The sequence below is a fragment of the Choristoneura fumiferana genome, chromosome 16, assembly GCF_025370935.1.
Source record: "Choristoneura fumiferana chromosome 16, NRCan_CFum_1, whole genome shotgun sequence".
Lineage (NCBI taxonomy): Eukaryota > Metazoa > Arthropoda > Insecta > Lepidoptera > Tortricidae > Choristoneura > Choristoneura fumiferana.
The window spans coordinates 13,468,506-13,540,594 of NC_133487.1; the positions used below are offsets into that span (position 1 = coordinate 13,468,506).

Genomic DNA, 72,089 nt, shown 5'->3' on the forward strand with positions numbered 1-72,089 from the left:
AATACTCAGACAGAATGTATTTTACTACCTGCATTGAAATTTCCTTTTTCGAATACAATACCTTACATGTTTCCTGTATAAGTGAAATAAATTGTACAGATTTTATAAATTAAACGATGTCGTTTATTTACAGTACCTACTTTGGGTGACACTCTTTCCTAGTCTGGATAATACCGACCCTGTTTTTCGTGTACACACCCATAGAGCTCATGTCAGTTTCTATGGGCGTGTGTGTACTAAACAAATTAAAACCGGCCAAGAGCGTGTCGGACACGCCCAAAATAGGGTTCCGTAACCATTGCGAAAAAATTAAGTAATATTTTTCTAAGGGTTTCGTATTTTATACGGAATCTTCCAAGTTTAGGTATATTTTATACCTTAGGCTGCTATTTACTCATAAACTAAGTACTAATAATTCTCAAGCAAACTTAGCCGTTATAGTTTGATATACTGTCTACCATCCTGAATTTTTTCAAATTTTTCCACCCACCGGTTTAGATTTTAGAGGGGGAGGGGGGGGGACGCTAAATTTTAATGAAAATTTTCACTTTAAAATTGAATATTTAAAAAAAAAAAACTGAATCGAAAAAATGTCTTAGCAAACCCCTAATGGTTTTAAAAGACCTATCCAACGATACCCCACACTATGGGGTTGGATGAGAAAAAAAAATCACCCCCGCTTTACGTCTGTGGGTGGTACCCTAAAAAAAATTGTTTTTGAATTTTTAATTGTACTATTTTGTCGGCATAGTTTACGTATATATCCGTGCAAAATTAAAGCTTTCTAGCATTGATAGTCCCTGAGCAAAGCCGCGGACGGACAGACAGACAGACATGGCGAAACTATAAGGGTTCCGTTTTTGCCATTTTGGCTCCGGAACCCTAAAAACAGGGTCGGTATTATCTGGCCCGGGAAAGTGTCATCCCGTACCTTGGCTCGGAGTTCTTTTTTTTCGCTAAATCGTACTCTGAAAGATACATAACAAAATATTTATATTTATTCCTCTTAATGGCGGCCATAAGGCTTGGGCCAATGTCAGTTAAATTAAAGATAAATATTTATAGGTAGTCATTCACGATGACGCGTGCCGTGGTTCTTGTCACAATGTCATTTAATGTCTGATTTTGACAAAATCACGCGTCTTCGTGGATGGTTTCAGTATAAAATATGTATAAAGTACTCTGTGGTGGATGGCACTATATAAATATAACATATAACTGAACTCGAAAAGTAAAATATAAGTAAACTAAATAAATAAATCTCTTCTGTCTGCGGGATTCGGTCCTATCCCAAGACAACGATTTGCCCGCCCGCCAAAAATTCAAAAACTTTAAGTATTGCCAGCTTCAAAAATACATGTCAAATAAAATAAAACAAAACTAAAAATATTCAAAGCATCGTTTTTACCCGCGACTCAAATAGCGGCTTGTATTTACTTTTGCTGAAACGTCAAGACTGCCTCATGTCAATGTCACACGGCGTACGTCATACGTCATTCATTGACTTGAAATTTGTTATTTGTTGCAATCGGATTTCCAGAAACGAGAGGTCATAAACTTATCTAAATTCTTTGTTTTGTTTCGTATCTGCAGAAGATGAGTGCCATAAGAAGAAGCTCGCAGTTTGATTCTACAGCATCATCACTCGATGTCCACGATGACGGGAATATATCAAAAATTAAGAACCACACAAAAGAATTGTTGAAGTCTCGAATATTCTTGGGTCGCTACATTGAGAGAAGACTAATTAACGAGCGGATTGGGTACCGAGATATTATCCTAATTAGTCCAGCTGAAGTCGAATTGAAAAAGGATTTATTCGAAGCACAGCATAAACTGCGTGCAATTTTTCCTAACACACATTGGATAGGTATAACAGATACGGAAGCTATAGGACATAGTCCGTCTGGAGTTTGCCTGTGGTCTGAAATTGACAATCAGCCATTCGGACCATTTTGGTTTCAAGTGAGAAGTCTAAAATTCAGAGATGATGAGGTACTTGTTGCAGTCAAGTGCCTGCGGCACATATCAGATGCCTTTTTGGAGATAGAACCCATGTTAACTGGAAGAATTAATAAAACCAAAGAAAATATTGAAGCAAAGATTGAGCATCCTGTAGAAACACTAAATGAGACAGTGCAAGAGATAAAAGCGAGTTTAAAAACAGCTTTATCTATTTCAAATGTAAAAGAATTTTTCACATTTATATTTGCTTTTGTTATCGCCATTTTCACTGGAAGTACTGCATTTGTTAATTTTCTTGGTAACTTTATACTTGCCTTAGTTAGAGAGACATCTTTCCTGATTAAAAACTCAACCCCAATGTTTCTGGGTTTCTTAGATTTTTTGAGCAAAATTGTGGGAGGTTTTTATATTTTATTGGCAATGTTCTTCAGGCCTAGCAATCCACCACCACAGAACAAGAGAACTGTTGCATACTATGACTCTAGACAACCACAACATAGTAATCAATTTGACAGCAGGTATATTGATTAACTGTATTCTCACTATATATTGAGACATTAACATATTCACTGTCCATTATCTCATTTAATGTGCTTGTACATGTATGTATAGTCTCAACTCAACTGTATATGTACTGGTAGCAAGAAGCTAAGATAAAGCTAGGAAATTTTTGATTTTGGGCCCCTTGTTTAGCAGCCAGGCAGTTTGTAATAAATAAGGCTAGGTATTTACAATATGAAACTTGGTGCCAGGTACAGTCGCTTTCAGTGATTTCGGAGCGGCCAAGTTGGTCAAAGATATCTATACATGAACTCTAATACCTTAATAACAGAGTGCATGTGCTGATATTTTTGACCACCTTGGCTGCTCCGAAATATCTGATGGCGACTGTACATGTGCCCTATTTGCGTTTCCCTCGATACTCGAGTATTTAGATTATAGCCAGGGGAATCTAGATTCTTGGCTGCTGAATCCCAGGCCTTCAGACCAATAAGTGGCCTCCAAGCAAATTTTAAATGGCCAAGTTAACAATTTGATTGAACAAGAAAACAGGGATTTCGCCCATCAGAAGGTTGTGTGTCTTCCTTTTGGCATGACAAATTGATTGGGGCAGTCTTGCTCTATATTATTTAAATGAGATACAGTGAGTATTTTAACATATCAAAAATCAATACCAGAAACAAATTATCAGCTATGTTATTAGATCTCAATTAATACAGACCAAAGTCTGCAAATTGTACTTTATTGACAAGTGGTTTGTACAAAATTAAACTCTGTTTATGATTAGTGACTTGTAGTGATATTTTTGTATATTTTGTTTTTTATTCCATTCTATCTTTTCCCTCTTTCCATGCTGGAAATATCTGGTGCATTTTAAGCATTGAATGAACAGTGCTGCATTTATTTTGTGCTATTTATTATAGCTTTTGTGTATAGATTTTAATTTTAGATTTATTTATTTAAACTGATCATTATTAGATGGTACAAGTACATGTACATCACTTGTAAATTAAATATTCTAATGTTTATGACTACATTTGGTTGTGGGAGGAAAATGGAGATTGTTAAATTGTGTAATTTATTAAATTATCCTTTACATGCTTTTACATCAGTTGTATTTTCTTTTTGGTCAATGGGTACTACTATGACGGAGGAACGATGATCTGAAAAGTTTATAATCATTAGTATCACATTATTATTACAGAAAACATGTGAAACGGTAATTATAAAAAAAAATTACCTTTGGTAAATTTTTTCGATCTATTCAATAAATTGCTGGTGGCTGCAGGTTTTACTTGTAAAGCATGTTCCAACTGCTTGTGAACTGTAAAGCATCCAAGTTTAATGAGTATACAGGTAAACCAAAAACAATATAAAGACCTCGAGGTTCATAAATATTCATAGGTACTAAACATTATTTAAAACTAATGTAAGTACTTAAATAAATTGAAAATTAAGAAAACTAGGTTTGGTGAAAGAAATAAGTTTAAGTTTTGATTGTAATTATTCTTATTCCGTTCCGGCCGTAATTAGACTTAGAAAATATTGGACATCGCGAACCGGAAGACGAAGCGTTGGCAGGCCTCCCATTAGGTGAACTACCGACATCGTGAGAATTGCGGGCAACCGGTGGATGCAAGTGGCGAGTTGTCGTTAATTGTGGCGTTGTAAGGGGGAGGAGTTTGTTCAGCAGTGGACGTCGTCCGGCTGATGATGATTGGACACATATTTTTTTGTCAATCAGACAAAAATGAAGCGCATCAAAAATCGCGAGTGACGTCACGCCGAGCTAAAGTGTCGCACGGCGTTACGTCACACGGAACTTTAATTAGCTTATCTCCATCATTTTTTGTTTAATTGAATAAGAAAAAAACGTGTCTTTATTTTGTGATAATCTAACTGACAGACTAATTCATTGACATCTATGTACGGTCAAGGGCTTTAATTCATGAGCCACCATGGAACCTTTTCAAAGGAAAAGTCATTACGATTTTCCTTGTTAATTATGCGATGTCACTATGACGTTTATTGTGAAATGGTTCCATGGTGGCTCATATGAATTAAAGTCCTTGACTGTACCTTACGGCATTAGACTAGCTGTTTGGAACAAAACGCGCGGCGCATTAATCATCAATATTACTTCGACACAACCCCTATCACGGACGTCAACAAACTATAGTGATACGTTCATCAAACCGCGCTGTGAACTTATTTTGTGAGCCGTTTTGAGCGTTTATACCCACTTGCTGAGCTGGCAACGTTGCATTTTTGCTAGGTTTTCTCGATTAGTCCATAAAAAAATTATGAATATTAAAAATGTGGTCTGTTTGAACTGTTCTTAATTATATAAGTTAATGTGTCTACTGAAATAATTGTTCGTGATAGATTTTTATGTTCTTTAAAAACCATTAATAAACAATTTGTTCGTTTTTAAAGAATATAAAAGTCGATCACGAATAGGTAATTATTGCAATAGCCACATTAACTTATTTAATTTACCTTAATTTTTTATGGAATAATAGAGAAAAACTATTAAAAAAACCAACGTTGCCAGCTCAGCAGATATAAACGCTTAATGTAAGAAAGTGCAGTCTATACGCAGATGTCGATGAATTAATTCGATTTTTTAGAAAATCTAGTACAACCTGCAAAGTTCCTGCAGGATGCATACAATGTTACGGGCAACAGTTGGTATTATCACAGAATAAGTAATAGTAGTATTATTATAATTATTTTACGCAAGTAAAGTAAAGTTACCTTGACGTTTTGATGGCTGTCGAGCTTTATTAGGTGCTGATGCTAAATTCAATTTGACTGTATTCTTCTTTGGGTTCTTTTTTATAGGGATTTGATTTACAGCATTTTTCATTTTTATGGGCTAAAACACAATAATTTATTGTATCACGCGTTACTTTCAGGAGGTCCATATCAATGAACTATGAACAATTACTTTGCTCACCCGTGATCATCTAACATCCGGTAACATGGTGAATGGTTGTGTTACTCTGAGGACGCACACTGGTTGCAAAGTAATTATTTATAGTTCACTAAAATGTAATTTTAGAAAAACACAAATTGTATTCATATTGTAGAAGGTATCTGAAGTTTGAAATGACTGTACCCTGTTTAACCCGACCGACTAATCTATTACCTGGTGAGTTTGTTACGTTGCTGAGTCGGGGTCGAGCTGTTTATTTAACTGATCTATATTTAACCACGGCACATAGGTCAGTTATATTTTACACTAGAGTTTACCCGCGGCTTCGCACGCGTAAACCATTCGATCTGATAATTACAATTGAAATACCTACTGGGATTTTACAAAATTCCCCTGGGAATCCCAAAATTTATATGAACAATGTGGTCTTCATTGAGTTTGTGTTAAGAACAACTGTCCACAATTTCATGACTCCAAACCCAGCGGTTGAAATTTCAAGATTTTGTCCCTATCCCGTGGGAATATCGGGATGAAAAGTAGCCTATGTGTTATTCCAGATGTCCAGCTACCTACATACCAAATTTCATCCAAATCCGTCCAGCCGTTAGCGTGAAGGAGTAAAACACACACACAAACTTTCGCATTTATAATGTAAGTAGGAAAGTAGGATTAAAAAAGCAAAATGTGTTGTAAAGCTGCATTTTGGGTACGTTATTTGGATTCCTTAGGAGAGTGTACAACACGCTTAGCGTTTTTAGTTTTTTTTTTAAGATTGGACTGGTTGGTCTAACCTAACAGTATTGCAACTCGTACAATAATTATGTGCAATGTAAGTAGGGTTGCCCACTTTTTTTACAAGAAATAAAGTATATTTACGTCTGAGAAGGGTAATAAACAGTATTTTAGAAAAATGAACAGTATTTTCTTCTTTTCATGTTTTAAAGACAAATTTTTGGGTGCTTCTCATACAACTTATCAATTTAGTTTCATTTTTAAAAGCCTCATATCATAGACCTCATAATTAAGGAAGCAAAATGTTTATTAAATTTACATTGGCAAATTCGTTCGGAACCACCACTATTGTGACTATGCCTTACTGACTTAGCGTATATGCTTAGTGATAGGCAATTTTGATGCTGAACACAGTAGGTATTTGACATACTTTATTTTAGTTCAACAGTAAAAAGTATAATGTAGTGAAAAACAGTATAATACTGGTTTTAACAGTATAGTTGGCAACCCTAAATGTAAGTAAAATAAGATATATCGTCACTACTTTGAAAAAATCTCGTATCTAAAATCAATATGTCAACAAAATTGAACCTTGATGTAATGTCTATAAAGTTCACTCAGAAATAATATATATTTTGAGCTACGAGTTTTTTTTAAAGTAGTGACGATATTTAATTTAAGTAAGGCTTTTAAGAAAATGGTAAGTACCTCTGTAGCAGTATTAGCTGCAACGACGGGGTTTTCATCAAGTAAAGGCTGCGCCACAATATTGTTCAAAATATTGGTTACTAAAATATTCAGAGCACTGTCGTCATATTCAATAAGCATATTCCTGAACAAAATCAGCATACTTGGTAAATGCGAGGTCAGTTCAAATTTTCCTTTACTGGTAATGCTCATATTTTGAAGCACATCCATATATTTGAATAATTCGTCAGGCGACATAAATTGGCGATACGTCGATAACGAATTCAACGTTTTTCTCCCGAGTTCTAGAACAAGACATTCTTGTAGCACCCTAATCCACAAGTAAATGTTATAAGGGAAGACTATGAAAAATAATACCTACGTAAAGGGAATTCACATAGGCGTCTGGAAGTATTTATTCAGTGAAAGTTGGTATGATTTTTTCTCTTCTACGGGGAGATAAGCTTTGATCGCGATACTCTATTTGTGGTTTGAGGTCGTTAGATGTTTGTGAACTTTGGGAGCTGTTGGGTCGTTTACCTTCTTCCACTGGACTGCAAGAGTAGGTCAGGTTCAGCTGAGGTTGTTGGGGCTGGCACAAGCACAATTCCAACACCATGTTCAGGCATTCCAGTGTATCAAAGTCTATCCTTGAAGCTTTTTTCTTTATGACCTTTTTTATGTCACATATTATTTTGGAATTAAAATTCAAATATCGTCTCCCTTCTTCTAATTGAGATATCTTATAAAGTAATGTAGCTGCCAGTTCCTGAATAGAATACAAAACATTTGTTTAGCACTCGGTAAAAAAAATTGCCTATATAATATAAATATTTTGAAGTTTAGTAACAATTTATGTTGTTTATAATTCCCTCCCACTACGTCCGTTAAAACTTATTGTAACAATCGTTAATAAAATAAACACATTTACGTACTTACTATATACGTGAATAAAAAACAAAAATGGGTTCTGCATAACAATCACTCTTGCCGGCCATGAAATGCATACGTTGAACACATGCAAAAGCGATAGCCTGAAATCTTTTTCAGCATTATTGAAGAAATTCAATAAGTGCAAACATTGCAGAATCGGGGCAGCCCCAACAGCATCCTGAAGCCATTATTATACTGAACGCGCAGGGTACTTGCGTGTAACTGGTCCAAACAGCACGTTTGACAAAAAGCTTTAAATAGTGATACACTTGCTCACTACAGCGTGCAAACCTTCGGACCAGCATGTTGCATCGGACCGCCATCGCCCTACGCTCCCGCTCAATATCCTTTTGATCCTTACGTCGGCGTGTCCGATATTTAAAATAAATATGAAGTTTAGTAACAATTTAAATGTTTGGTGTTCAAACCCGTTTTGTTCAAAACATTCCCTCCCACTATAAAATTTTGTTACGTCCGTCATAAAAAATTGCATCTCATAATTACTGTAACAATCGCGGTAATAAAATAAACGGATCATTTACGTACTTACTATATACAGTGAATATTTTAAAAACAATAAAAAAACACCTTTGTCATGGGTTCTGCATAACAATCACTCTTGCACGGCCATGAAATGCATACGTTGACAATAGTGTGCGTGTCAAACACGTTGCACACATCCGCAAAAGCGATAGCCTGAACTATCTCAACCTTTTCAGTGCAAGTAGCTTGATTTAATCCCTGAAATTATCAATAAAGCTAGCTAAGGTTTCGTGTTTTTTTACGTATTAATTATTTAGTTATTTATTGTTACATTAAAATTGATTCCATTTTGTGTAAATTTAAATGTCCACACTGTTCTTTTCAGCAATAGTGACAGCCAATTTGAGGTACACGTGAACTGATTTCATTTGCAAAACCGTCCATACCATTTTGTGTTTTATTTATTTAGTGATAAGGTCTAATGATGGACTAAACATAGTAAGAGACGTTTCACTCGCCGCATCTTGTGGGGTACAAAATCAACGAATTATGTTTATGGTAGGTAAAACCAACACCTACCACAACCACGAAAGAGATGGCGATTGTGATCACGGGTACTTAGCAAGTTTTTAGTTCATGGTCAGATTCGTCTATTTTCGTAACTGGGTTATTATTCTAGCGTTTCAACCGCCTCACTTTCGTGGTCACATTTTTAGGGTTCCATAGTCAACTAGGAACTCTTATAGTTTCGCCATGTCTGTCCGTCTTTCTTTCCGCGCCTAAGCTCAGAGACCGTTATAGTACTAAAAAGCTGTAATTTGGCATGAATATACATATATCAGTCAAGCCGACAGTGGTAAAGTAAAAAATAAAAAAAACTTTAGGGTACCTCCCATAGACGTAAAGTGGGGTTTTTTTTTCTCGACTAACCCTATAGTGTGGGGTGAGGTATCGTTAGATAGATTTTTTAAAACCATTGGGGGGTCTCTAAGGCTCTCTCTCCCCTCTAAATCTAAACAGCACTCAACAACAGCAGCCTAAGGTAAAAAATTATACCTAAACTTGGAAGATTCCGCACACAACACGAAATCCTTAGAAAAATATTACATACTTTATTTTTTCGTAATTGCTACAGAACCCTATCTTGGGCGTGTCCGACACGCTCTTGGCCGGTTTGGTTTTTTATTAATCGGTTGCAAAAGATAATGTATTTTTTAGACGTCCTGTACTTCTACTAGATAATCCAGGAATATAAAAAAAAACCTCGAATAATACCCAACACATATGCGGCGTTCGAAAGGCTTAAGGCCCAGCTACAACTAACTACTAAGCGCGCGACCGACGGCGCGGGTCTTTACCTCATTGAGAAACATGAGAGCGTTCTTCGTATATTTACCACCCATGTACAAAAACCTCTTTACTATGCGCATGTTTTTGATGATCTCTCCAATGGTATTGGTACAAAATTTTGTGTCTTCATTGAAATGTATTACAAAGTCATTGTACTCTGTTTGGTTTAAGCAATGGCACTTTCTTGTCAGTCTCTTGTAAACCGAACAGTCATAGTCCTCGCTCTGGAATATTGAGACACAGTACAGTCGAAAAAACAGAAGTGTGTAGGTACCACTGTGGAACCTTTTTCTCTGCAAATGTCATATTGACATACCATACATCTCCAAAGGTTACACAGACGTACTCGATTCAGTATCTTCGACTGTAAATAAGGAAAACATAGTGTAGAGTTAAAAAGGTTGGACATTTTAACACAGGCACCGTGCGAGTATATAAAAATAGATTGTTTTTTTCCGTTGTGCAACACAACCATAGAATTGTACGGTTACATATTTGAATATCGAAACTTAAAATACTTACGGTTAAAATGTCAATGTTCAAGATATCGAAAATGAAAATATCGATTGTATCACAATATCGGAAGTTGTTATACCTATGGTCAAAATGTCTAAGATTGAAATGTCGATTGATTAAAATACCGAATGAGTAAAAATATCGATAGCCAATATATAGTTTGTAAATGTCAACATATTTGAATGTCGAAAATAAAAATATCGTACATACAAATTTGCTTTATTTATTGCTCCTTTCTCTTAATAGTATTTATTTACTTATGTAGACTAGATTATTCTAGTCATTTTTAGCGTGTCACAAATTAATGTTTATGACCGGTTTTTAAAGAAAATAAAAGTCTATAACGTATAATTATTAGTAGACACATATTTATAACTAACTAACTAACTTATATATTAAGAAGTGTTCTATCAGACAATATTATAAATTTTCATTCAATTTTTATGGAATAATCGAGAAAAACTAACAAAAATGCAACGTTACCAGCTCAGCAGGTATAAACGCTCTTAACCATAGGTATAACAATTTTCGATATTGTGTGTGATACAATCGATATTTTGATTTTCGATATTTTGAACATCGACATTTTAACCGTAAGAATTTTAATTTTCGATATTCAAATATGTAACCGATAGAACCATTGATTTAGGGTGTTTTTGAGATAATGTTTATCCGTTTTTCAATGACATCTAGAGCATAGGTAAAAGTAGGTACCTAAATATACCTACAAATGAAATGCTAACTAGGGAATAGCTAGAGTAATTGTCCGATATGAAGTATGTATAGTAGTAGTAGTAGTCTAGTTTTTGGTACTTTGTAACTTGCGGCTGTGGTTTGTTATTTAACTTCTCACCTCAATTACGATGGCGTCCAGTTCTTTCGTCTGATGTTCTAATTTTTTTATTGCTCTAGCGCCTATGACGTCAGTGACTGTCTGCAAATGAAACGTTATATGTAATGCTTATCTAAGTATATAAATAAAAATTAATCGCTGAAATGTATGTTCTGCATATATAACTTTTAAACGACGGCACCTACCAAATTGGATACTTATTTTGTGTTAGTTATTGTCAGGACACGTTTGTGTTAAATATAAAAATAAAAAACTGGAACGGGGGCAAAGCTGCGGGCAACAGCTAAGTACTTTTAAACTAAATATTATGGACCTACGCTAGTTGACGCGGTTTGGCGATTTGCACGGAGCAACAATAGGCTCAATAAAATTGTTATGAGTTATGAGCAGCGCTAACTGCATGCGCACGCGTCGCGTCGCGTGCGACGGATTTTACCTGTAGGTAAGGTACCCGCACCCGCGGCAGCTAGCGTACTATAGGCCCTCAAAGGTGTTACACCGGTGAATAAACTATTCCGACTTGGCGATAGAAGTTAATCAGGTAAGTTAATAGAAAATGGTTACATACTTTATTAGCATGATCTTGTGGTCTAACTATATTTTCTAGAATCGGAGGTTCATCCGTAACTGCTTCTTTTGAATGTGTTTTTGACTGCAGCTCTTCCAGTAGACTCAAAAGCTTTTTGGTACTTTCCTTCAGTTGAATCACAGTGTCCTGTTTGAGTAAACATTTTTAATTTAAGTTATCTAATTCAATATTATACCTAGTTACGAGTATGTAACTTTTGGAGATTAAGGGGCTGTTTCACCATCTATTGATTAGTGTTAACTGACGGTTAGCCGTCTCTTATTCGAACAATCGGCATCACATTTAACAGTCAGTTAAGACTAATCAATGGGTGGTGAAACAGCCCCTGAAGATTTATGTTCATCAAGTTCTGACTTCAGTTAGTTCAAATAAAAATTTACATGATTATTTAACTAGGCATTCATCGCACTTTTTAATGAACACGTATTATACAATACAAGTAAATTATGGAGTATGCATAAAATGCACACAATAACAACAGATTGTGAGTATGTACGAGCGAGATATTGCAGGTGGATCTGACGCAATCCTCAAAATCCTATGTTTATTGGTACAGGTACCTAAATGGATACGGGCTATAAACAAAGGTTTGTTTACCGTTTTCACGTGGTAAAATTCTGCAGCAGAAGTTTTACACATCGCACAATTTTCTTCTGCATTTAACATTTTAATTTGGGCCTGATAAGCGTCTAGATTGATTTGAGGAATAGGGTTAGCTGAACTTGGGGCTGGTGTTCGGCAGCCGAGGGTCACATCATCTCCTTCATCTGAGTAGTCATCAGATCTTTCGACTATGGTATCAATACCTCTATCAAAAAGCTGAGCATAAATCGTATTATTATTTCACCATTACGATTATCATTTTTACACGTTGAAATAAATTGCGGAACATTTGATAGCAAATTGAACTAAAAAACTTTACAGCTATGTAATTGCACCATGATATATTATTATTACATTGATACATTATTTATAGTTTTATATGTACAAAAAGTAAACTTTTGCTTCCCCATTTTTAAATTCCTGGCGTGTGTATTCAAACTATGTTGTCAAGATGCCAGCACTGCTAACCGAGGGGCGTTTTTCATTCCTTTTTATGGTGTGTACGTATGAGTATGAATTACCTTAACCTCAGCATTTCTACCAGTGCCTTGAACAGCGTGGAAGTGCTAACCACCTATTTATAAAGTGACACATAACAATATCAAGCACTGCTGTCAATCAATGTGTATGTGTCAATGTCAAAGAGTATTAGTACCAAAATATAAAAAGACCGTACAACGGCAAAACCTACTAGACACTGGCAAAATTGTCCTCCAATGGACAGAGCCATATTTTTATAAAAAACCAATATAGAAAAAGAGTGGCAACTCTATTGTCAAATTTGCATGTATGGTAACAAGCGCTATCTGGTAGCTAGCTGAAGAACTAAATCTGACATAACACACGCATGTACATGCACGAACACAACAAGCTTAACGTCTATAAAGCCCAGTTTAGACCTGTAAGAAAATTGCGCAAGTTGCATTACATCGCGAGGCCGGAAAGCAAACGAGTTTATGGTGGTCACTTCACTTGGTCACCCAAGCGGAGCAGTATAATACAACTTTAAGAAAACAGCAAAAAATCAGATAAACTTAAAAATCATCCGCGAAAGCCAGACGATGGCGGACAGACTGAATTTTTCAAGTCCACGTTTGACACATTTGTCAATTTAGTGCTATTATTTTGTCGCCAGAGGCGCTGGCGTGTACGTGAAAAGGTGACGTTTAAGTGTGCCCCCACTGGTCAATGTCGGACGGAACTTCACTTGGAGCAAACGTATAACAAACTTTTGCTTTATGATTATTAATGAAATCGGCTAAATAAGCTTTTTCTATAAGGCATAAGAAAAGATTCACACGCACACACTATTACCAAATAAAATATGAATGATTTTTTTAAATATCGTCTAATTGAATCGAAATGTGTGTTTTATTTTAATTTTTGTTAAGAATAACTATAAGTAAGTGAATAATATGAATAACTTTAAGTCTAAACTAAATTACGACAGTCCGTGCGATTCTGACAATGACTGGACCAATTCTTCAGAGGACTCAAAGTATTCTGATTCCGACAGGTAATTTAAAAGACCAAATAAATTTAACTAGCTGCAATGAAACACAAAATTCTGTAATAATACTTTCTTTTACTTTAGTTCTGTACCGGATTGGGATTCAGACGTTGGTGAAGATGGAGAGCTTGTTTACATAAAAGTTAACACATCAAACAACAAAGTTGATGATTCCAAAGCTCCGCTTCTAGAAAATTGTGAATCATTTAAGCGACGAAATAATTTTAAAAGAACATCTACTAGACGATCAACTAGAGGTAAGTTCTTTTTTATTGCATTGAGAGAGTAACATTTTGTTTTAAAAATAAAATATATGTGCAAATTTATTTGATTGCATTATTTTGTTTTGGTTATTTCACAGGAAGAATATTTAAAGTATTAAAAAATCGAAAATCTAAGAATTTAGAAGTTTTTGGTAAAAGGCAACATGATGAAAATGATACACCAACACTGTCTGGCATTCTCAAAAAGACTTCATTAGAAGATAACAAAAAAACTGTTGTTGTACAGGTATTATTTTTTCTTATGGTCAGTTAATAAATTAGTAATTGCTGTTTGATAGTTTTTCACATAGACTGACTTATTTTTATTTTTCCAGGTCAACAAAAACCTAATGTTTAATAGTGAGAAAAATTGTCAGATAGAAAAAATGTTTGGCATTAGCCTTGAAACTAATTCAGATGGAAAAAATTTAGTAGTTTCTGACTTTCTGCCTGAAGCGAGACCCATTTACACATCAAAAGTGAAAAAAGGTTATTACCTACAAAAAATCAATGGCATTGATGTGAACCCTTATAACATCAATAATATTCTTCAAGTTGTTGCTGATGACTATGACAATCCTAAATTACAGTTCCAAGTGGTTACCGAAGGCGTCAACTTTGATTTAGACAAGTTGCTTACAGCAAAAGGAGCTCCAGATCCTACCTTAACACAGATACTAAAAGACTCCAACTGTTCAGTCTTATACATATGCTGTAATGATATAGAATATCACAGCAATGATGACAAGGGAGTTTTGTACTGCTACCCTAGACCCTTCAATCAGAATTTCCTTTATAACACTAGAGGGGCTTATGTGACGTTAAATCATTTAGCTCCGAAATCATTAGGTACAAGTCAGCCTATCACCTCTACAGTTTTACATAATAACTGTCTTATAAACGTAACATATATTTCAAATTATAGTGACTTATTGCTGATTGCATTTCCCAACAAAATAGTTGATCTGTTTGCAGCTAAGAGAGTGATAAAACAAATGGCTTTAATGTTGGAATTTTTATATGGATCTTTGAAAACATGCTTTACAAAACCTAACAATGTTGATAAGTTGGATAATTTGTTTTGTCGTGTATTTAATACTTTGTTGTTTAGTAATTGGAATAAAGATACTGATAGCAGGAAAGGATTTTACTTTGAAGATATTTTGGCTGCTCATGCTATAATGCTGCCTTTGGAAGTCAGAATTCAAGTTGATGATGCTATGACAGAGTTACAAGCTGCAGATTACAGAGAATGGGTTGGTACAAATAAATCTATAACTAACCATATCATTTTTAACACAAGCTTTTATGCTGTCATCCAAACTGCATTTCTGTAGCAAATTTCAAGTGGATGCCAATAACCGTTAGGAGTTCCATCCTACAGAGACGGTCCTGGCCAGACTACCAGGATGTGACTACCAGATTATTGTACTGTCACCAGATTTACATAAGTATGCCAAATTTCAAGCAAATGCAACCACTGGAAGTGGGTCAAATTCAACTTGCAAGATTTGACCCACACATATGTAGGTACATACATAAATACATTGCAAGTTAAATAAAAGCTTGTAAAATATCCCTAGGCACTTGATGAGTATATTAACAAAAACTAATTAGTTATTGAATCAGGGGTTACTTTGCAGAGGTCCATATCAATTAACTAAAAGAATTTCTTTGCTCACCCGCAACCTTATGATAGTGTCTATCTGGTAGCATGGTGTATGTTTGTGTTGCTCTGAAGATGAGCTCTGGTTGAGTTCGAAACGCGCCAGTGTAGTGTGGTGGTGGTGATAGATGGGTTTGTGTGATTTGTGTGTGTTCTTACAGTGTGGAGGTGGAGGAACTGCATGAACACGCATATTTTGCATAAACTTAACTATCATAATAAGGGGGCGGGTGAGCAAAGAAATTCTTTCAGTTCATTAACTAGTAAATATTTCTCTTCATTTCATTTAATTAATTTCAAATAATTCATATGTTTTAACATTACAGACTGATGATGTTGAAAACTTTCAAAGACTGTATACAGTTATAGGAACATGCTTATACTACTCTGGACATTTACTTAGTTCACATCTGCAAGACGAAGATTTGATTGAAATAAACTCTTATTTAAAACTGAATGGTATACTGCAGCTCAGTGCGGATAAAGAATTAGAGAAACTTGTGATCTGGAAGGAGGTTTTTATAAATGAACACAGGAAGCAGAATAAAAATCATGGGAATGCAAATGATTACAGGTAAATTAAAAGATGTTATATTTTTCATGAAACAAAAAACATAGTATTTTTCCTTATAATCTTTTTTTTTTTTTTAACAAACTGAAAAAAAATATGACTGTTTTTTTGCATTATTTGATTTTTTATAGAATTCCCGAAGGACGTTGGTTTTTACTAGTTGCAGGCAGAGGTCATTTTATCTTGGCCACTTTAATGGAAGCTGGAGGGTGTACTGAAGATGCAAGTATTCTAAACAATACCTAAATTGAGTTAATAAACTATTAATTCACTGTGAAACCTTTTCACGACTTTTTTTATCATTTCGACTATAATTTTCAAGTTGCAGTACATACTAGTTGGTCTGTTTAATAGTTAGCATGATCTGCCAAAAAAAAGGCCCTGATATGGCCTCTCAAGCAGTAGGATCGTTTGTGGTTCGAACCCAGGCTTGCACCAATATATATGTGAAATTACATTTGATATTTACCATGAGCTTTGCGATGAATTAAATCATCGCGAGGAAAGTTGCACATACCTGCAAATAAATTCAATGGTTTGTGTGAAGTTCCCAATCTGCACTGGGCCCGTGTGGGAACTACGGCCCAAGCCCTCTCACCCTGAGTGATGTGCCCAGCTGTGGACTGCAACCTGGTACACAAGCTTTTTTTTATACACCACTTATTTAATTGATTGCAGGCAGTAGGCGTTACTCCACCATCTCCGTTTTATGTGGAAGAGTGTGAAAGTTGTATAGAACTGCTCTACGACGTCGGGTTGGACAAGTATCTGACGTCATGGCTTTTATCCAATACACAACCTCAAGTCGAAATTTTACCAGAGTACCTCACAAAGCATGGCAGGAAAATGAGAGAAATTAATTGTAAGTTTATTTTAGTTTTTACGGTTTCGTAGCTCCTCTAAAAGCTAAGCTGTTAGTTTGAAATAAAAACAAGTGATATTAGTAAATATATCAAATTAAGAAGAAAAACTTAAGGCTAAATATGCTTAAGATTTATAAGTAGTTTAAGAGTAGGTAGAGCTTGTTAGATATAGCTCCCCGTTAGACTCAGGCGGTTTATTGTAAGATTTGCTGTCTAAATAGTCATAATGAACTGATTTAGTTGAGTGAGGGACGCGTATTTTAAATTAGACAAGCTCTAAATAGCAGCCTAACTTATAAAATATACCTACTCGGAAAATTCCATACAAAATACAAATTCCTTAGAAAAGTATTAGTTGATTTTTTTTTCGTAACGGCTACAGAACCCTATCATGGGCGTGCTCGACACGTACTTGGTCGGTTTTAATAAATAATGTTGATACATTTTAAAAGATACCAATTAATGGGTCACTCTTTCATTCACACCACCGATACTTGTAAAAATTCTTTATAAATAATGGTGTTGTGTGGGACTAAGCGATGCGCAAGGCGGGTACACGTGGCAAGCGTAAATACTGTTTGGCGCGCGACTGTCACATGCACAGATATTAACGATCAGGGCTTCACTCACGTGCCGCGGTCAATATTTGATTTGTGTCACTAGGGAGCAAAATGGTGTATTTACGGCGAGGGCGGTAGGTGCATTGAATCCAGAATGTAACGAAGGATTCTACAATAGAATCCTGAGCGTAATGAGGGATTCAAGTGTTAACGCCCAAGATGAAAATAATTTTGCTCCTGAATGGGTCATACAACTTTTCACACCAAGCATTAAGAAACTTACAAAAAAATAAAACAATTCTAAATATAACTAATAATAATATAATATATTCTCTATGTAAACTTGTTTTCTCTGTACTGTTTACTGTATTGGTGTGCAATAAAGAGTTATTGTATTGTATTGTATTGTATAATTAAAGAGTAACCAGCATAGAAAATGGCGTGGTTTTACAATTACGAATACGTATATCAACTTAAAAAAATTGCATTTGCAATAAAAGACTTAGAAAAGCCTTGAACAGAAAAGTTGCACTTTGCTTCCTCTCGTCAGGGAGGAAAAGTTACTTTTCTGAATGAGAGGTGTGAAAAATAATTTACTAAAATAAACTTATCTATATCTTATCCCGACCAAGCTAAGTTTTCCACCTCGCCGGCATGCGACGTCCCGCCCGCTTCCCCGCTCACCTTTCCGCGATCGTCCTCTCGCGTCAGTGGGCTTTTCGTGTGTGGTCTGGTCACATTCCACTAAACAGTTTTTTAAATTTGATGAGAGTTGTGTGGTGACCTTTGTGTATAGGTTGTAATAAGACTGAAGACCTAATTCACTTTCTTTTGAATGTGATCAGAATAAGGACATCAGAGACAGGTATTTCGATGGTATGGGCTTGTTCAATGGAGGTGTAAATGTAATTCTGAGTCGACCGCTTTCAGAGGAAGCGATGCTGATTTACAGGTTCATTAGACAGGCCTTTGCATGCAGAGACGTGGCTTCAGTGCAACGGAGAGCGTAAAATTTGTAGTGTGGTGTATATAACTGAGGCTCCCCATGAGGCTGACATAGTCACATTTGGTGTACTAAAGCCTCGTTAAAATACTAGATTAAAAAAAAAAATGTAGGTACGGTTAGCATTTTTGTCTCCAATACGTGACTTACGAATTTTCGTCTCCTATTTATTGAATTTTAAATTTTTGAACTTGTTAAGAGGTGCAAACGTATTCATATTTTAATTCTAATTTCCAGCACAAAAATCAGACGGCACCTTGAAGCCGTCTACTCTAAAGCTCGCAAAGTCCCAAGTCGACAAGAAGCGTCATAATTCAACGGAGCAGATAAATGCGGGCTCGAGCGACAATTCTGTGAACTATGGCAGCCATCACAGCCTTTACTCGCAATGGTACAGTGGCCCAAAGCACAGACATGCGAGCAACTTAGACGTCAGTTATTCCGAGGACTCGAACAGTTTGAAGAGTAATAGGTACATTTTTACCCGTCTATTATTCACATATGCAGGCTAAGTTGTGAACAGCATGCCCTATTATAAATTATTGATCAATGAAGATTTTCACTGTTGAATGCGGCCCCATAGACTATTTTAATTACTGTTAATTCAAAATGATTATCTTTCCACAGTGAAAAAAGCGAGGAACGTGTACAGGGAAGAAGAGCTGACCGGGAACAGAGGAATCGTCGAGATTCCTCAGGATCAGATTCCGATTGGGATAGACAAGTATTAATATACCTATACCTACACTGGAGGACACAGGCCTAGAATAAGAGGGCTTTGGCCGTAGTAACGTCGCGGGCCCAGTGTGGATGATAATTCTAATTTGCTTACAGGAAGGCAGTAGAGCGAGTGGTAGCATCGATACGCCAGACATCAGGAAATCGTTGTTGAATGAAATTGATCATATTACTGTTCATAAGTAAGTGTTATTTAGATTATGAACTTGGTAAACTTTGGCATGAATTTTTGACCTTTAATGTAAATGGCTTAAATGTGTATTTAGGATTTATATTTCTCTGACATATACATACATCTGACATTGATACATCCGTCGTTGTGTGCAATAATGATATCATTTACGCACGCAAGAATTTGCTTTTTTAGCGCATGCTAAAGGTTAAATTCCTGGCTTCATAAAAAAAGGCTGGTTTGAAAGTTACTTACAACTGTAGCTATTTTAATTACACTGTCGTTGTTTCAGGATAACTGCTGGTGATGATAACGTCTTATTTCACTTCTTGCAACTGGAATCTGAAAAGGGTGTTCTTATAGCGCCCGCGAAGAGCATGGAAGCGCAAGCCAATAATCCTCTCTACTCATACATAGTTAAGACTTTTCGGTCCGCTAGTAAACGCATCCATGAATTGCTGCAGCACAGTATAAGGTGAGATTATTTTACAAAAAGTTCGTTTATTAAGTAGGTACCTTTTATTTTTCATGCATATGCACCTCTTGGAACTAAATGCCAAGATAAATTTTGCAAGGCCCTATGATGGCACACCACACTATACTACACTATATTTAAATGCTTCATTTTTACTAAAATAGGGTTGGACTTCAATGTTGTTTTATGGAAAAAATATATATAAGTTTAGCTTTCTCCTTTAGTCACCCATAAGAGCGATAGGTACTACTTTTTCTGGTCTTGACAATTTTTTTCTTGATCCTTTACAGATTTAAGAAAAACCACGGCCCTTCAAATCCCAATAAAATCTTGGTGGCTGTCAAAGAGTACGGAATGCTGTTCCAAGCTCCCGCCGACATTCTGAATCAATGCGGAATAAGGCGGAACGTGGAACCATACCTATTTTGGGTTGTTGGGTAATTCAATCTTAAAACTGTGATTCTTATCCAGTGATCCGCGGACGCCTGGGTCCGTGGTCCTGTCTGAGGAGGTTTCGCAGTCCGGAAATAAAATAGAAAGATTTATAAAAGTAGTAGAGTTTACCCGCAGCTTTGCACGCCTAAACTATTCGATCTGGTAGTTACAATTTAAATTCCGGGATTTTACAAAATTCCCCTGGGAATTCTCAAAATTAATATCGTGATCTTCATTGAGGTTGTGTTAAGAACAACTGTTCAAAATTTCATGAAATTCAAAATTTAACTGCAACTGCTGTATCTAATGATTTACGCGTGCAAAGCCGCGGATAAACGCTAGTCCTACTAATATTATAAATGTGAAAGTTTGTGAGTGAGTGAGTTTGTGAGTGAGTGAGTATGTTTGTTACTTCTTCACGCTGAAACGGCTGGACGGATTTGGATGAAATTTAGCAAAAAGTTAGTTTATAACCTGGATTAGAACATAGGATACTTTTTATCCCGATATTCTCACGGGATAGGGATAAAATCTCTAAATAACAACCGCCGGCTTAGAGTCATGAAATTTGGCATGGTTGTTAAAAACGTCAATGAAAACCACGATGTAATTTTAGGGAATTCCCACGAGAATTTAATAAAATCCCGGAATTTCAATTCAACTGCTGTATCTAATGATTTACGCGTGCGAAGCCGCGGGTAAACGCTAGTTACATCATAAAACTCCTGGTGGGGTAGGTACTCATCACCGTTTGGCCGCGACATGGTCGCGTAAATATGTGACTTCTACGATCTACTTTTTTAGATTTCTGTGAATAAAACTTTACGTGATGATATATCAAATGTTTCATTTAAAGATATCACGGTTGTAGTTTGTAAATTTACGCACTAAACTGTAAAGATTGTGCCCTTCCATGAGTATTTTTTTGTTTTGTTTTCAGACGCATATTTAGCGAGCCTGCGCCGCGAGAACTTTATGTTTGCTACCACGAGTCTGTGCCACAGGACCTCACCGAAATATCTTATTTGCTCTCTTATTTAGAATAAAATATATTTACTTTAACCATTATGTGGGAAAAGCACCTGGTTAAATGTCAAACCAGCCCCCTATACCGCAAACGTTACAAGACAAGTGTTATAATTCGTCATAATTACCACTTTTCGATTGTCTTTTAATTTATGTCGCTTGTAATTTATGTATGTGGTACTCGTAGTGGTAGTTGACATTGGTTATACTTGGTGTTGCAACTTACGCTTAAACTACGCATAGTTTTGAGACTATGCTATGCTGTCAGGTGGCCTGATTGTACACAACTAGGCACGATAGTTGACATCGCGCATGGCGGTTTTAATATTGTAATAGCGTACAAGCGCTTGCAATCGCATTCACCATCTCTTTCTACCATTCCATTTAATGGTGGAAGCGATTGTGATTCCGAGTGCGTTAGACTATGAGTTCAAACTAGTAAACTAATAATTGTTTCGTCGTTTTGTAGGTAGTCGCCTACCTATATTAAATTATTTTATACTCAATGGCTCAATTGCATGGCCTGAAGCAAATAAGAATAAATAAGTGTTACAATACCGCCGATATAAGTAGGGGTTAGGTAAACTATAAGCTTTAATTTTCTTCCGTCCGAATATTTTTTATAAATTATATTTACATTTTACATTGCATACAAATATAATACCATGAAATATTATAATTTATTTGATTTTATTCAATAAGCTAAAACCTGCCTATCCGTCCTACCTAGCCCCCCTTAGTCGACAATCCCAACTTTGAATGCTGGTGCTACATCGACTACACTATGGGATCTATACCGAAATTCGAAATATCAAAGTTCGTATCGTACTATCTCCATTACTCGTATTTAATACCATTAATATGAGCAAGATGGCACGATACGAATTCATTCCAATTTTGAATTGCGTAGTATGAGCAGAGCAGCAGCATTTTTAATTTTTACACGCAATTTTTGCATACATTTTTCGAACCAGACGTTCTTCCACGGTTCTCCGAACGCAGCAAAAGAATGGCCATGGCCACGTACAATCTGGAAAAGAATCCCCCAATCGCCCTTTCTTCGAAATTGACAACGCAACGTAAAAGAACGAGGGCGCCACGGTCAAAGCAACACAACTTATGCTTTATGTGGCTTTATGAAAAGAGCTAGTACCGTTATTTGCAATCACTCGTATTTATCAATTCTGTTCTGTGCACTATTAGTAATAGTAGGTATATATATGTATAATAGTCTATTACATACAACAAGCATACAACATGGCATATACTTTAGTCTTTAACCTATATCAAAACAATTTTTCTACATATCTTTACTCCACACCACTACAGTACTATTATACTAGTACTATTATATATTATGTGCTCCACACGAACATTTATAAGGTTATAATACTTTAAAAAATACAACATACCTATGTACTTTAGTTTCCTGTTAACCTTAGCGACACCGACGACGCTTAGATAGAAAAAATATTACTAGGTACTTATACTAGGCTAATTTTGTGGGAAATCAGCATAGTCCCCGCGAGATAGGGATAAACGAATTCTTCGTAGATGAAGTCGCGGGCAACAGCTAGGTAGTGCATAATTATTTCTAACTTTTTAGTTGTCTTTTTTGGCGGCGTTTTTTTATTTTTGCTGGTGTTGTTTTGTTTTTTACCCCCGGGTTTTTTAAATTTAAAATTTAAGTTATTTTCATGTTTTAAAAAAAATGTATACTAGTGTGTTGTATATCCTGGCTGCAGCATCAGCTCATCGTGCTGCCACTATTGCTTTGTATTGTATGTAGAATCAAATACTGATCAAAAGGAATCAAACACGACATATCTGCTATTATTTTTTCAAGAGTATACTGGTGTGATGGATATCCTTGCTGCAGCATCAGCACATCGTGTTGCCACCACTGCATTGTATGTAGAATCAATTATTGATCACAACGAATCCAACCAAACACGACATATGATCTATTATTTTTTATAGAGTGTACTAGTGTGTTGGATATCCTGGCTGCAGCCTGCAGCATCAGCTCATCCTGTTGCCACCATTGCATTGTATGTAGAATCAAATACTGATCTAAACGAATCCAAACACGATATATCTGCTATGGTTTTATCAAGAGTGTATTGTAGGGACTAGGCTGTATACCGCTGGCAGGTGGTGAAACTGACCACCTGGCAGGCTAGAATGACTTTATTATGTATAATGATAGTATTTTTATATAGTATGATTCTAGAATTTGACTTTTAAAGACGATTGACAGCGGTATACATGCACAGACTGCTCCCGACAGCCTGAGCGGCTGGAACTATCTCTGTAAACTATTTATAAGCTCTACAATAAATCTGAATACTGAAGAAATATCCATTTTATTTGAACTGAGTTTAAAGTCTCGCGTGTAGATCCCCATTACCTAAGCTCTTACCAAGTTACAGTCCCCACAGTACCTAGTTACTAGTGTTCTGGATATCCCTGGCTGCAACATCAGGCAGAGAATTCCATAATCTTGCATAGTTATATAGCATATATATGGGTGTTTAAAATTTTAGGTCCCAAATATGTTTGAAAGTGAAGTAAATACCCATTATGCGTCTAAGATTCCTACCGCAGCGAACAAAAGAGCTGATGATCTTGAAACGGCTAAACCGATTTTGATAAAACATGTCTAAGAATCCTCGCTAGATAATCTGCTTTCAAATAAAAAAAAAACCGCATTTAAATCGGTCCACCCGTTTAAGAGCTACGGTGCCACAGACAGACATACAGACACACAGCGGTCAAACTTATAACACCCCTCTTTTTGCGTCTGGGGTTAAAAATAATACCGCGAATTATTTATTACGTCATACACCGGATGTAATGTTGCGCTGAGTGTAATCAATGAAGTCCTTGTTTATGGTTTATGGTTAAACAAAAAAATCAACCTCAAGTATTTTTAATACTCTGTTTAGCTCGTATAATAAATTAAGTCATTTAATTAAGGGCAATAAATGAAAAGTTACCTGAAATTTACTGTTTATGTTGAAATGCGTTGATTTAATTCCGCATTATGACAGGAACCATAAACAATATATACGCCAAAAATGCAATTATTTCCGGTTGGTTGCAGTGTTGCCAACGTAGGTGACTGGTCGCCTTTTAGGCTACTTGAAGGACAAGTTCCTTATAGTAGTTGAACGAAAGAATCACAACACAAATTAACATAAAGCACAAGAAAAAAATACTTCCCACGCAAAATGTAGACTTTTAGTGGAATCAAAAAGAAAAGAGTGGACGAATTAATAAGTGAATAATTAAAAATATCATGCAAAATTAACAATAAAACTGACCAAGCGCAGTGTAGGGTTCCGTACTAATATTTTGCATATCGTACTAATCTTACAGCCCCTTAGTTATGAAATTTGATTGACACCTGATCTGCAGGGCTACTACGAAACTCGAACTCGAACTTCTTGTCGTGCGGTCCCTCTCGTTCTCGTATTAAATAGTATAAGTGTCAGAGGGACCGTACGAGATACACGAACTTCGAGTTTCGAGTTTCGTAGTAGCCCTGCTGGAATAACACATAGGCTACTTTTTTAGGCGACCTCAGTTCAAATTCGGCTACATTAGGCTACTCAATCAAACTGTGAAAAATGGCGATATCAGGTTCCTAGTTGCTGGCAACACTGGTTGGTTGTAGTAAAAAAAAAAAGTGAGAAGCAGCAAGGCTACTACGAAAATCGAAACTCGAAGTTCGTATCGTACCGTCCCTCTCGCTCTCGTATTAAATAGTTTAAGTGCCAGAGGGCCCGCACGACACGAACTTCGAGTTTCGAGTTACGTAGTAGCCCTGCAGAAGCAAAGCAAGCAAGTCAATTCTCCGCGTGCCCCAAAGAGTATAAGTACCTATATGCGTGCCCATTGATTGGAATGGACTACGGTTTAGTGGTGTTGTGGTGAAAATTTCAATGGAAGAATAGTGATTAGAGTACACAAATTTCAATGAATTGTTCGTTAATGTTACAATTTACCACTTTATCAAAAGGCAGAATACTATCAACGTTCGTACAATGATAACTAAAATGCAAACTCAAGCAAATGTCGCGGTGCCTCAATCTGTCACGACACAGCCTCAACAAATAGTTGGTGTCCCTGCGAATGCCGTAATATTGAAAATGTCTGACATTCAGCAAATATCCACAGTTGGTGAGTGAGATCAAATTATTGATAGCCTTTGAATCACCGTATATTAGTGACTGGGATGGTTTAAAGAAACCTAGTCAGGCAGGACTCACTGGGAATTTTCCTGAACAGTGTTTACGTTAGCTTAGCGTATATACATTTTATCATTTTTCGTTTACATTGCTGTTTTGTGGTATCCAACCTTTTAGTCGTTCAGATTCAGATATCCTATGAACTGACGTCCTTTCAAATAGGTGTTGGAGTCTCACTAAAGAAAGGATTCAAAATTACGAGCTTGAGTTATTTGACTTGAGATTTTTGTATCAGGGCTGTTGGAGCTAGCACACCGGGAATACCAAGCTGGTGACTATGAGAGTGCAGAGCTACATTGCATGCAGCTATGGCGCCAGGATAGCTCCAATACTGGAGTGCTGCTCCTCCTGTCTTCAATTCACTTCCAATGCCGGCGGCTCGACAAGTCTGCGCATTTCTCCACGCTGGCGATCAAGCAGAATCCACTTTTGGCTGAAGCATATAGGTAAAATTATCTGTTTATTATGGCATTGCCACTAATTGCAGCTGTTAAATGTGAATGAAACATTTAATTTAAAAAAGACTGATTTTGTCCTGGTTATTTGCAGCATGTATGTTATGGAGCTCTGGTTCCGTATCCGTTAAGTCAAAACTTCCGTTTTGGTTTTACACATCCATTTTGGTTCTGGTTCTGTTACTTTTGAAACGGAACTTACATCGGATGTCAAGGCTCCGGAACCCCTTCTTGGGCGTGTCTGACACGCTCTTGGCCGGTTTTTTTCCAATGGGATATTGAAATTCAAATCATTTATTCAGTAAATAGGCCGCAATGGGCACTTTTACACATCATTTTTTAAACTACCAGCGCTTTCGGAAAGACCGTCTTTGCCAAGAAGAATGCACCACAAGAAACTTGGCAGAAAGTCATTTTTTTTCAAAATAAAATAATTACAAATAAAATACTTAAAAACTAATTTTGCCAGCGTCAAGGTTGAAGATGATCTGAGTTAAGTCAAATGACAAAAAAAATACTTAAGGTTTACTGTGAGTTTGCAGAATTCAACCTGTCATTAAATGAAAATGTTAATGTCAAGTTTTGACTATTTTAGGGGCTTCCGAAAATATTTAGTTTTAGAATAGGGTTCCATCAGAAAAGAGTGAGAATAGCTTAATTTAAAATTTGATAAATCTTTTTCCGTAAAACCTATGAATTTAATCAAGATTCTTTAAGGGCAGCTGTTATGATTTTTTCATTCAATTGCATGTTCACCAGCAAAGGTTTTTCGTGGTAAGATTGGTTTTTTGGAATCTTTTTGTATTTTTTATTTCAATTCCAAATTTTTTGTTACTTTTACGGTCATTCCGTAAAACCTATATCGAAAATACAAACTGAAATATAGATGCACCATTGCACCATGTCCAGCGGTGGTGTAACGGTATAGCACACGGCACGGAATGCCGAGGATCTGGGTTCGATTCTCAGCGCTGGTCTTATTTTTCTGGTTTTTCTGTGCATCTATATTTCAGTTTGTATTTTCTATATAGGTTTTCCGTGGTCTTTACTGTCATACATTTTTCTACTGTACATTGTTTACCACTGCCTCAGTGGCTGTTTTGAATATCCCAGAAGCCAGTTTGCATAATAATGAATTGTTTTAATTTTAATACATGCAATAGTCAGTCATACATAATATTGCAACAGCTTTAATTTAATTATGAGAAGACATAATTATATTCTTTTGAAAACTGAGTTTGCATAAAAAATATAAATACCTCGAAGTTACCATGCAAAAAAGAAATTGTTAATGGTTTAAAAAGCTATCACTGATTTAAACTAAAATTTATATAAAAAGTTAACATACCTACTTGGTTATATACAATTTTTTCTGGACACAAAAAAATGGTCGTGATGGTCATGAAAATTAAATATTGATTATCTGTGGCTTTACTCCTGTGGTAAAATAAATAATTAGCAAAGTTTCTATTCAGTAGGAATTACAAAGAATCCCTTCTGAGTGCACTTCTAACATCCCAGGGAGTATGTCTCCCAAATTTGATTTACTAGCTCTAGTATGTAGTAGGCTGGTTGTTGTGTGACAGTCAGATAATCAAGTCATTCAGTAACATCACCCTTTTGTAGGTATTGCTAATATATACTGTCATTGGTGTTGCAAATAACTTTAAATGTGTATATTTATAACCACTATATCAGATGGTTTATAAAAAATATAAAGTGTTTATTAGTAAGTACAAGAATACAGATAAATTGTGATCTTATGTCCTCTATCATAGTGTAAATGGTCTGTTGTCCTATTGTAACATATCTTTTAGTTGTCTTTGTTCCTAAGAGCACTGAACTAAAAATGTTAATTCAATTTTGCTTACTGTATTTATGATCATAAAAAAAATTGTCTAACTCACATAGATTGTTGTTTTTGATGAATTCTTATTATGGATCTATCATATTTTTGCCTAATTCATAAGATTAATATCTGCTGAAAACTAGGTTTTAAGTCTGGGATAGATGATGTAATTAAATTACTCAAATACCTTGACCAAATTTTTGGCACAGGCAAGCTATTAAAAATTGGGCCATTTTCGTGGGTGATGCTTTGCAATAAGATATTTTTGTGCCAGACCAGAGAGATATATTGTCTCTGCATATATTATATTAGTGTTTTCCATACATTGTTCTGTCATGTCCCACTAATTTTCACTCGGTCCTTTCATGACCCACTTATATACTTTTAAACCTTACGATGATTTAACACGATTTAAATTTACGATCGCTGATGCTGTATTATATGAAATGCTTGTTAGGCAAAATAAATAAGTGTATATAAAATATGACAGAAACACTAGCCTAGATTTGCATACAGTGTGGGATCATTATGTGGATGAGCTCACTGCAATACCTGATTTCTAATCTTTGAACAATCAGTCATTGAACATAATAGTAAATATGCATATTTTTGCTTTAGCAACCTCGGAAATGTTTACAAAGAGCGCGGACAGTTGCAAGAAGCTCTGGAGAATTATAGACATGCTGTGAGACTGAAGCCCGATTTCATTGATGGCTACATAAATCTGGCTGCGGCACTTGTAGCTGCTGGGGATATGGAGCAAGCTGTTCAGGCCTATGTCACAGCGCTACAATATAACCCTGTAAGTATTTTTTGCAAATTACTAGTCTGCTCAGTTTGATTATGTTCACTGTTCAACCCAATTGTATGTTGTCCCATTACTGGAACATATTTTTGGGATAAAATTATCATATGTGGATTGTCCAGGAGATGAATTACCTGCCTGCCAAATTTTCTTTTAGAATTTTTCATCTATTACGTTAATGCAATCACAAACCTCCAGGCGTTAAATCTCCTTGTTGATTAGTGATTCCAGTGACACTAAAAGAAATCCCCCTAATATTATAAATGCGAAAGTTTGTAAATCTGTTTGTTTGTTACTTTTCACGTCAAAACCGCTGAACCGATTTAGACTATGTTCGGTATACAGAGAGTTTGAGTCCCAGGGAAGAACATAGGATAGTTTTATCCCGGAAAATTGCATAGTTTCCGTGGGATAGCGATAAACAAATTCTACGCCGACGGAATCGCGGGCAACAGCAAGTTGATATATGTATAAATGAAATAGGTATACAAATGAAAATGGAATATACAAATGTTTAAACGTGTGGAAAATCGATGCTAATTAATACGACTTTTAAACATTTTTGTACAATGTCCAAAAGAAGCACCTAAATTTTCCATGAACATGCAATAAGATTTACTGTGTTACTTTTTACGGTAATGAATTAAAACGAAATGATGTACCATAAGATCCCATCAGAAATAAAACGCAAAGGGGGATTTATCGGCGCCGGCCCTTGATCCCATGGCGTTCCCCTTGCATTTATAAAAGAGGATGTTAAAAAATCGACGACCGTTACGATCCGTTGGCGCGGACTGTAAGGTATAAATTCAGCTTTTGTTAACCAAGATGAACTATGTTTAATGTGAACATTGTTGTAATATTATACTTACCCGTAATTGTAAAACTACAAATACTTATGTATCGCAAAGTTTATTAACAGTTCTAAACTGCTTGTCTCAGCCAGCTGGCATGTCCTAGAATTCTAGATTAGTGAAGTCAACAGCAGATTACTGCCGAATGGTGTTATACAAATTCATGAATTTAATTTGAACAGACGAACGAGTAACATCATATTATGTTTTTTGACGATGACTAATTTCGTATTTTTATCAGAAGCTATCATTGAAGAAAGTGAAGGTCTTATCTTGCTTTATAAAGGTTTCTGTCTTTGGAAACCATTTTCCAAACGGAAAATTCGAAGATGATCGTATCAATAGAGACGTTAAAAAGAATCAACTCTAATAATCGAGATCGTGTTGTTTACGAGCGCTATAAAGATCATTCTGCGTGCGACCTTGGCTGTATTATAAAAAATCGAGACATAAATGTTCCTTACACCATTATACGGAAGCGGCCCATTGTAGGTGTCACTACTAATTTCAGTACTTTTCCATGTAGCATGAGTAAGATGACTACGGTTGCGTAATGAAATATTTGTTACTGACTTATGTATATTTATGAGTTCTAAGTTTATAGAACTTCATCTCACTAACCCAACCGCCAACACCTTGAAGGTCTTCTAGGACGTAGTCTAGTTGATCTGAATATTGATTACCTACTACTAGGTAGTTTCTTTTAGGCAAATAAATAGATAAGCAGTGAAATATAACATTTTGGCTGCAATAATCCTTTCGCAGCATTGTGATCGCCGAATTACACGACTAAGTTTGGTTTAATAAAATTGATTGGATAATCAACAAGTTATTCCAGGTATTCAAATATAGTCGTCAAAGAAAGATACTCTTGTCTTGTTTATTCCGATGAGAAAAATATTCCGTAAAAAAAAATCAACACAAACGAGTTCTTGCTAACTGGCGTAAATGTTATCTTTAGTTTTAATGAACATCGAAATAATTCACATGTCAAATTTTCCATAGTCATTATTCTGATTAAGCGATTAGGCAAGTAGATAACGCAAAATTGACATCGTATTGAACATCAGATAAAAACATTGTTGATCGTAAATTAATTAGCCGCATGCATTGACATTGCCTTTGTTTCAAGGATATCTAAGTGTGTTGTAATAACAACCGTATATTACATTTTATTCTTACACGAGCAAGTAACTCCTTTGAACATAAAGTGGATTCTGACCGTCTGATTGTTTGTTCTATTTATTACACCGACAAAACAGCCTTGTCGATGGGTTATTAAAACGTAGACAAGCCTATGAAGCCTAACTCTAACTTGCGTTTTGGTTTCACGGCCTCACGGGCGAGCAGAGCATGGCAAAAAAATCAAATGATTGTATTGGAACCATTACTTTATTTGCATTATGTCGGCAATGTACTGTGTAGGTTATTGCTAGGTGTATGCGTGTCGCATATTAGGTAATTAATGGAATATTACGTAAAAAGCGCGTTTAGTAGAATATTGCTTGGTAACTACTGTAATGTAAAATAAATTATTTATTTTTAAGTTAACTATTCGATATTGTTCAGTTTACGTGGATATTACGACTAGACTAGGTGAGCAGCCTAGTATAGCGTGCGTGACGGACGTCTTGATTTTCAATACTCAATGCATGACTAAGCATAATAAATGATTATAATACTGCTCGCAAAGTTGCACTACATTGAAGTTGAACCGAATCATTTGAAAATTGTTTTTACGCAACAACTGCAATGCTAATGCAGATCTAAATTAATGTGAATATAGTATAGGGTATTTGGTTTCATGATATAAAATTTCACGTTTCTGATTTCACAAACTGATAAATAGAGTTACTTAGACCAAAACGAATTTTAGTTACGTGTGGTGAGGGGTTGCTTAAGAACTGATTTCGCGCTTTTATTTTTGATCAGCGCATTGCTCTCGTCAAAATAATAAGAAAAATATTAGACGCCCCGTTCAGTGCACTTACTCTGCGCCTACTGTACCTATACAGAGCAATACATGTCATTGGTTTATTATAATATTTTATGTCATATGTTATATATGTTTTAGTTACTTTAACGTTAGTCAGTTTTTTGTTGAGATTGAGAGTAACGATTATCTTGAAACTTGAGATCTAAATTCGAATTGAAATTTGACAGACTTATTTCTAGAGGATCATAAATTTACACTAAGAAGGAAATTCTAACACAATAAAACACTATTTAGTTTATATTTTATTCGTCCGCGAACGGAGCTAAAGCCGCCGGGCATAAACTAGTTAGTTACATTATAAATTTGGCGCACTAACCGTTATTAGTTTAGAAGTTGTATTGCAAAAGCTCCTTTGAAAGCATTGAATAAGAGAAAAAGTATTACTAAGTGTGATTGCAAGATTGCGACTGAGAAAAAGAATGGTAGCGTAAATTCAATTTTAAAATTGAATGTGAAGAAAATCTCCGTAAATCTCTGTGATTGCAAACCATAATAAATCTTGTTGCAGGACCTTTACTGCGTTAGGAGTGACTTGGGCAATTTGCTCAAGGCCCTGGGACGATTGGATGAGGCAAAGGTAAACATAATATTGTTTTCTTCTCTAGTTTGCTGCGAAGGAAACAGGATTCATTTTGTATTTCCTCAGTGCTAAATTAAATTAGCGTACTCTCTGTTTGGCCTGCGTCTCTACTGCGATTGCGTAAATCTGCCCTCTCCAACTGCATTTGGCGTTCCCCTTTTGTACTTTATAATGGTTTAAATATTATTCCTTGTATAAGTTAATTGTGAATATTTTCTTTTGATTTATTGCCTATGTTTAAACCATTATTATGAATGTGTTAACAAGATTGAGAACAACAGTTTAAAAGTTGCCGGATTAAGAGTTACGATTAATGGATACGACTTGTTGTGAATCTGAGCCGCGAATTTAAGTTTTACTTACAAATTCTTTACAAATTTGGCAACGTTGTCTCAAAATACAGTTTCATTTATTTTGTTTTCTATCTTGTTGCACTAGCTTGCCATTTTTTAAGTCTCAAAATATTATCTGACCGATGTACATAATATTTCGCGACAGCGTCAGCGTAAAATACAATTGTAATTTAATTTTCCATGCAAATAAGATTTAATTTCCCATTTCGCTAATTGCAATTTGTGGCGGTTTACATTTCAGTCTAGCTACGATTAATGTGAAACAGAGTTTGTGTGGGAAATTAACATTTGAATGGAGAGTACTCTAATATCCAAGCTCAAATAAACAATTACTAAACTTATCATCTTGTTTCCTTCAGTATTAACTTAGTAAATATGTTTTTTTTTTGTGCTTGTAGTAATTAATATCTTACCCATATATTGCATTTGAGGATCAGGGAAGGCAGTAGTTTCATTAGTGGTTGACGTAGCGAGTTTTATTTACTTTATTTGGTCATCCACATCTCGCCTGCCGCAATACTCTGCTCGGACAGCGAGAGCTGGCTAAGTGATCCTCTCCTATCATAAACATTTGATTTGCAATACAATTTGTGTAAGACGATCATCGGGTGAAATAGTTTGACTCAAAATCGACTAATTTCTATTATTATATTTTCACAAGGTGTTGTCTGGTAAGACAGTAGGTGTGACGGGTGCTGATTGTAGCGGGATAACGGTTGGTACGCCGATTGCTAGCCCGCCGCGATGACATCAAACCGTTGCTGCAGGTAAAGTGGACTAGGTTTGCAAGACAAAACTTTTGGACAGGAATCGGTTTCAAGTCCTCTTGACTTGTCATTGTCGTGATCATCATTCCTCATCGGCTAGGAAGTGGAAGCGAATCAAAAGACTATTGAACCACGTTTTCGATTTTGTATTATTTTGGGTCGGTACGCTGCTTGTTGATATTTTGTGTCGTTGGTCGTTTGCATTTCCTACTGACTGTGTGGCATTTGGCGTAGTGTAATTAGGGTGCAAATGGCGTAATTTTGTCGCGTCGTGTGTGTTGCTCGGTCATCGTCGACGTACGATACGACCCGGCATCACTTACGGCTGTGTGAATAGACTTGGCGTAACGAACATTTCAGAATACCATCACTACTCGTATTATTAGTGTTCAATTAATAACATATTGCATTTCCGTGTGTGTAGGCTTGTTACTTGAAGGCCATCGAAACAAGGCCTGACTTTGCAGTTGCCTGGAGTAACTTGGGATGTGTATTCAATGCGCAAAGTGAAATCTGGTTGGCCATACATCATTTTGAGAAGGCCGTTGCCTTGGATCCCAACTTCTTGGACGCGTACATAAATTTGGGAAATGTTCTCAAAGAAGCAAGAATTTTTGACAGGTACGAATTTTAAACAATAGGCAGTACCGATACTAGTATTAACATTGTTCAATAGATTAAACTTTATGTATAATGTTTCATGCGAGTAATTTTTTTACCATTTTTAGGGCCGTGGCTGCCTATCTTCGCGCCTTAAACTTATCTCCCAACAACGCTGTCGTACATGGAAACTTGGCCTGCGTGTATTATGAACAGGGATTAATAGACTTAGCCGTCGACACTTACAGAAGAGCTATTGAATTGCAACCTAACTTCCCAGATGCCTACTGTAACTTGGCGAATGCTTTAAAAGAAAAAGGCCAAGTAGTTGATGCTGAGGAATGTTACAATACTGCGTTACGGCTATGCCCATCTCACGCAGATTCCCTGAATAACTTGGCTAATATTAAACGCGAACAAGGCTACATTGAAGAAGCGACACGTCTATATCTAAAGGCTCTCGAAGTATTCCCAGAATTCGCTGCTGCTCATAGTAACTTGGCTTCAGTGCTACAACAACAGGGCAAGCTCAATGAAGCGCTCATGCACTATAAGGAGGCTATTCGCATCCAACCAACTTTCGCGGATGCGTATAGCAACATGGGCAACACGCTGAAAGAGATGCAAGATGTTGCCGGCGCGCTGCAATGCTACACGCGAGCAATCCAAATCAATCCTGCGTTCGCGGATGCGCATAGCAACCTTGCCAGCATCCACAAAGACTCCGGGAACATTCCAGAAGCCATCCAATCCTATAGAACTGCATTAAAACTTAAGCCCGACTTCCCAGACGCGTATTGCAATCTGGCTCACTGTTTGCAAATAGTTTGCGACTGGACTGACTACGAGGCGCGTATGAAGAAGTTAGTCAGCATCGTCGCTGAACAACTAGACAAGAACAGATTGCCTTCAGTCCATCCACATCACTCTATGCTGTATCCTCTTACGCACGATTTTAGAAAAGCAATCGCCGCTCGTCACGCCAATTTGTGCTTAGAAAAAGTGCAAGTGCTTCACAAGCCACAGTACAAATTCCCTCGCGAACTACAGGGACGTTTGCGCATTGGTTATGTCAGTAGTGATTTCGGTAACCATCCCACGTCGCATTTGATGCAATCCGTACCTGGCTTGCACGACCGTTCTAAAGTGGAGATATTCTGCTATGCTCTAAGCGTAGACGACGGCACCACATTCCGGTCCAAGATCGCGAGAGAGGCGGAACACTTCATTGATCTGTCACAGATGCCCTGCAATGGTAAAGCTGCGGATAAAATATATGCAGATGGTATTCATATTCTCGTGAACATGAATGGTTACACCAAAGGTGCGAGGAATGAAATATTCGCATTGAGACCCGCTCCAGTGCAGGTAATGTGGCTTGGTTACCCCGGTACAAGCGGCGCTAGCTACATGGACTACCTAGTTACTGATGCAGTCACCTCGCCCCTGGAATTGGCAAGCCAATACAGCGAGAAGCTAGCCTACATGCCAAATACATACTTCGTTGGAGACCACAAACAAATGTTCCCGCATCTGCAGGAGCGGCTTATTCTTAGTGATAAGATAAAATCTCACAACAACATGGGCAGCCTTGCAGATAATGTGGCGGTTATCAATGCTACAGATTTGTCACCTTTAGTTGAGAATACCGACATAAAAGAAATCAAAGAAATAGTGAGAGCTGCTAGACCTGTTGAAATATCGTTAAAAGTAGCAGAGTTACCGACAACTACGCCCATCGAGACCATGATTGCTTCCGGACAAGTTCAGGTAAACTATACTACCTAGATATTAATTTTACTCAATTATTTGTTTAATTTGTATATCATTTAACGATTAACTTATCATTTTAGACTTCTGTTAACGGTGTTATACTTCAAAATGGCTTGGCTACAACACAAACGAATAACAAAGCAGCAACTGGCGAAGAGGTTCCGCAGTCTATCGTGATCACGACCCGGCAGCAGTACGGCCTTCCCGACGAAGCCGTGGTATACTGCAACTTTAACCAACTGTACAAAATTGATCCGCTCACGCTCCACATGTGGGTTTACATTTTGAAACACGTGCCAAATAGTGTGCTGTGGCTGTTACGGTTCCCGGCGGTTGGCGAACCCAACCTTCAGGCTACGGCTCAACAACTAGGTAAGATATTTAAACTTTTAAAGTCGAACTGAAATACAGTTAATGCATGGTCCAGCAAACCTCAACTTTTTAAAAGACAAAAAGTACATAATTAAGTGTGCTATATCTTTTTCTATTATGTTTGTTTAATTAAGCCGAATATAATAAGTCATGATTAGATTAGTTAAAGGAATATTCTTAGAGAATACTAGCTTTTGCGATCGACTTCGTCTGCTATGTCCTTCCCAGGGACTCAAACTATCTTCATATCAAATTTCTAAAAGTTTTGAGCGGTTTAAGCCAGACAGATAGACAAACCGACAGAGTTATTTCGGCAACTAATATTATGTAGTTAGAGATAAGGATAAAGTTGGCTTAATTTGATCATTGTTTTTTTTACCAGGTTTACCACCAGGCCGCATAATCTTCTCGAACGTGGCCGCAAAGGAGGAGCACGTCAGGCGAGGCCAGTTAGCGGATGTTTGTCTAGACACACCCCTGTGCAATGGACACACAACCAGTATGGACATATTGTGGACGGGCACGCCCGTTGTCACGCTACCTGGAGAGACTTTAGCATCCAGGTAAGCTACCCAACTTCCTTTTGATTGCCGTCATTATAAAATATACTCAGCGTCACAAAATGTTTTGAGTTTTATTTCGGCACGAATAACAGTGTTAATTTCCTCTTGCAGAGTGGCAGCTTCCCAGCTCAATACATTAGGCTGTCCAGAATTAATAGCAAGAACGAGGCAAGAATATCAAGACATAGCAGTAAGATTAGGAACTGATAGAGAATAGTGAGTATTAATTGCTACTTTTCAATACCATAGTTAATGGGTGTACAATAACTAAGAATATAAGTTTAAAGAGTATAATTTAATTCTGTAATGAATAATATAGAATGTGAGGGCTTGGGCCGTAGTTTCCACGCGGGCCCAGTGAGGATTGGGAACTTCACACACGCCTTTGAATTGCTTCGCAGGTATCCTCGCGATGTTTTCCTTCACCGTAACGCTAGTATTAAATTTCAAATGTAATTTCGCACATGAATTTCGAAAACTCAGAGGTGCGAGCCGGGGTTTGAACCAACCATCCTCTGCTTGAGCCACTAAGCCACCACGTCCAGCAAGCCAGCAATTATTGGATACAGCGGAAAAATAATGTTAACATTCTGTGTGTCGTATCACTTACAACACGTAACGTATATTATTCAATTTTTTCTAACATGATTCAAATGACAGATGCGCCAAACTGACGTAACTACGTGTCCCTCCTACGGTTAAACGCAAACTATCGATACTTTTGCATGTACCTAGTGCTAAAAGTGGCAATAGCATTATTTGTTGATTTAAATTAAACGGCACGATATCGAACTGAAAGTCTTATTTGAATTTTAAAATATAATTTATTCAACACTTTGAGTGTCACTTTCCGGCTCTGACGAACAATCTTGCGGATTAATAATAAGTTCGTTTATTTTACCGCTTTTATTTTAACCGATAAGATAACCCTCACCTCTAGCAATGGGGAATGTCTGAAAAACTTAGAAACGCTTGAAACTTTTTATATCAATAGGAATAACCTTTCTAATTAACAGAAAAAAATATCAGATTTTTATGTAGCATCAATTCATTAAAAAAAAAATGAAAGAGTTTTCTTTACCGCCAAATTAGGGCTATCGTTTTTTGTCTCACTAGATGGCGCACTGTTGCGTGAGGTTTTTAAGTATGGCTTTCAAAGTCTGTTATTACGGGTGTGAAAACAAAGTTTACATTAAAATCATATGTAATACACCTTAAAAACGTACCATAAAAATATCGAGCATGCCGCAGTGTTGCATAGTCCCCGTTTTGTTCGAAAAAAGGGATGACAAAGGTTTCAAAGTCAAAGTCAAAGTCAAAATATCTTTATTCAATTTAGGCTATAACAAGCACTTATGAATGTCAAAAAAAAATCTACCACCGGTTCGGAAAAACCTCTGCTGAGAAGAATCCGGCAAGAAACTCAACGAGGTATATATATTTTTTTTTAAAACAGATTTACAATATTATTAAATGATATGTATACATCACAAGTATTTAACACAACTTTATTTTTAACACAGTAGGTTCGCTATTTGAAGGGATCGCTAATGCGGATCGGAATTATTTCCAAATATCCCTGTCCATGATATAATCATTAACTTTATAATACGCCTTTGATATTAATGTCTTCTTGACAATAGATCTGAATTTTGTATCCGTTTCATTTGTAATATTTTTTGGAATTTTATTATAAAAACGTATGCAATTTCCCAGAAAAGACTTTTTGGTTTTAGCCAGTCTGTAAGATGGAACTTTAAGCTTCCCTGTGTTTCTAGTAGCCTTTGGCTTATCGACGTTAGTGGGAAAATCACATATGTTCTTCCTAACATACATGATTATTTCAAAAACATAAAGCGACGGCAGGGTTAGGATATCTGTTTCCTTAAAAAAGATCTTAAAGATTCACGCGTCTTCAAATTATAAATTGCTCTAATTGCTCTCTTTTGTAAGATAAAAATTGACTCAATGTCTGCAGCAGATCCCCATAAAATAAGGCCGTACGAAATAATGCTATTAAAGTAAGCAAAATACACCAACCGTGCCGTCGCCACATCGGTTAGATGCCGTATTTTCCAAACTGCAAAAGCAGCAGAGCTCAATCTACCCGCGATTGCTGTGACGTGAGGTCCCCACTGTAGTTTAGAATCGAGCGTTATTCCTAAAAATACTGTTGATTTTACAAATTCAATAGTTTGACCATTTAACTTTATATTAGAAACTGAATTCGAGCTAGATGAATTTATCAACGAGAATTTAATACATTTAGTTTTCTTAGGATTTAGTAACAAATTATTGGCAGCAAACCATGCGGATATCACGGACAGGGTTTCATTGGGCTCAATGAAGTCGGTATCTTTTCTACTAACCTTGAACAGTAAAGACGTGTCGTCAGCAAACATAACTATACCCGACTTTTGGCTTACCATATAAGTAAGGTCATTTACATAAATAAGATACAGGAATGGGGCAAGAATGGATCCTTGAGGCACTCCCATTTCGACCACAGATCCCTCCGATACCGTTCCGTTAATCGCTACCTTTTGCTTTCTTTGTGTGAGGTAAGATTTAATGAGTTCTAAAGCGAGGCCACGAATGCCATAAAAATTTAACTTACAAATTCAAGTATCATGATCCACACAATCAAAAGCTTTCGAAAGGTCGCAGAATACACCTATAGCGTCATGTGATTCCTCCCAAGCTTGCAATATGAATTTAACTAAACTATGACCCGCGTCTGTAGTAGACCTGCCTTTTGTGAATCCGAACTGCTGTGGATGCATGATTTTATGGGTATTAAAATGCGAGATCATTTGCGTCAGCATTATATTTTCGAATATTTTGCTAAACGCTGATAGGATGGACACAGGACGATAATCAGAGGGATTATCTTTATCACCTGATTTGAAAATAGGAACTACTTTACTATATTTCATCAAATCTGGAAATACGCCTTCATCTATACAGCTATTAAATATAAATGCTAAAGTTGGAGCAACGACATCTAAAATGGAATGTAGAACCTTAACTGAGACGCCCCACAAGTCTTCCGTTTTTTTTACTTTCAATAATCTAAAAGTCTTAATGATGTCACAGGGAGAGACATGCGTGAATTTAAAATTACTTAAGTTTGGAATAGATACATTTTGTTTTAAGAGCGATTCAGCTAACTTTGAGGAAGACGCGAGACATTTTGTCGTTTCGATGGGGATTTTAGAGAAGTAGGTATTAAACTCGTTAGCTACTTTAACCGCGTCCGTTTCTAATACGTTGTTAATCTTTAACGATATAGAGGACTCCGCGTTCTTACGTCGACCGGTTTCAGTATTTATAATTTTCCAAACTGTTTTAATTTTATCATCAGAGGACTTAATTTTATTAGTTACATGGGCTGCTTTTGCTTTATTACATATAATTTTGAATAATTTTGAATAATCCCTGACATACTGGTGGAAACGTTCATCAGTGGTACACGATTTCTTATCATAAAGATCATATAAGACGTCCCTACTCCTACGTATTCCGGGTGTAGCCCATTCATTGAATGATAGTTTGTTTCCTATTTTAATACGTTTTTTACTACACGTTTTATCGTATTCCTCGCATACAGTATTTAACAATATCTTGAAATTTTCGTTTGGATTTTTAGTATTTACTTTTAAATTGTTTACTTTTTGCGCGATGTTTGTTTTGAGACGGTCAAGTCTTTGTTTGTTCAACGGCCTAATTTCTATGGTTTGATTAACACCGCCCTAGCCCGAGGTAACTTCACTGTTTGAGCTTTGTGATCCGATCGTACTCCACTGATTACAGCTTTTTCTAAATACTTACAAGTTAACCAAATGTTGTCAATACATGTGGTCGAAGTAGTTGTGACTCTGGTGGGTTCATTAAATAAGAAATTTAAATTAAAAGATTTTAAAACAGAAATAAACTGGTCTTTTTCAACGGATTGTGATAAAATATCGATATTAAAGTCCCCGCAGACCACCAGCGCTTTATTACGTTTTACTGATTTCCTTAGAACATCTTCCATAGTATTTATAAACAAAGGAATACTCGAGTTTGGTGGTCTATATACATAAAATTAAATACGGTTCCGTTTCCGCAGAAGCGATCTCACATACACATTCAACAGAAAGTCTGGACAGGTCTTTGCGTTCTTTGAACTTTAAACCATTTTTCACTAATATGAGAGACCCGCCACCTGCTGCAGATTCTCTGCAGAAGGCGCTGGCTATTGCATAATTATGTACATTAAATTGCATTGAATCTTTTTTTAGCCAGGTTTCTGTTAAGCAGATAATATCTAAGTTTAACTTTACAGAGTAATTCTAAATCTAATATTTTGCCAGTGAAGCGATTTATATTTTGATGTAGAAATGATAGACTACTTTGCTTCTCTATTGTCGGTGTAGGTAGTTTAAAGACACATTCGCGCTTGAAGGTGTCGTCCTAACAGGGCCGGGGGAGGGGGGGTAATTTCCGAATACGGAATTAATATAACATGCTAAGGATTTAGCAAGCTTGTCGGGGGTCAGTCGGTAGTCACTAATAACATTATTAGTGTCAAAAAATAAAACGTCACTATGACGGCTCGTCATCTTAAACAATAATTTGTTTAAACGATATAAATGGTTATTGGATTTATTTAGAGAAGCAGAATAGGGAAACGCACCTATAATAATGTTTTTAACACCTAGTTTTGATAGTAAATCGAACCCAGTTTTTATGTCCGAACACCTAACGTCGGACCCGTCACTTAACATTAATACAATGGTTGACTGCTTAGTCACCTGAGTGAGCATAATTTTTTCAATTATTTGTTTGAATGAGGCATTAGGCATACAGTTATTTATGACACAGCTGTTTGATATATTATTATACAATATTTTGCCCAATCCTTTTCCTATCCTATCAATATCCTGAAAGACAACTGTCTCGAAACACCGACATTCATTGCCCCGGAACGCATATTTGCCATAATTAATTTCAGATATTGCAAAATATTCACAAAAATATTCTAATTATAAATAAACCCGTGTAGCTCACCCAAAAACTATGAGATTTGACATTTCGGAGACCTCACGCTACACTAGCGCCTCTAGTGGCGAATTCATACGCGATAGCCCCCATTACGACAGTCCGGTTCCATAGTCCAGAATAAAAAACATTAAAAAAGAATTTGTGTCTTTGACTCGATCGTTTTGACAGGTGACACTTTACCGGGCCGAATAATACTGACATGGAAATACCGACCCTGTTTTTCATGTACACGCCCATAGAAACTGACATGACCTTCGATGGGTATGTAGATGAAAAACATAATCATCATGTGTCATTTGAATCATGTTACATAGAACAAATAGAGGATAGGAGTGTTATACTCTGTATCAGTGTTTCCCAAACATTGTTCTGCCATGGCCCGGTAATTTTCACACTGCCCCTTCGTGACCCACTTAATACTTTTAATCTTAAGCTGGTTCCATTAGGTAGAATAATACATATTTATTATTAGTAAAAATGTTTTATTAATACTGATATTTTGGTATCGCCTATTTAGTCAACTTTAGTGCGAAGTATAGAGCTGCTGCTTATTTTTACCAAAGAATCGATGCGTCGATTAATAGTAGGTTTTTATTTAATTTTTATTCGACTGGATGGAAAACGAGCAAGTGGGTCTCCTGATGGTAAGAGATCACCACCGCCCATAAACATCTGCAACACCAGGGGTATTGCAGATGCGTTGCCAACCTAGAGGCCTAAGATGGAATACCTCAAATGCCAGTTATTTCACCGGCATTGTTTTTAAAACAAGACGCGAATGTTGCGACCAGGTATTTTTATTTACGCTGCTCTGTATGTTTAAAACATTGTCGTTTATTTTCAGTTTAAAAGCCATCCGAGCAAAAGTGTGGGTTTCCCGGTCGGAGAGTCCACTGTTCGACTGCAAAGCGTACGCGACGGGGCTCGAGATGTTATACGCAAAAATGTGGGCGAAGCACGCACGAGGCGAACGCGTCGACCATTTGGCAGCAGTCGACAAATAGGCGTTAGCTGTCGCCGCCAAGCGCCGCCGATATTGACCCGGACAGTGCCAGTGAAGTGAAGTGTGCCCTCAACTTATGCTTGTGACTATGAGCAGCCTTGGGACGAACTCCGAGCAAAGAGGTTCAAGTTAGTCACTCGGTGTGAGATGCTAGCGTCTATTGGAAATCGTATTCGTATGATCTCGCTCGATTCGCATCTATTAGAATGCGGTGGTTCCTTAGAGTCATACTAGCCCTCCGATCGGTCATAATTTCTACTTTAGTAGCTTCCGAGAAGTGATGCTTCGGCCCAAGGTTTGCTTAGCGTGGGGACTGCGTTTTTGTGTCGGGAATAGCAGACGCATTTCGACCCAGTGGGATAATTCGGTGAGCTATGTGTAGCTTGACGAGGGAGAAAACGGACTTCATCAATATCCTAAGATTATAATGTTCTGTAGCGCAGCTCGTATGATCCTATCTGCTTAGTTATTTTCTAGTCAACGCTACAACGTCTCGACAATCTCATAACGTATTTGACGCCGCAGAGTATATTTTTCGAAGCAATAAAGTATTTAGTTCTAATAGAAAGGTGGCCTTGCTATGCAGATAATCTGCTTGTATTTAACTGTTACTTGACTATTTTATTTACCGGAATAGTTTTGCGCTGTGTACCTTGATCACCTAGATAGTCCAATTTGCAAATATGGTTTCCAACAGAGTTGAGTAAGAATTATAACGATACTTGATTCTAACATTGTTATATGGTTACCGTTATTAAATCGTTAATACTTGAGACGATCGATTATGGAGTTTTAAAATGAACAAAATATGTTCAATATTTGACATACGATTAATGACAAACATGATGCATACTTACAATTAGTCGTACTCAAGTCGAGGCCAAGTAAGACTGAATATCTGGGTCCGACATTCTGCAACTGATGATTAATGTTAATTTGTTCAATTTTTGATATTAGTCCCTAAGAACGGGCTACTTCATCCTATAGACACAGTGAAGTGTACTATGTAAATGTGATCGTATACTCTATTGGCTATGGCCTATGGCTCGTTAGACATTATGTACACATCATAGACAATTGTGATTCTCTATCATTACCTTTGGTTTTTAAGGATAATGTAATTGTTTTTAATTTTCCCAGTCTTGGAATCATCATACCTTGAAACTAACATAAACATAGATCAGGACAATATTTATTTTCTTGTGTGCATCAACGAATTTCAAGAAGTTTTTGTGCTTTTATTTTATTTTTATCTTGTAAATATTTAGATTAAGGTTTATAATTTGTTCACTTCACACGATTATTAACGTTGTTATGTCATCAATGGATAAATTTGCCTTCTGTTAATGTATCGATTGTGAATCGATTCTAATGTATTCTTTGTGGATTCCTATCGATTTTCTGTTTTGATAATACATTTAAAAGTTTGCAATATTGCCGTTTTGCAAATACTTATTGTTACTTAAGAATACTTATTTAAGTATCTTTTCATGAGCGAATATTTATATTTTTTTACAATTCAGTATTTTAGCTTATGAAATCAATAAAACCAGTGAATTAATCCAATATTTTAAACATGTTGTAAAGTAGACAAATGAAATTATTCCCGATTACTTGCATAAAATGGTACTTGTAACAAATAAATTGCAAAGACCTGCTATAGTTAAGTTTGGCGTGACTTTCCCAGTTGATAATTAAAAGTATCCTGTGATTAATTTAATTCATTGTAAATAGCTATTATAATTTAAGGATAGACTCCAATAAACAGCAAAAGAATTAACAATGTAGTTTTAATAATAGCATTAAATTTCTGACAGTGTATCTGTTGCGATTGCAATCGTGTACCTAGTGCCATCCACGAAGACGCGTGATTCTATGGGCGTGTATACAAAAAACGGCCGGTATTTCCATGTCGGTGTTATCCGGGCCGGGAAAGAGTGCCACCCCTATCTTACAGGTGGGGGGGGGGGGGCTGGCCTGGATTTTTGTGTGAATGAAGATCAGTATTATCATCCTGGGGTGGGCACTAGACACCCGGCCGCCCTCTAATCAAAAGTATCCGGCCGGAGCTACTCATACATAACGCGTATTTACCTGCTACCAGGCGCGGCGCACTCCGCGATATAGGTGCTATTCTGTAAGTATCAAAACACTCCACGCCGGCGTGGGTTAACTCGCTAGGGCTATGAGCACCGCCCGGCATGCACGCTCGCAGTTTCGCTCGAACTAGTCGCGCCGCGTAACGCTACGTGTAGCTGTGTGATTTTCGTGAGGATATTAGAATATCAATCATGAAATAGCGTGGTTTCGATTTTTGGGAGGAGGAGTAGGTATATATTTAAATTGTACAGTTTGAGCGCTGAAACAGTACATGTATAGCCACAGTAAACAGTATAGAAACTACATAATATTATCTGAACATGAATTTAATAGCAACACTAAGGGGCTGTTTCACCATCCCATTGATTAGCAGTTAGGTGTGATGCCGTCTCTATTTGTTTTGTTCGAATAGACGGAGACGGCATCACATTTAACCGTCGGTTAACGCTAATCAATGGATGGTGAAACAGCCCCTAAAATTCTTACTATTTTCTATTCTGTACATAACATTACACTATTACATATGCTGAGTTACCCAATTCTGTTCACGAAACCAACTAACCAATTCTGTTCGAAACCATATTAAGTGCGAGTGCGACAAAAGAACAGATAATGCCCACTGCGGGCGCGCAGCACTAGAGTTCAATGGTGCTTGGTGATGCGCGGTGATTTTGCTAATAAAAATTACGTAGGCATATAAAATGGCGGCTTTCTTCAACATCAAAAGAGAGAAAGAGAACCTTCTGTACTTGTACTATTACTTATTCTGTGCTGCTACCACGGTGGCGTAGCGCACGTAGAGTATATCTGTTAACTGCAGGCTGTTCCAAAATAAATAATTCATTTATTACTTCACATCACACTCACGTCTCGGCCTATATACGTCCCACACAGGGGTTCACTCAGAGGGCTTGGGACGAAGTTCCTACGCGGGCCCAATGCGGGGTTGGGAATTATTTACTACTTACCTGCTAGACCAGTGATGGGCAAAGTACGGCCCGGCCCGCCAAGGAATGTAAACCGGCCCGCCGACGTACCTTCGAAATTAATAGTAAGTACCCATATCGCCCGCGACAAATAATATTATATTGATCGCCCTGTACTTTATATAAAATAGAATAAGTACTTAATAAAAAAAATCCTTTATTTCAGACCAAACAAAAGTCCATATTTTTTTGTTAGTAGGATTGGTCTTTCAAAACTAGTGTTAGTCGATTTATTATTATTATTATTGTTTAAGACTTGTACATTTAGGAATAGATGCACGGGCAAAAAGGAGTCAGTTAGACTAGCCGTGTAGTAGAGAATAAAGGTGAGGTTAGGTTAGGTTAGGTGTTTAAAAATTCGAAACCAAATCATTTTCAGTTTGATTCTGGCCCTCTAAAATCTCTGTCACTTTTTGCCCCCCTATAAAGAAAGTTTGCTCACCACTGTGCTAGACTTTATCCGGCAGTTGAATTGAAATTCCCATGGGAATTCTCAAAAAATACATCGTGGATTCATCGTTGCACGTATAATAACTGCGCCAAAATTTATTGAATCAGGCGTTACTTTGCGGAGGTCATGGAGCATATGATCAATGAACTAAAACAATTAGGTACTTGGCTCACCCGCGACCTTATGATACGTTTTTAGAAATATATATGCAAGAAATGTGTGTTCATGCAGTTCCTCCACCTCCACACTGTAAAAACACACACAAACCTATTTTTCAGCACCACCACATTACACTGACGCGTATCGAACTCAACCAGAGCTCATCTTCAGACCAACAACCGTGCTACCAGACGTCTACTAACAAAGCTAAAGCTACGAGCGAAATTCTGTCTCAGGCCCTATTAGTTAGCCTTTTTCTTAGGCTTATGCTAGAGCGAGTGATAGGGATTAACAACCGAATAGCCTAGTGTTAAAGGAACCAGATTTCGAAGCTTGGAGTCTGAGGTTCGATCCCTGGTCTGGGTAGATAAATGTAATTGTATAAAAGTGTCGTTTAATATGCATATAAGTATTTTAATTTGTAGCCGGTATCACAATCATATTCACAATGATTTCCTCAGTGCATGTATGCTTGTCAAATGTCAACGTGATATTTGTAGCGACTATGTATACCACCCTGTTCCACCCTGGTATGCGATTCAGTTTCTTCGATTACACATAAGGCTTGGTTAATTTGGTGTTTTCATGTCACTTGTGCGAAGATATTTCTGCAGAACTTAGTGCAGTTTGATCGCCTGAAAAATGTTTAAACCAACCTATTTCAAGAACACCTAATCGTTCTCGTCTATTGGCTCAGACAGGCAAAGTAAAGATTTAGTAGAGTCAGCAGCTGTAGGGGATGAGCCGTTTTGTTGCTCGAAATGATGTAAGTATACACGATTCTATTTACAAAGTTTTTACGATTAACAAATGAAAAATTCGATTAAAAACATTTAGGGGCTGTTTCACCATCCACTGATTAGCGTTAACCGACGGTTAAATGTGATGCCGTCTCCGTCTATTCGAACAAAACAAATAGAGACGGCATCACACCTAACCGCCAGTTAACACTAATCAATGGATGGTGAAACAGCCCCTTAGGATTCAATTTAAGGGTCAATCAACTAACCGACACTTTGGGCGTCTCCTGCGTTACCAAATTGTCACTGGCGTTACCAAAAAATCGTACTTCCAACGAGATATTTCACGGTTTAATAACTTAACTTACGTAGGATGGCATGTATTCATGTACACCATCTATTAATTACAGAAACATTTACTTACAAAAATCTGCAATTGTTTGAAAAATGTCGCGGACAGATTAGTGTCGTAAAAAAGTTGATTGGCCCTTAAACTCTTCCTAAGAACGTCTTTATTCCCGCTTTTATACCCGTTAAAAACGCAGATAAAAATACCGATAACCTAACTAACAAAAAGTTGGAAAACCCCCGACTTTGTCACTTCAAAGTTCAATATCTCAAAAACGGCTGAACCGATTTTGATAAAACATATCTAAGAACCATCGCTAGAAAACCTGCTATTAAATAAAAAGAAACCGCATTCAAGTCGGTCCACCCGTTTAAGAGCTACGGTGCCACACACACAGACAGACATAGCGGTCAAACTTATAACACCCCTCTTTTTGCGTCGGGGGTTAAAAATAGTTAAAAAACTAATTTCAGCCTTTTTCTAAATTCTTGCGAAATAAGGAGTAAGTATTTTTATTTTTATGTAGGTAAGTATGTCTTGAATTTAACGGAACTCTATCTCGATAAATGATTACCGTAGGTAAGAATCTAGGAAGATTCTTCAAATTTGACATTATCTCGGTGTACGCACGTCTGACTGCAGGGCACAGGCCCACGCCCACTCACAGAATGAGAGGGCTTGGGCCGGGGTTCCCACTCGGGCCCAGTGCAGATTGAGAACTTGACACACTACGGAATTTTTACCCGACTGCCCGAAGCAGGGTTATTTCGCAGGTGTGTGCAGATTTTCAGTATGTTTTTCTTTACCGTAGCTGAGTAGATTACAAAAATAAAATTAGCGCATAAATCGCTATTTTACAGTGTCTAATTATGTAGATAGAAATAGATCACCAACATGTTACGTTTTTGTTAGTAGACTTGTATCGTTGTTTCCAAATATTAATAATTATAAAAAGTCCAATAGTAAGACTTGTTTTGTGATCGCTTGCAAATTGCAACACTCATTAAACTAATTATTTAAACCGCAACTACCTTTAGGCAGAAGTAACGGTAATCGCAGAAGTCGAAAACCACTGAACAGGAGGGGTTGTTTAGAATGCGGCAACAGAATTGGTGTGGTCCCTTGCGCCGGGCATGCCGCGCGGCGGCGGGCGCGAAACGCGTTCATCGCATTTCATTGTAAGCGGCAGTCGCGGGCCTGCCGCCGCGGGGGGATCGCGCGCTCGCTGCCGCTGCCGAGCGACGCCATGCCTGCGCTCTATTTACTGCCCCGCTCATTGTTATCGAAACGTTTCCGCAAACTACTCGCGAACAGCTGAACATGAGCACGCGTGACTATCGAGCCCCACTCCCATTCATGAAAACTCTATTTTGACAAGTGATCAAAATGATATGGACACAGTGCCGGTTAAAATGATAATTAACGTGATATTGTTTTGTTTTGTGATGGGCGCGGCGCTGACGGAGGCGCCGACCGATGCGGACGCTTGTTTTCGTGTGTCCGGAGTGAACGGTTCCCTGGAGTGCAACGTTCGGACGCTCTCGGCGGACAGGGATGTCAGTTCGATGCACTCGGACGGCGCGGAGCGGCTCGCGATCCGCTGCGGCCCGCTGCTGGCCGAGAGCTCGCTGCGGGACCACCACTTCGGCAGGATGCAAGGTTTGGCGGAGATATCCATCACCAACTGCAAGATCCTTCGCCTGCCTGGCAACGTGTTTGAAGGCTTGCGGGGCCTTAAGTCTCTGAAGATACGCTCTAAGAACAACGAATGGGCGAACAACAAGGAACTGGAGCTGTCTCTTGGCGCGTTCAACGGCCTGCGAGAACTGCACACGCTAGATTTAGGATTTAACAATATTAGAAAAATACCATCCGACTTGTTTTGTGCATTGGAAAATATAATTTCGCTCAATTTGACGCGGAATAAACTGAAATTTGTGGACGAGCTCGGGTTCGGGCACAAGTGCGGCTCGACTTTGCAGACGATAGACCTGAGCCACAACGACATCATGGCGCTGCCGGCCGACTCTGAGATACTGCACCTGCGGCGGCTGACACAGCTGTTCCTGCAGAACAACAAGATCAGCGAGCTGCCCGCCGACGTGTTCGGCGACTTGCTCTCGCTAAAGGTTGTAAATATATCCGATAACGCCATTAATTACTTGCCGGAAGAGTTATTTTCCAATACGAGGGAGATTCGAGAGATTTATATGCAGAATAATGAACTGGAAACTTTGCCCAAGAGAATATTTAATCGGTTGGAACAATTGCTCGTTTTAGATCTTTCGGTGAATAAATTGAAGGGCGACCGCATAGAAGATGAAACGTTCGGCGGGCTAATAAGATTAGTGGTGCTCGACCTGTCGCATAACGCGGTGGGGCGCGTGGGCTCGCGGCTGTTCAAGGACCTGTTCTTCCTGCAGATCCTCAGCCTCGCCAACAACTCCATCTCGCACATCGACGACAACGCCTTTTCGCCGCTCTTCAACCTGCATACGCTCAAGCTGGGTCATAACAAACTGCAAGCCATCGAAGAGCACGTGTTCAATGGACTTTTTATACTTAACAAACTTAACTTAAATAACAATCTACTATCTTATATAAGCGAAAATGCATTTAAAAATTGTTCCGATTTGAAAGAGTTAGACTTAAGTTCTAATAAGTTAACGAACATCCCTGAGGCGATTTCGCAATTACCGTTCTTGAAATCTTTAGACTTGGGTGAAAATTTATTAACAGAAATTAAGAACGATTCATTTCATAATCTATCGCAGTTGACCGGTTTGCGTTTAATAGATAACCAGATAGGAAACCTTACAGCTGGCATGTTTTGGGGTCTGCCCAGTTTACAAGTTCTCAATATGGCAAAAAATAAAATACAATCCATCGAGACAGAAGCCTTTCAAAAGAACACGCAATTGGAAGCCGTCCGATTGGATAGCAACTTCATTTCTGATATAAATGGAGTGTTTGTGTCGTTGACGAAATTGTTGTGGCTGAATCTATCCGAAAACCATTTGGTCTGGTTCGATTACGCTTTTGTACCTAGCAGTTTGAAATGGCTCGATATTCACGCCAACTTTATAGAAATTCTCGGAAACTATTATAAAATTCAAAAAGAATTGCAAGTAAAAACTTTGGACGCTAGTCATAATCGATTAGTGGCACTATCGCCGATGTCAATACCCAATAGCGTTGAGCTTCTGTTCATAAATAACAATTTTATATCGAATATCGAGATGGATACATTCTTTGAAAAGAGAAATCTGTCTCGAGTTGATATGTATACCAATGAGATTGAAAGTTTGGATATAAACAGCCTGCGTATTTCGAGAGTGGCCGACGATCGAGCTCTGCCAGAGTTTTACATTAGTGGCAACCCGTTCCGCTGTGATTGCACAATGAAATGGCTTTTACTCATCAACTCGCTGGATTCCAGAGAGTATCCGAGAATTATGGACCTAGAAAATGTCATTTGTAAGGAATCTTATGTACGCGGTGTGAAATATTTACCTGTCAGTTCTCTTCATATCAAAGACTTTTTGTGTAAGTTCGAAACTCACTGCCCCGAGGGCTGTCATTGTTGTGATTTCAATAATTGTAAGTGCAAAACCGTCTGCCCTAAGAATTGTTCTTGTTATCACGATTCGACTAAAGCGACGAGTGTTATCGATTGCTCTTTAAAACAACTAAAATTAGTACCACAAAACATTCCGACAGACGTCACGCACATATATTTAGACGGAAATGTGTTCAATGAATTAAACGGAACCGTGATCGATCTAATTCCTAAAGCGTCCGTTCTTTATTTAAACGCAAGCAATATTGTACATATCGAGAATAACACTTTTAATCAACTAGGAGAGCTGCGAATACTGCACTTAGACAATAACAAACTAAAACGATTGCTAGGTCTTGAATTCGCAAAGTTGAGCAACTTGAAGGAATTGTATTTGCAAAATAACATAATCGAGTATATTTCAAATGAAACTTTTTATACTTTGGGAGCTCTGGAAGTTTTACGCTTGGATGGAAACAGACTCGTGAATTACGGACTATGGCATTTAGACAATAACAAAAAGTTGCAGACTCTGTTCGTCGGCAGCAACCATTGGTCTTGTGACTGTAAATATTTACAAGGTTTCATAACGTACATATCGCAGAATGTGGAAAAAGTTATCGATGTCCATAACTTGTGGTGTCTGAATGAGCTCGCGGACCCGGCGGCAAAGAAGCCATTGAATTTAAATGTCACGGTTTGTAGCGAAATAAGCGACACTTCAGCGATAAGCGCTTTCTTCGTCTCCAACAACTTGCCATTACTGGTCTCCACTCTGACCGGGTTCATGCTTATTTTATTGATATTAGCATTAGTGTTCACATTTAGATACGCTTGCAGAATGTGGTTGTATTCGAATTGCGGCATTAAGTTGTCGCCGCTCGCGGGCGCGTTTGAGGATGCAGATAAACTGTACGACGCGTACGTGTGCTATAGCCCCAAAGATGAGGAGTTTGTGGTGGAGTCGCTTGCGCGCGAACTGGAGAACGGCTACCCGTCTTACCACCTGTGCCTGCACTACCGCGACGTCCCGCAGTTCGAGGCCACGTACGCACAGTTTCCCGATCTAGTGGTCGAGGCCACCGAAGCCTCGCGCCGTATCATAGTAGTCCTAACAAAGAACTTTATCTTAACCGAGTGGTCCCAGATAGAGTTCCGACAGGCGCTACAGCGAGCGCTCCGAAAGAATCCACATAAATTAATAATAGTCGCCGCGGGCCTCGTCCCACGAGATCCGGAATTGAAGTCATATTTTAAAACGGGTTTGGAGATAACGTGGAAAGAGAAACGTTTCTGGGAGAGATTACGTTATGCGATGCCGTCCTCTAAACGGCGCAGTCATAAGTTAAAGCGTCTTAATTACGGAAGGAATTCGAATACATACACTATGGACGCGTCGGTGTTGAACAGCACGTGCCAGACGTTGTGTGGTAAGTCGGCGCACTCCGCGGAGCGGTCGCCGGCCGAGCGGCCCATGTCCGAGCACATCTACTCCACCATTGACTCCGACTACTCCTCGGCAGACCACGTACGCCAGCCACAGGCTGTGGTGCTGCACCACACTGTACAAACGTACCTCGTCTAGAGGACCTCACTAATCCGAACGATCTCCTTATCGAATCTGTACCTCTATTACTCTAGCGTAGTGTAAGCCGCCGCTGAGATTCTTTGTTATAAAAATATTGTTGAGCATTGTACATAGATAGAGACATTCTCGTTAATAACTTTTGTACAATATTGATACCAAATTTTGCATTTCTATTTGCTTCTCTGTATTTATTAATTTATTTTAAGTTGTATAGGAGTTGTTAAGTATTAATTCAAAAGACTGTAAATTATTGTGTAGTCGTAATCCTATTGGCTGATATTAAAATAGGTTCGTATGTAAATAAAACGTTTATAAATTATGAATCTGATTTTTAATGCAGTTTCTTCCTGGCAAGTTTAGTTGATGTAAATGAAGTTGTTAAAGCCTGTATTAAAATGCATGTTTCGTGCTATTTCCGATTCAGCTTTAACGACGAAAGAGGCAGCTGGTTCGTGTAAACAGAATAAAAATGAGTGGCAACATAGCGGCTGCCACGCCGCTCGCGTATGTTTTCAATATCTATTTACACAGACCGTACTTGCCTTGCAATTCTTCTATTCAAACTTGTTTTCTTTTGCTTGCCTGCAAATGGAAGAAATATCGTTATGACTGCTCTTTGAAAAACTTTTTAAAAAGCTCGTAAGCTGTGGGACACTGCTTTATGTAACGTATATCTGAAGAGAAATACCATAATAACGCAGTGGAAGCTAGATATTTTCATCAATACTTCTCAGTATTGATGGTTTTTATACACCCACCTTCGATGGTTTCCGTTCCTGATGACTGTTTGCCAAACTACGTCAAATGTGAGAGTTAAAGCCTCGGTCGAAGCTTCGGCTATAATTATATCTCACTATAGTACCTAATAACTGATAGCAAAAAAATTCCGAGCAAGCAATAACAAAGTCTAGCTTATCGATCTGATGTCTTGCCAGCCCGTTAAAAGACATTTTTTGCTGAATCGTAGAAAAAGTTGTCTACTTTTTGCGCTGCGTCGTCGTGTTCCCAGGGCTCTGCAAAACTTGTTTTTTCGTATTACATTAAAGTTAGTTTTTCATTTCCCAAAAAAAAGCAAACTTTTCATATTACAAATAAAATAATGCTTTCTTAGGTTGATGGCTCATTTATTAGTCCCAAGAACACGCAACATTGACTCGGAGGACGAGATTTCCAATAAGGACTAAAATATGTATTAATATTATGCTAGGAATCCATTACTTTGGAGTGTGGAGCATTCGAGCCATATTTTGAGATGACATACTCGTACGTACTGAAAATGAGACGCGCGGAATTGAATGGAACGCGTGATATTATTTGCTTTAGGAACCGGTAAAGTGGAAATGACAATTAGGATATCTTTTTAGAACTTATTCCAGGATTCCGTAGATTTTCAAAGCTTTTTTACTACTAGAAACCAAAATTTATAGGGCTTATAATATACTCGGCTCTTGGAGAACATTTAAGTACCTACCTAATAAGATTAAAACAGTCCATTGTAGTTTCGGGGGAAATTAAGCAAACACTAGGTACCTACTTTTATTTATGTATAGGTACGTAAAAAATAATCTGTTAATGGGATGAAATATAGTCGGGATTTAGTCCTCTTTGACTATTTTACGGAACATCTTATTAATTAAAGACTGGTCACTTCACAACACCTAAAAACATTAGCATTTATTTTATATTTTATCACCGCTAATATTAATGTGAACTTTGTCTGTGAAGTAATTCTGTCTGTTACTTTTTGATTTGACGTTTGTTTCCTTGCCGACTTTCATTGCACCGATTTTCGTTCCGTAGCCATCTATTCGCAAATGTTTCGTTTGGCATAATTTCATGAAGCAGATTACTCGTTTTATCAATTAGACACAAATCGATACGCATATTAACCTTTACTTAATTATGCGTTTTGCAACTGTCACAGCAGAACAGTAGCAGCATTAATAAACCAATGATTCATGTCCCAAAAAACTTAGTTTGTGGTTCAAAACACAATAGATAATTAGATGAACGGATAAAAATTTAAATGAAAATTTATATTTAAAGTAAATTGTTATGATGTAGGTAAGGTTGAGAATTTGTTACCTGATTATTTTATAAGCACCTTTTTATCCTCATCACCCACCATGCAATGTATTATGTAACGCGAGTTTAAGAAAAAGAAAATTGCATACTAATACATTTTTCACCTCATCCTTCACCGAACATTATTTTTAATTTAATTTTACCTGCAAACAGAAGGCACTATCTCGCCACGCCATAATCTATTCACGGTACGCTGGTTGTCCATTATTATTGTACATTTACTCTTTATTTATAATTATAAGAACTACTTATAGTGCAGCGGATGCAGCGGCCGCTTCCCTGAATTATAGCATTACGGGAACTGCAACTCATTGTGGCATGCACCGTGAAGTGTTTTAAATTCGTCAAATTGAGTAATTTAATTTAGTTACCATTTGTTACAATATTGCAACTTTGTCTGATCACATATTGTCAACGTAGTATTTTTTATCCCACAAATAGCGAAATTTAATGGTATGTAGTTTAACTGGGTATGTTTTAGCATATTATCTACAGTCAATACTTAGATAAAAGACGGCCTGAAATTCCATTCATTTTTTAAGCAGTCAGAATCAGAAAAAAAAAATATTTACAAACTTACTCACTCTAATATTTTTCCTCGCGTTTACATAAAGTAATGTGTGATTTTGAGAATTATTGTGAATGTTACTTCTTAGAAAGTTACAGTAAGCGTAAAACTATAGTACCTACGTGTCACCGTCAAACTTTAACCCACCTGAAAAGAAGTGTAAATATTTAATATACAGCTCTATTTATTATGTAAACAGAAACGGAGTTTTCATGAAAAGTCATAAAATGGAAATACGTGCTTGACTATATAGGGTTACTAGTGACCCATCCTCGTCCCGCTTGTACGAGTTCGCTTTCACGCCGGACACTTTCCTTATACCTAGGTATTAAAATAATAGAATTTGGGTGGATATTAAAAAATCCTCTTTCTCTGCCAATTTTGTGAGACTTTTTTAATTAAGTGTCGAAGAAATTTAGGTACGATATTTTATCGTATCAAAATGTTAATGGTGGTATAAAAACTAAGTAAGTATCTTTTCTATACGTGCGTGAGCGAGTTTCCATGCTAAGTATCATATTAAATATGTCACGCCAGTATTAGTGGCATAAAAAAACTATAGTTATTTGTGCAACAAGACAGCAAAGTTGTTTTTTGGTGAGAGTGTTGAATTAGAATACCGAGCAATCGAAGGATTCTATAACTGAATCACGAGCGTAGCGAGTCATTCTAGGTTAGAATCTTGAGAGCAGTGAGGGATTCAAACACACGAGATGCAAAAAAAACTTTGGTCTCGTGTTACACATACAGCTTTTCACCTCAATTCACCTCAGCAGTGAGAACATAGGTTAAAATAAAATCACATATACTTACCCATTTACAAAACAAACAATTTAAAAAACTTTCCTCCTCGTTTCGCCCAGAGTACTTACCTATTACTAATTATTAATTAAGATTAAAAACCGCAGAGATTTTGGACGATATAAAATAAATAATAATTGAACGACGCCCGTAACAAACCACGTATTTTTTGTTGTTTTTCTTGTGAATTGCACCTTTTTCCATAGCCAAAATGGCAAAAAAGGAACCCTTATAGTTTCGCCATGTCTGTCTGTCCATCTGTCCATCCGTTCGACCGTCTTTCCATCCGCGGCTTTGCTCCTAGTTAATCAATGCTAGAAAACTGTAATTTTGCACGGATATTATGCAGTAACTACGCAGACAAAATGATAAGAATTTTTTTTAGGATTCTTCCCATAGACGTAATGTGGGGGTGATTTTTTTTCTCGACTTACCTTATAGTGTGGGGTATCGTTGGATAGGTCGTCAGACAGCAGAGCCTTAATAATACGGAGCTGTTGGCACCTTTGAGCTTACAGATCAAATGTAGGTACAAAACATTACCGATAGACAAAATGTCTTGACTCTGTAATGCTTATATTGAAATGTTCTAACTGTAAATACATAGATAGGTAGGGGTAAAAAATATCCTAGCCACTCTTGATGAGTGTATACTGTGTCTGTTAACGCAGCACCTACAATGTTATTACAACGAGTTACTCTGTATTTTGGCTCGTGCCAGCGTAACCGTCGTACACCAGTGCATTCTCGGAACCACGACACGGCTACACGACACGAGATAACCGCCGAGACTCGCACGTGGCCCAAACGTGTTCCGCTTACAAACGCTCACCTAACTCAATTGTTTATTACTTAGGAGCTCTGCCTTCACATACATGTGCGGTATCTATAAAATACATTCTTCCTTATCGCAAGCGTTGACTCGCTGTAGTCATTTTCTGCAGTCGATATTTCAATTTTCTTGTTTCTCTCGTTTCAGTATTTATATATAGAACATTGTAAAAATAAATATCAGACATATTTGCTACGAGATGAGGACCGTGATTACCTCTAATGAGCTCTCGATGTTTATCAGCATCGCCGTCATCTTCATGGTAGTGAGATGAGAGTACTGAGAGTGCACGCGATATACGGCAACGAGCGTAGGAAGGTGTTAGATACAATTGCGACCATGTGCCAGGACCGAATTAAGTAATCTACGCTATTGTTCGATCGAATGTAGGTACAATCTTCGGGTTCATAGCTATATTTTCAGTACATTAATTAATTGATGACGATAATCAGCAGCATTTCGTCATCAATTAATTAATGTACTGACAATATAAATACGAGAAAACGGCATTTTGCTATCGGGTGACAACATTAATATCCAACAACAAATTCTCCGTCTACCCGTTATCATGACTTTAGTAGATGCGTCGAAACATAGAGAGCTCATGAGAGCTCATCATATCTAGCAAATATGTCTAATAATTAACTTTATAAAATTAAAAAATACTTTCTGATGTTATAGAGTGCGTGAAGTTGCACTAAACAACGACAGCACGAATGAGCCCTCAATGAGTACCAATAAATTTGTCGGCACCTTATCAATCCCTCTTCAAAAGCAACAAAACTCATTTCCCTTTGTTGCCATAACGACACTCCATCTCACGCAGTCACGCCAGTAAAATAGTTAAGCAAACACAATAAAATGTAACTCCAAATTAGCTCCTCGTTTTACAAGCAGTCAATTTAATAGGCAGCAGTATGGGGTAGCCTTTCACGCTGAACTCGGCAATCGAATTACACCGTGTAGGGCGACGGCCAAAAATCAACTTGCACAATTATATTTTTATTAGCTTAACTTCGAATCACCCTTAAGGTAAAGGGGAACGGGGTTGATGAAACATTAAAGGTTTTAAGCTCAAGTTGTTATAAAGTTACTGGGGCATTGAAGCGTTAATATATAGAAGGAAACTAAGTAAACTGTAAATTTTCCGGATAGAAAACAGTATTAAATAGTTCGCAGAATTATTTTCTTATATAGTCAGTTTTAATTTCATTCGGAGAGGAAGCCTATGTGCCCAGCAGTAAACATATAGTCTGTAATATGATGATACATATACTTACATCTTTCATCTACATAATATGATAATACATGTATTATTTCGCTGAAAAAAAAATGTTTATTTCTTTGGTGCGATTTCAGTCTTCTAACGGTAAGTTTTCAGTGGATGTTCCTTCTGGGTCGAAAACACACAAGCATTGGAAAAAGTATTCCGTGAATAACAAGCTCTAAACGAGTTTTAAAATAATATAATGTTACATCATCATTATTAGAAGGGAATTTCTAGTCGTAAATGTTTTATTCTGAAGTCTATCAACGTAGACGAAATAACTGTTCGCATGATGTTGATTGTATGATAATCAACGAAACATGTGATTTGAATCCATTAAGTCTTAGTCCTGCCAAGAATTCCGAAAATATTGGCACTCAAAACCATCTTGTAATATCTAAACAAGCTGTTGCCCGCCACTTTGTACGCAAAAAAAATGTTTATCGCTGTCCCGTTGGATTAATGTAATTTTCCAGGATTGAAACTATCCTGTGTCCTTCCCCGGGACCTAAACTATGTATCTCCATACCAAATTTCGTCTAAATTGATTCAGACGTTATTGCCTGACTGAGTAACAAACATATATTCAAAAACTTTCTCATAATATTAGTAGGTACCAAGAATTACATAATTTGGTACAACACGCATACCTTTACATTTCTTAGAATTCATACATAAACTGTAATTATATCCTTACAATACAATACAAAGACTCTTTATTGTACACCAGACCAGACATAGTAAGCGATACAGAAAACAGTTTGTGTATCAGAGAAAAAAAATTACAAGGCAATAGGCGGCCTTATCGCTTAAGAGCGATCTCTTCCAGACAACCTTTTACGTTTACCTGTTACGTTTTGCTAATCGGTGTTTTTTTGCCACCTTTCGCATAAAACTAGCAATGTTTGTTTGTTATAGTTGATTTCGATCAAATCATTTCATCCAATTTCGGTGATTGACAAGTATTTTATTATGCCTATTAAGAACCTTGATTCCAGACTAAAGTAGTTTTATAATAGCATATGCGAATGTCTCTCAGCCTCAATTACTCCCACTTTCACATACAAACATAAACTCCGTAGACGCAGCTTCGTATGTAACATTCTCGTGCGTATTTATTTGGCCTCAAATGGAACCGTGTATCTATTATCCGATGAACTTCCTCGGTGCGCCCACGCTCCACGCCACACGTCAAACGCCTAATTTATAGCACTAACACAACTCTTATAATAATCATAATCAATAAAGAGACCTGTCTGCGGTCGTTTTTTATTTGTGCAATAGTCCTTCCTTGTCAAACAAAGCTAGAGAGCACGTTTTATCTCTATTTGATTCTCAAGATTCATGATCAAGGAAAAAAGGAAAGGTCAAATACATATATAGTTTTTGTTACATATATGACGTCTTTATGGGTTCCACTTAAACGGTAGCTGGTGTATGCCTAAGTAAAGATGAAATTAATAAGAATTAGCCTGGGGTGCGAGTCAGATGACCTCTTTATGGGTTCCACTTCCAACGTTATGGTCAGCGGTAGGTAGGTACAGGAAGAGTAGCGTCTGGACGTGCACCCTGGGCACCAACAGTTAACTATTGATTATGATGATTATGATGATCCTTTTTAGTTTTAAAACTAACTAGGAATTGTAATCATATCATTATAATCGTCAGCCGAAAGACGTCTACTGTTGGGCAAAGGCCTTCCTCAAAGAACGGTGCAATCACGGGTCGCGCCTCGTGATCAGACTCCTGCAAATTACATTATCATCAGGTCATCAGTACACTATTCATGACCGTTGGGGCCAAAGTGTTCGTGAACACGTACGGTCATAGCACTGGTAAAATAAGACTAAATAAGACAGCAGTCCAGCAGTGGTGTAGGGGTTAAAGCACGCAGCACGGAATGCTGAGGACCTGGGTTCGATTCCCAGTGCTGGTCTCTTTTTCTGGTTTTTCTGAGCATCCTGTCTCAGTTTGTGTTTTCGCTAAATAAGACAGTTCGGCGGCAAAACATGTACATCAATAAAACTTTGTTTATAACTTTTATCTTGGCATTAGAAATGAGGATCTGCCGAGTCCTACCAAAATTTAGGTGTCCTACCCTCTCCCAGGGGCCAACGCTTAAAAATGCAAATTTTACGAACTAGGCGAGTGAGGTGTCATTTTCTATGTAATTTTTTGCGCTGAATCGAATGAGACCATACACATACTTATAAGATTAATCTTTTGCAATATATTGTTATTTATTAATACGATTTGATGTACTTTGGGTTAGGTTAGGTTTATTTTATAAAAAAGTTCTGTGAAGCTATCCTTTGGAATTATATCGAATCTACAAGTCAACATCAAAAGCTTTGAGTTCATTCAAGAATGATCCCTGAAACTTGGGAGCAGATGCACATTATTCTGAGTACTCGCAAAAGGTTGACCTGACGTTGACCCCACTGGCTACCGATTCTAAATTACTGGAAAAGGTCAGTAATCGTAGCCTAGAGCTGTCCCACAATACTTCAGACGGATTGTGTAAAATTATACGACTTAAGTAAGGTGATACCACAAGGTTGAGTAGAAGTCAAATTTGAGATTTAGTATTTGTTGTGACTATCATTCAGTATCGAATTTATATTAGGTAAGGGTTTAAGAGCAATAATGCAATAGTTTGAAGGAAAATAAATCAGAAAAAAATAAATAAAGTTGTAGCGTTGTTGTGTGTGTTTTGTGTAAGTGACAGATAAGTACAAACAAAATATTAAATTAACAAACAGAAGCTTTATAAACGTTTATGAATAAAGAGGTTAGTTTCTACGAAGAAATAAAGTATTTATGTAATCATTTTAAAAAAAACAACAAATCCTTAAATGTACCTACGCACGACAGACTAGTTAGGTTAGTCTCTACGAAGAAATAAAATATTTATGTAATCATTTAAAAAAAAACAACAAATCCTTAAATGTACCTACGCACGACAGACTAGTTAGGTTAGTCTCTACGAAGAAATAAAATATTTATGTAATCATTTAAAAAAAAACAACAAATCCTTAAATGTACCTACGCACGACAGACTGCAGTGCATGTGCAAATTCGTCAGTAGGTATACCAGCATGGTAGGTACGTAGAGTCGGTATAGGAAAATGATCTGTTTTCTCTGTTAATTGTGACTTCACAACAGCCTCATGTATTGTCCGTGATACTTTTAAGTTAAATATAACCATGACTCCAACAATACTGGACTTCATAAACCTTGAACCTTTGTCAATGGTAGATTAATCGTGGTAGGTAGAGTCTGAGTGTTTTACAGTAGTAATTATTTAAAGGAACATTTGGCAATTTTTTTAAAATTTAATTTCATATTTATCAAAATGTATTTATTACAACCGTGGTATAAACAAGATACGAGTATTCTTAATTCCAGGCTGTACAAACATGGACCCTAAAATTTACAAACTAAGTTTTATTTACAATAAAAAAATTACAAGACAAAAACCATCAATATAATAAAAACCTAATAATAAACAATAACCACTACTCGAATAGAAAATATTCGCGTTTAGGTTAGGTTATTAGTAATAGTAGTAGTAATAGTTAGTAAGTTAGTTAGGTTAGGTATACCATACCTAGTGCCATCCACGAAGACGCGTGATTTTGTCAAAATTAACTATTAATGACATTGTCATTGTAATAAGAACCACGGCACGCGTCATCGTGAATGACTCTACCTATACTGGGTTTTACACAAAGTTTTATACGCGTCTTAAAACTCAGTTCAGTGATTATTATATTTTTTATGGGCTTGTAAGGCACCTTGCCAACATTTTGCCGATTCGTAGAAAACATGTTTTATGGATTCAAGTACCTAATTAACTTCATGTCTATAGAAAAGATAATAATAACAGAAATGTGCTGTAAATCATGCCAAGTTTCGATTGAGATTTTTTTTATGTTATAGGGGGAAAACCTAGTGGGTCACCTGATGCAAACCAATCACCGCCGCCTATGAAAACCCATAAAATAAGTTGAATACGGATGCGTTACCGACTTTTTGAGAAAGAAGTAGGCTCGTATTTTGAAGATCCATAAGACTATCCATAAAAAGTAGCGAAATCTCATAAACAGTAAGTTTGGAAGGTGTTCTTAATAAGATAAATAGTAATTTTGGTTAAAATCTGGTTTGCTGTGATGTGGTGGTTTGCTTATGACATAACCCAGTGCTGCTAGATAGAGGCTTGAAAATATACCGACATGCTTCCAAAAAGGTACGGCTGCTTGTTTTTTTTTTATAAGAGTGAGCAAATTAATGAGCATGCAGATCACTTAATGGGAAGCAATCACCGCCGCTGTTGGATACCCGCAACACAAGGGGTCAAAGTCAAAATATCTTTATTCAATTTAGGCTATAACAAGCACTTATGAATGTCAAAAAAATCTACCACCGGTTCGGAAAAACCTCTGTTGAGAAGAATCCGGCAAGAAACTCAACGAGGTATTTTTTTTTAAACAGATTTACAATATTATTAAATGATATGTACACATCACAAGTATTTAACACAACTTTATTTTTAAAACAGTAGGTTCGCTATTTGAAGGGATTCGCTAATGCGGATCGGAATTATTTCTAAATATCCCTGTCCATGATATAATCATTAACTTTATAATACGCCTTTGATATTAATGTCTTCTTGACAATAGATCTGAATTTTGTATCCGTTTTATTTATAATATTTTTTGGAATTTTATTATAAAAACGTATGCAATTTCCCAGAAACGACTTTTTGGTTTTAGCCAGTCTGTAAGATGGAACTTTAAGCTTCCCTGTGTTTCTAGTAGCCTTTGGCTTATCGACGTTAGAGGGAAAATCACATATGTTCTTCCTAACATACCTACATGATTATTTCAAAAAACATAAAGTGACGGCAGGGTTAGGATACCTGTTTCCTTAAAAAAAGATCTTAAAGATTCACAGGGTATCACAGGTGCATTGCCAGCCCTGTGAGAAATTGATAGACGATCGGATAAGTTTACGTCACGAGTAGTTGTTAGTGACTCTTTCGGTGACGGGTTCGATCCCCGTGACGGGCAAAAATATGTATGATGAATACGAATGTTTGTACTGGAGTATTGGATGTTTGTATGTATTTGAAAATGAAAATGAAAAAAAAATGAAAAATTGTTTATTTCCCTTATTAACTAAGGTAAGGACTTTCTTTTAGATGAGTGAACCTGTGTTAGGATGCCCCGCTCCTCCATAACTAAGTATTAGGTAAGTCCATAACAACGTATTGAGCGGCAAAAAATCTGGCTCTCATCGCAATCTCAAATGTATACGCAGAATCGGTAATTTTGTATGAAGGGTGGGCCAAATTTTGTGCCGCTGAGTATATTTATCTATATATGTATGTCTATCTCCGTTGTCTAGCACCCATAGTATAAGCTTTGCTTAGTTTGGGGATAGGTAATTTGTCCCATGATATTATATTATAATAGGCTCTTCCTTCTGCTCGACTGGTAGGCCTTTTTTGAACATGAAACTACCATGAGACTCAGTCATATTAAAAGATTGTACCGGATAACTCACGTCTTAAATCGAGTTTAGTCGATGTTTCGGGCTAATCCGTAGCCCTTCTTCTTAGGAGCAACGCGACACGGCGGCTGCTGCAACATGCGCACTGCTCCGCACGTCGCGTCGCGAGTCGCGTTCCCAGGAAAAAGGGCTAAATTTCATTTAAGACGTGAGTTATCAGGTACAATATCATTTAACTCTTCTTCTTCTCCACTTGAGCTTAATATTTTTGTTTCTTGTTTCCAGCATTGACCTACACTACAGCAAAAATATTAATAACGTAGCAAATCTAATACATGTTTGGCCACCTCAGGCCGGATCCGTTTAAGGAATCAAACTGGAGGTAGATATTCTGCAAAATTGGTCATGAACCGAAAGTAGGTAGGTGCTATCACGATCTGTCGCCTTATTCAGCTGCCACGGTACCATCCCACGCTTAAAAGCGATCCCAGTTAATTAACGGGATACCTAAATTAACTTACGCCTTCTGGATAATTGCTGAAATATTGCAATTACCGGTGAGAGAAAACGAGATGACAGTAATTGTCATCTATTCGATGTTTCAATCTACTCGATAATAAATAATTTATTCGAATCGAATAGCTTTAAATAATTTATATTCAGTGTAGGTAATTTGTAATAATGAACAGACTAATTCGGTGACTCAAAAGGATGCTGTGTTACATTTACACGAACACGTTTTTTTTGTTATTAAAGCAGCATTTCCACCAATGTGCGAGGATGTGATGCGAGGGATGTGTTTTTCATTAACCAATAGAAACGCTTCATTTACACATCCTCGCACAGCACATCTCTGGTGGAAACAGCCGAGCGGAGTGAGGTCATGAGAAACAAATTCCTCGTAACACTTCCTTGAACATCTCTGATGGAAATGGAACCTAAGATGATACATATACATATTACTAGTTTCATCAACAGTCGGAAAAGTTAAAGTAGTGTAGGAAATCGGTAGCCCTATTAGCGTTTCGACCGCTATCAATTACCTAGCTGCCATACAATACCACGTATGATTTAATTCAATTTTAATTTGGTTAATGTGCCTACTTCGATGTAATTTTTAATTTAATTTAATTAAATCTATTATTTAATTTAATTTGTGTGATTTATTTATTAATTACTTGATTGTGTATCTATGGACTTAAGGCTGGCGGTATCCGTTCATTTCGCAACTAACTTTTGGCGAACTGTTTCATTTCGCAACTTTTCATTTCGCAAACTCTAAAATTGTAAATATTTCAGGATTTATTTCAGGGCCCTTTAGGTTAGCTTAGTTTGATAAAAATCCTGAAATATTTACAGTTTCAGAAATATTAAGTTAACGTTGCGAAATGAAACAGTTTGCTAAATGTTATTTGCAACATTCCACTCGTTGTGACTAATTTCGTCAATATTATGTGACAGATACTGGTAGTGCTTGAAACGCTAGTAGATTACCATGATTTTTTCTAAAAGGCTCGTAGTAAATTTATATTGTAATAATTACAACCTAATGTGTTCTGAGCTTTTTGTGACGCTAAATAATAGATAATAATATGGTTACCAGAAATAAAGGCCACGAACGACCATGTAACAAAGCTGATGTTTATAATTAACAAATTTCCACTCTCACGTACCTACTCGGGGCGTCGTCCTAAGAAAATATGCCGGTGTAATATTCCTTCCATATCCACAGAAACGTTTTTCTGCAGGGCAGGTGCGGGCATTTTCGTTATTTATGAGGGTCCCTCAATACCTCCATACGATGCGGGGCGACGAACAAATCTCATAACATTATTATATTTTATTTGAGAGGTGAGGCGGTAGGTTTTCAGTCGAGCATCACGGCCCTGAAATATCCTGATTTATGTATTCTTTGTTCAGCGAGTCAATGGACTCTATTTTCTTTGCGGTGAGGGTAGGATAGGCGCAAATGTTATGTGCATGAATTTTGGTATTTTAGGTTTCCCGGATTAGGGAAATTTTAAGTGCGGCTATGAATTAAAGGCTAGAAGGTCAAGGCAAATGCTGTTAACTAATTCGAAATGTATAAATGTAAATGACGAAGCTATAGGCGCCACGTTGACAAATTCTTAAACGCTTTACTACTAATAACTTGAACCTACCTAAATTTGACGAAAATAAATTAGTCGGTGTTGCAAATGTCGCATTCCTGTCTTATCAATTTCGGGAATTACTCGTAAGCGTGCTATAATTATCTCATTGCAGTAATATTTTTCTCCGAAAATGCCAAGAACCCTAAGGTCAATTGGGCTGAATGCGATAAAATGAGTAGGTAATTAGAATTGGTGTTGAGGATGTGACCCGCATACTTTTTGACTGCTTAGGTGGGTAGATGTTTTAAGTAAGCATACGTACATCCTAAGTATTTGTACCTACTTAAGCATACCTGAAGTTTGAATGCAATATTACCTATGCTTATTTTCGTTAGATATTTGAGAAAAGCTTTCTGTCGTTACGTTTGCCCGCTTTTGGTGATAATAAAATAACACCAACACATAGGAAGCAGTACAGAAAACAGAGGTATATACATAGAGATTTTCTGAGGTAAGCAATAGGTAGCCTTATCGCTCCAGAGCTATCTCTTCCAGGCAACCTTTACATTACAATGGACAGACGTAAGGAATAAATTACACCTTTTTCGTAGAATAAAAATTATAATCAGTGTTTTACTTATAATTAATCCGGAATATTTCAGCAGATGATTAAGTCACTTTGACTTGAACCACCTGTAAAAAAATCCTTTGACATGGTTCACTTGGAATACTGATCAATGAATGGAAACATCCTAAGAAATATTTACAGGAATATTCAGTCAAATGAAACTAACCAGCAAAAATATTCCGGATAAATTTTAAAACACCTTGTATATAACAAATTACACTCGTTGATAAAATAATGAGCTTGTTTCACGAGACAAAGATACAAACGCAACTAGCGTTAGGCACAGTCGGCATCAAAAGTAGCGGATCATTTTTTTACTCTGTAGCATTAAAACATTTGTTACTCTTGCATGGCGTTACGTACGTGACTGTAAAGCGACAAAGTACCAAAGTGTATAGCTACTTTTGATGCTGACCGTACGAGTATACTTATTTTAGTTGACCTTGCTTATAATTAACGCAGTTCTGTCTAAATCACCTTGAGACAGCGAAGTAGCCGTGGTAGGAACCGAAGCCGATGCATTGCACAATGCCGATTGGATATCTGGGAGTGGCAGCTGCGCCACTTTGCCCCACACCTCCATCCCAGAACCCGAGTTACCGATTATCATCTGTTTTTCCTGTGACGTCAAAGATTCCTTGGAAATTCACGTGGGTGTTTTATTTTTCATGATACACGGAAATGTTGGAGAATTATTGACTCTTCTAAAAATATGTATTCACTTATGTTTGCTTCATTCAAGTGCCTGCTTCCCTAAATAGAAGAATACAAGAAAAGCTAAATAAAAATAATTGTGACAACTCAAATGAACGTGAAAAAGCTTTTTTGGAGTTCCGTAGCCAAAATGACAAAAAAGGAACGGAATTATTATTATATTATTGAAAAAAAAATATTTTTTTTTCACATTCTTATATTGTATGGAGTGCCCCTCCTAAAAGTATTTATTTTTATTATTCAAATACCCAAATAATGTAGCGGCTATTATACATAAATTATATATAAATTTCATTAATATACCTACATCTTGTAGTTTTTGAGTAAAATGCCTATAGCTAATGCATACCGGCCGGACGGACGGATAAAACGAAACTATAAGGGATCCGTTTTGTCGTTTCGACTACAAAACCCTAAAAAGCCATAGAATTGGTTAACTAATTGGGTGGGGATTCGGGCGTTTATTTTTTTATTTTCGTGGGCATATTTTTGTTGACATGGTAAAGATTGTTTTACAGTATTCAGGTTATCTAGTGGATATAGGAGACATCTAAAAATAATTACAATGAATAAATGAATATGAATATGAATCTAAAATGTCATAAAATTCTACCGCCCATTCAGATAAAAATGTGACCACGAAGATTGAGCCGGTTGAAACTCCCAAATAATTATTTTTTATTAATTCTATAGTACTTCGGGGTATCAAAAAGGCTAAGTAGCATACTCTGTTAAATTCAATACCACTAACATACGAGTACATACTAGATGGTACGAACTAGCTTACGAAACACCCGAAAATACTCGCAAACGACTATTAAATAGAAAAATATGACTTCCTCTATTTTGCCTGTCCCGTGGGGCATAATTTGGTAAGTAGGCAAGGCATTATGTTGTTCAGTTTAATATTAAAGGCCGTATCGCAACGGAAACAATCCGAGTAGGTATAATAGCCTCTCAGATTGATCGTTGGCGAAGCATATTTAGTAGCAAGTCATTGAGTCGTGACTCAATTTAGAAGGTTTGTCAACTTTAAACTGCTTTTGGTGCACGTGGTTTTCATGGGTACAAGTTGTTCAATTGTTTTACGAGTAGTGAGTCTACTGTAGCCTTGCAGCTGTTGTTTCTGGGCAATTTGGCACGAACGGCTCGTTGCCAGTAGAGTCGAGCCCCATTCGTAGTGCGAGAGTAGTGCAATTTGCCTGCAGTCCCTCTTGAACAACCCAGGAGAGCACACCAATTAGACGAGACAAATTCAAATTTGCCATTCATTGAGCATTTCGATTTGATAATAAACGACCGTTATGTTTTCCGTCTTCCTCAGCGGTTGACCGATGGAACTGGACCTTTCGTAATTTGACGATTGTTTGCTCGTTATAGTTTGATGAATACAGAAATTAGTTTTTCGGAAGATCAATAAAGGTCATTAGTCTGCAGCTATGGCCAAATTAAAATGAGTACTTGCTCTTTGAATAAAAATAAATAAATATCATGGGACAATTGACCCCAGTCGACCTAGTTCCATATACTAAGCAAAGCTTGTATTATGGATACTAGGCAACGGATATACAAACTTAAATACAAATTAAACGTCCAAGACCCGAGAACAAACATTCGTATTATTCATACAAACAGCTGCCCCGGCGGGATCGAACCCGGGACCTCAAGCTTCGTAGTCAAGTTCACTAATCACTTAGCTATCCGGCGGTCGTTGCTTGAATACTTTTCTAAGCTGTAGTGTATTAGATAATGAAAACTTCAGCTAAAACTATTTTCTAGCCACCGCTATGCCTGAAGGTTTTCCGAGAGTATATAGGTACCTATACCTACATAATATTTTCTGCGAAACATGTTTTTTTAAGCAAACAATAGGTAAACCTCTCAAAAACTCGTTTATAGGAAGTTACAGATGAGTATTATGCCTCCCTTCTTATGCCTAAGGTAAAATTAGTATGCAGTTATGTGATATTTGAAACAAACAAAAAGTTAAAACAAATAGCAGTCATTTAAATTTTAGTTACCTACATGTTCTAGTTTTAGTTATATTTTTATATAAGCCAAGGAAAGAAAACGAACGAGTCCACTGATGGAAAGTGAACACCCGCAGTGCCCCGAATAATGGTGGTAGCGACCTGGACGTAGGTACTGCACAAGGCCCTATCACCCTTTAAGGTAACCTAACACACACAAAAGTTTATTTAGTTTGTAATTTAATTGAATCCATAATTTAATGACCTCTGAAATAAGTTTGATATTTTTAAATTTAATTGAAATAAATTATAGCTTAAAACCAAGAGTAAAGCAGGGCGCAGTTGCACTTATGAAATTGCTGTCGTTTCTACTACATAGGTAGGTACTTCAGAGTTGAGAGAGCTTTAATGCTCGCGAGGTGCGCATCAAAATGCAAGAGGAAATTTTAAATGTAATTATAATGTCACATTTATAGAGATACCTTCATGCAACTGATTCGTAAACATAATAAAATTTATACTATCCAACTGTCAGGTTCCGACGAGTAGCAGTCGGTCAAAATTTAATATTTAATAGGGCGCACGTGGCCCGTCATGCAATTGGCTGGTTTAATTGAACACTGTACCGAATCATCATTATCTACATCCCGTCCAATTGCTGGAGAAATGCCTCCTCTGACAATAAAAGCTAGGGGATTAACCAGGTGTGCGCAGGTTCTACAAGCTTGAGAAATGGGTCGGTGATAACTAGTTTTTTTAACTATGTTGTAGAAGATAATGATTGAAACATTTGAAATAACTGCATCCGGAATGGTGTTTTGACAAATGGTACGCCGGGTATCGGATACAATCAGCGGGGCCGCAGCAAGGTGTAATTAGGGCGACTGACTAAGCGAAATCTATGGGAGCGCAGCCGACCTCACGGATTTAAGAGCCCATTGTGGCGACTTCTTTATTGCTCACAAAGATTTAAAGTAATGGTCAGCGTTTCGAAGACGCGAGACTCTCGCGAAGATAACTTGCGAAATTTATCAGTTAGGACGTCGGGTGTCAAACTGTGGGGTGATATACCGCACCTCACCGCAGCCGGTCGCTGTGACTCAAGTAAATACTCCGCGAGAATGTTTCTGAATATCAATAATGTTGCCGGCGACACCGTAACTTTTGTCGATATGATTAAAAGGTTCCGAATAAATCTTGGAAAAACTGGCTGTAACTCACAATGCTTTCAGAATATTCTGTGCTTTAGCAACACAGTGAGTGCTATGTCCGGAGCAGTGATAAACGGGCGCGGCTACCAGTACCAAGCCAGACGTTTTATGATATGACCAACTAGTTGTTGACCGCGACTCCCTCTGTGAAGAATTCGTTTATCGCGCGTTCACGGAAAGTAAACAATTTTCTAGAATAAAAAATATTTAAGAAGCAAATATTGTACTAAAACGGCTTATATCTGACAGCACTATCGGCTCTTTTTCTTAAACCAGCCTAAATCGGGTATTAAAAACCGGCCAAGAGCGTGTCGGACACACCCAAAATAGGGTTCCGTAGCCATTACGAAAAAATTATATATATGTATTATTTTATACGGAATCTTTAGGTATATCGGAAGTTTAGGTATATTTTATACCTTAGGCTGCTATTTACCCATAAACTACTAATAATTCTCAAGCAAACTTAGCTGTTATAGTTTTCCTTGAAAGTTTGATATACTGACTATCATCCTGAATTTTTTCAAATTTTTCCACCCACCGGTTTAGATTTTAGAGGGGGGGGATGCTCGATTTTAATGAAAATTTGCACTTTAAAGTTGAATATTTCGCAAACAAATCACTGAATCGAAAAATCATCTTAGCAAACCCCAAATGGTTTGGTAAAAGACCTATCCAACGACACCCCACACTATAGGGTTGGATGAGGAAAAAAAAACTAAGCAATAGTATTGGTATATTTTGTCGCAATGGCTTTTGTTGTTGTAGAAACCGTTTTTGAAAGGACAAATGGATACTTGTACATATATCTATATAATATCTACATATACTTCTGTATATGTAGATATTATGAACTTATTATACGGGATCTCAGGATCTACATATTGACTAATGCACTCGAAATTACTCACTCAGACTCACTCGGTAGAAATGGATGGGGTAAGGTCCAAAAGGATGGACGTTTAAGACTGGTAGTTAAAAATAGTACGAAATATTTCGTTATCCGAGAGACAGAGATCATATATGGTTAACTATTAAATATTTTTTCTGTGCCAAACTAATTAACTCTAACTAAAGAAACCTAGTCAGTATTTTTTTACGATACGATAGGTTTTGTAGGTGAGAGGTGCGCTCTTAAGCGATAAGGTCGCCTATTGCTTACCTTGTAATTTTCTCTCTGTGTCATTGTTTTCTGCATCGCTTACTGTCTCTGGTGTACAATAAAGAGTCATTGTATCGTATTGTATTATACCTATCGGTGAACATGGTCCTGCTTTTTGAACTTCATCCAAAAAATCAAAAAAAAACAAAATCATTTATTCAGTAAATAGGCCGCAATGGGCACTTTTACACGTCATTTTTTTAAAACTACCAGCGCTTTCGGAAAGACCATCATTGCCAAGAAGAATGCGCCGCAAGAAACTTGGCAGAAAGTCATTTTTTCAACATAAAATAATTACAAATAAAATACTTAAAAACTACAGTATACAATGAAATAAAAGAAAATACAAAATAATAATAATAATAATACAGGGATGTATGGGGTCCCTTAGTTACAAAACTAAACTCTAACTATAATCTACGTTCAGTGGAAGTGTAGACTGCTTCCACCGTCATAAATTAAAAATAATAATAATTATAATAATAATAATTTAATTCTGAAATTTACATTTCAGGTCAAGTAACCATTAAACTTTTGGATTCCGAAGGCAAGCTCACGTCTGCCGCCCCCAAAGTTAGCTCACACGAACTCATGTCATGCTCTGAAAGCA

At 37.1% G+C, this 72,089-nt stretch overlaps 5 protein-coding genes across 6 annotated transcripts; 4 read left to right on the forward strand and 1 right to left on the reverse strand.

Annotated features, from left to right (window-relative positions):
- The first annotated feature begins 1,484 nt into the window (after positions 1–1,484).
- Positions 1,485–3,572, forward strand: LOC141436625 (uncharacterized). Its single transcript, XM_074099623.1, has one exon. It carries the CDS (start codon positions 1,597–1,599, stop codon positions 2,494–2,496), a length of 900 nt encoding a protein of 299 aa, XP_073955724.1. The 5' UTR covers positions 1,485–1,596; the 3' UTR covers positions 2,497–3,572.
- Positions 3,528–12,358, reverse strand: LOC141436624 (uncharacterized). Of its 2 annotated transcripts, XM_074099620.1 has the most exons (11): positions 12,145–12,358; positions 11,527–11,673; positions 10,959–11,039; positions 9,906–9,953; positions 9,598–9,813; positions 8,345–8,497; positions 7,364–7,592; positions 6,845–7,128; positions 5,224–5,344; positions 3,707–3,790; positions 3,528–3,629 (listed from the first exon to the last, which is right to left on the reverse strand). In XM_074099620.1, exons 1-11 carry the CDS (start codon positions 12,211–12,213, stop codon positions 3,553–3,555), a joined length of 1,509 nt encoding a protein of 502 aa, XP_073955721.1. In that variant the 5' UTR covers positions 12,214–12,358; the 3' UTR covers positions 3,528–3,552. The 2 variants fall into 2 exon arrangements, with proteins under 2 accessions (XP_073955721.1, XP_073955722.1); XM_074099621.1 differs by lacking the exon at positions 9,906–9,953.
- Positions 12,359–13,284: 926 nt separating this feature from the next.
- Positions 13,285–22,516, forward strand: in (inturned planar cell polarity protein). Its single transcript, XM_074098951.1, has 13 exons — positions 13,285–13,666; positions 13,745–13,917; positions 14,022–14,170; positions 14,259–15,179; positions 15,916–16,163; positions 16,292–16,386; positions 16,843–17,022; positions 18,824–19,058; positions 19,214–19,310; positions 19,421–19,506; positions 19,789–19,971; positions 20,262–20,408; positions 21,347–22,516. The coding sequence occupies exons 1-13, from the start codon at positions 13,566–13,568 to the stop codon at positions 21,450–21,452; spliced, it is 2,721 nt and encodes a 906-aa protein (XP_073955052.1). The 5' UTR covers positions 13,285–13,565; the 3' UTR covers positions 21,453–22,516.
- Positions 22,517–25,260: 2,744 nt separating this feature from the next.
- Positions 25,261–44,484, forward strand: sxc (O-linked N-acetylglucosamine (GlcNAc) transferase sxc). Its single transcript, XM_074099638.1, has 10 exons — positions 25,261–25,617; positions 25,921–26,131; positions 28,608–28,791; positions 32,153–32,221; positions 33,769–33,965; positions 34,073–35,714; positions 35,798–36,089; positions 36,472–36,652; positions 36,764–36,868; positions 42,543–44,484. Exons 1-10 carry the CDS (start codon positions 25,482–25,484, stop codon positions 42,700–42,702), a joined length of 3,177 nt encoding a protein of 1,058 aa, XP_073955739.1. The 5' UTR covers positions 25,261–25,481; the 3' UTR covers positions 42,703–44,484.
- A 4,190-nt stretch (positions 44,485–48,674) lies between these two features.
- On the forward strand, positions 48,675–52,956 carry LOC141436134 (toll-like receptor 7). Its single transcript, XM_074098995.1, has one exon. The coding sequence runs from the start codon at positions 48,878–48,880 to the stop codon at positions 52,628–52,630; it is 3,753 nt and encodes a 1,250-aa protein (XP_073955096.1). The 5' UTR covers positions 48,675–48,877; the 3' UTR covers positions 52,631–52,956.
- The last annotated feature ends 19,133 nt before the right edge of the window (positions 52,957–72,089 follow it).

Coding starts and splice junctions, on each gene's coding strand:
- in (XM_074098951.1), top strand. CDS start 13,566: ATGAATAACTTTAAGTCTAAACTAAATTACGACAGTCCGTGCGATTCT. Junction 14,171..14,258: donor AAAAAACTGTTGTTGTACAG/GTATTATTTTTT, acceptor TTATTTTTCCAG/GTCAACAAAAACCTAATGTT. Junction 19,311..19,420: donor ATTCCGATTGGGATAGACAA/GTATTAATATAC, acceptor ATTTGCTTACAG/GAAGGCAGTAGAGCGAGTGG.
- sxc (XM_074099638.1), top strand. CDS start 25,482: ATGATAACTAAAATGCAAACTCAAGCAAATGTCGCGGTGCCTCAATCT. Junction 25,618..25,920: donor TCAGCAAATATCCACAGTTG/GTGAGTGAGATC, acceptor TTTTTGTATCAG/GGCTGTTGGAGCTAGCACAC. Junction 33,966..34,072: donor GAAGCAAGAATTTTTGACAG/GTACGAATTTTA, acceptor TACCATTTTTAG/GGCCGTGGCTGCCTATCTTC.
- LOC141436624 (XM_074099620.1), bottom strand. CDS start 12,213: ATGTTAAATGCAGAAGAAAATTGTGCGATGTGTAAAACTTCTGCTGCA. Junction 9,814..9,905: donor GTAACCTTTGGAGATGTATG/GTATGTCAATAT, acceptor TCAATATTCCAG/AGCGAGGACTATGACTGTTC. Junction 3,791..5,223: donor ACAGCCATCAAAACGTCAAG/GTAACTTTACTT, acceptor GATGCTTTACAG/TTCACAAGCAGTTGGAACAT.
- LOC141436625 (XM_074099623.1), top strand. CDS start 1,597: ATGAGTGCCATAAGAAGAAGCTCGCAGTTTGATTCTACAGCATCATCA.
- LOC141436134 (XM_074098995.1), top strand. CDS start 48,878: ATGGACACAGTGCCGGTTAAAATGATAATTAACGTGATATTGTTTTGT.